At 43.7% G+C, this 57,400-nt stretch overlaps 3 protein-coding genes across 7 annotated transcripts in view; 2 read left to right on the plus strand and 1 right to left on the minus strand.

Moving 5' to 3' along the window:
• Window positions 1-5,004, plus strand: part of LOC132470975 (dedicator of cytokinesis protein 3-like) — an 11,077-nt gene extending 6,073 nt beyond the window's left edge. The window contains 6 exon segments of the mRNA XM_060069939.1: window positions 272-353; window positions 526-644; window positions 755-842; window positions 1,165-1,278; window positions 1,385-1,470; window positions 1,734-5,004. Coding sequence (XP_059925922.1) covers window positions 272-353; window positions 526-644; window positions 755-842; window positions 1,165-1,278; window positions 1,385-1,470; window positions 1,734-2,225 — 981 coding nt within the window. The 3' untranslated portion in view covers window positions 2,226-5,004.
• A 20,063-nt stretch (window positions 5,005-25,067) lies between these two features.
• On the minus strand, window positions 25,068-42,104 carry rbpjl (recombination signal binding protein for immunoglobulin kappa J region-like). Of its 2 annotated transcripts, XM_060069734.1 has the most exons (14): window positions 41,712-42,104; window positions 41,267-41,332; window positions 39,299-39,443; window positions 36,225-36,353; window positions 35,648-35,718; window positions 35,204-35,319; window positions 34,495-34,666; window positions 33,772-33,909; window positions 32,548-32,654; window positions 28,769-28,909; window positions 28,401-28,556; window positions 27,915-28,018; window positions 25,883-26,211; window positions 25,068-25,361 (listed from the first exon to the last, which is right to left on the minus strand). In XM_060069734.1, exons 2-13 carry the CDS (start codon window positions 41,298-41,300, stop codon window positions 25,905-25,907), a joined length of 1,620 nt encoding a protein of 539 aa, XP_059925717.1. In that variant the 5' UTR covers window positions 41,301-41,332; window positions 41,712-42,104; the 3' UTR covers window positions 25,068-25,361; window positions 25,883-25,904. The 2 variants fall into 2 exon arrangements, with proteins under 2 accessions (XP_059925717.1, XP_059925716.1); XM_060069733.1 differs by having other exon boundaries at window positions 25,068-26,211; window positions 41,712-42,103.
• matn4 (matrilin 4) lies at window positions 38,934-57,020 on the plus strand. Of its 4 annotated transcripts, none has more exons than XM_060069730.1 (17): window positions 38,937-39,363; window positions 45,677-45,749; window positions 46,467-46,642; window positions 46,897-47,055; window positions 47,436-47,667; window positions 48,253-48,375; window positions 48,541-48,666; window positions 48,821-48,943; window positions 50,748-50,870; window positions 51,862-51,984; window positions 52,686-52,808; window positions 53,074-53,171; window positions 54,215-54,346; window positions 54,704-54,887; window positions 55,248-55,400; window positions 55,785-55,887; window positions 56,312-57,020. In XM_060069730.1, exons 2-17 carry the CDS (start codon window positions 45,683-45,685, stop codon window positions 56,370-56,372), a joined length of 2,106 nt encoding a protein of 701 aa, XP_059925713.1. In that variant the 5' UTR covers window positions 38,937-39,363; window positions 45,677-45,682; the 3' UTR covers window positions 56,373-57,020. The 4 variants fall into 4 exon arrangements, with proteins under 4 accessions (XP_059925715.1, XP_059925713.1, XP_059925714.1 ...); XM_060069728.1 differs by having other exon boundaries at window positions 38,941-39,351; window positions 45,662-45,749; XM_060069731.1 differs by lacking the exon at window positions 51,862-51,984 and having other exon boundaries at window positions 38,940-39,351; window positions 45,662-45,749.
• The last annotated feature ends 380 nt before the right edge of the window (window positions 57,021-57,400 follow it).

Raw genomic sequence — 57,400 nt, forward strand, 5'->3', positions numbered from 1 at the left:
CTATTCACCTGACATAGTGGGGGCCTGCAGGCTCACCGACTGCTGCTGGGGTTCCCATGAAGCATTGCTTTGCTGACCCTCTATAGTAACGCATGCGTCTTACTAGCTGCCGTTAATCACATATCTTAATAACATACTGTATCTCTCTCTCTCTCTCTCTCCCTCTCTCTCTCTCTCTCTCTCTCTCTCTCTCTCTCTCTCTCTCTCTCTCTCTCTCTCTCTTTTTCTCTCTCTCTTTTGCTCTCTCTCCCCTTCTCTCTTTCTCGAACAGCCAAGCCCCTCGTCTTCCAGCCTAAGCTCCACCCACTCAGCCCCCTCGCAGATGATTCACTCCGCCCCTTCCACCATCAGGGGTGAGGACCTAGCCAATCAGCTTCTGATGATGCCTTTCCGTTGTGTTTCATGGTTGAAGTGTTGCTCTCGGGATGCAGGGGTTGCAGGGCGTAGAGGTTAAAGGGTAATCTCAGTTGTGTTGCAGGTATTGAAGGTTACTGTGTGTGTGTGTGTCTGTGTGCGTGCGTGCAGTGGGCTCCCCTTCTCTACCAGACCGGTTCAGACACAACAGAGAGCTGATGATGCTGCTGCCTCCGCACAGAGACCGTCCCTCCAGCGTGATGATCCCCAGCCACAGCGACCACGCGCAGGTACCGCCTCCCCCAGGACAGACAGATGAATGGACCAATAGAATTGAAGGGGGAGTGTGTGTGTATTGGGCTGTTGTTGTTTCAACCAACCGACGCCCGTTTTGTTTCAGCCGTCCAACCTCCAGAGGGCGCTGTTTCACCAGGTGATCGGCCCGTGCAAGCCCTGCAGCGATCCCAACCTGTCAGTAGCAGAGAAAGGTACCCACACGCGCACACACACACATACACACACACACACGCTCGCACACACACACACACGCAAGAAGCATGCACAGACGCACTCAATCACTTACTCGCTCACTGACTCACGCACTCACTTACTCACTCACTCACGCACTCGCTCACTCCCTCACTCATTCACTAACTCACTCACTCACACTGAAATGACTCAAAATACGTCAACAATATATGTAACCCCCCCCCCCCCCCCCCCCCCCCCCCCCTCTCCTCACCTCCTCAACCCCCTCCCCCCCCTCCCCCTTCCACACCCCTCACCCCCCCCCCCCCCCCCCCCCCCCAGTCCTGACCACGCCCAGCAGCTGGAGTCTGGACAGTGGGACCCGGGAGACTCTCCCCTTCCTCTCCGGGCACCTGGGCCTGGCCCCCCCCGTGCCCCCCCGCAACCTGCCTCCTGGTAACACAGTGCTCAGTGGTTAGAGTCCCCGGGGCCGTGTGGGTGGGTGTGTGTGTGTGTGTGTGTGTGTGTATCTGAGCGCTCCCTGCTATGTCTCCCCCTGTAGGGCCCCACCTGTCGATGCACTTTGATGCTTTCAGCCAGCAGCTCAGCGACCTCCCGCCAGCCCTCCCCGCGCGCTCCTTAAGAAAGGTACCCTCCTCCTTCTCCTCTTCCCCCCCCCCCCTCTCCTTCCTCCTTCCTCCCTCCTCTCCTCCTCTCGTCTAGTCTCCCCCTCGATGAGTCGCTCCGAATGTCTGCCTGCACCCTTAGACTCCTCCGGCTGGGTTTCTGTGTTTTGTGCGCTACGTATCGATCTATATGTGTGTGTGTCAGTGTGTGTTTTTTTTTTTTTTATCTATCTCACTCTCTCTCTCTCTCTCTCTCTCTCTCTCTCTCTCTCTCTCTCTCTACAGTCTCCCCTACACCCTATACCTGCCTCTCCCACCAGTCCCCAGTCCCTCCTGGATGGCAGTAGCTCCACCCTGTCTGGCAGCGCCAGCTCTGGGGTCTCCTCCCTCAGCGACGGTAACCCAGGCCCCCCCACCTCCAGCTGTGACCAAGAGGAGGCCCACTACCAGCCCGGCCCTGGAGCCCTCATCCTGGGCCCACCTCTACCCCAGCCCCAGGCTTCAGTCCTGGCCTCTGATCACCACCAGCACCACCACCACCAGCACCACCCTCATCATCATCATCATCTTCCCCAGCCCAACTACAGCCTCCACCTCCCCCCTCTGTACCAGCCCCACCAGCCCCCCGCCCTCCCCCCGAAGCCCTCCCTCAGGGAGGAGGACGAGGAGGACGAGGAGCTTCCCAGGCCCATGCCCCGCCGCATCTCCCAGCCCCTGATGGCCGTGACCAAGGAGGAACAGGCCAAGGCGGCCTGGCAGGCCGTCAGCGAGGAGTAGGGAGCTCAGGGGTTGGAGCCAATGAGGTCCCAGATGTCCGGTTAAGCCACACCCTCACAGGCCCCGCCCTCTTGTAAGCCCTCCCCCTTTAAATGACCAGCAGTTGTGAAGGTTTAGAGGTTTTCTATACGACCAGGGACGGTGCAACGTTACATCATTCATTCACCATTCAACACCATAGAATGAAACGGTAGGAGTAATTCACCAGAATAATACACTGATAATGGATACCTGCAGTCTTCCAGAGCAGTGAATATGTTTATTTACTGAAATATATAGGTGGATCCTATCGTTTTGAAGGTGCTGCAAAGCACAATGTTTCTGCTCGCCTCGAATAGGACTACATTCTAAAAGATAGTTGGTGGAACATAACACATACATGTGTTGGGTTTTAGGTGAATTATTCATGAATAAACAAACTTAAAACACGTGCATCTCTTATCACCAGGGCAACGCCAAAGACGTGATTCCTGTATGAAAGTTCATTGAATAAATAAATATATATATTTATAAACCCATTAATTCAAACATGTATATTAAATGGATCTAGTATTTTAAACTACTTCCGGACAAAAGACCAAGTAAATAAATATAGAACAATATTGTTTTTTTAAATGACCACAGTATTATAAAATATAAAAAAAATATATGATCTATTTCGTCTATTAAGACCAGAGTATCACCATTATGTAATAATAATAATAATAATAATAATAATAATAATAATAATCTTGTTTTATGAAGCCTACAGTATTTCCATGATTTTAAAACTGAATGTGAATATGAAACAATAATCTTGTTCTGCCCCACAGTATTATAATAATTTATTTTGTTTAGACTGGTTGATGAGACGAAAATACCACACATATTTGATAAGTGATCCTCGAATTGTACAAGTTATAAAGTAGTTAGAAGGAGGGTTAACGGTTTGCATTCCCCATCTTTAGTTTACTATAACCACTCACGCCGCCACATACACCCACAGTTAGTATTATCCACACATTCATTATGTGGTGCCACAACATATGGTTTCATATGTCATGGTGTTTTTAATTTCATGGTTGCAGATGTGAGAAGCTTGAAAGATTTATGCACGGTACTAAAAAACGGTTTTATACAGGCTACAAAATGCAGCCCCAGACATTTCCACCTCATAAGCACTCTCCACGGATGGGATGTGACCTCTGACCTCGGTGAGTGTAGTCCTGCATAGGAGGGACCCACAGGGCCCCCATCCAGATCTCAGAGAGCGTGGTTCAGCTGTAAGGACGTCCTGTCGCTAGCCATCCCTTGGGTTGATTGACAGGTTGATTGACTGTTCATCAGGCATACTTATAATTTCTTTATTTCTGTGGAAACGGCTCCAGTTTGCATCACACAGAGTTACCTCTTTCATTACCAGGGCCGGTCTTCTATCAGGAGACTCTCTACACTGTTTTATATATTTGTTTTCTGGTCATGATTCACACTGTTGTTGTACACACTGTTATATATTATTAATAACCATTAACTTACGGCACATATTTAGCCAGACCCAGGGTACGATATTTAATAACTAATTTATTATCTCAGCTTGTCTGGCACCTGTCCGTCAGTCTAAGCAGGGCAACGTGTTGTTCGTTGTTGTTGATGTTTTAGGAGGCGTCTCAAGGCTCTAACTGAAGGCTACTTAAGGCTAGCTTAACACTCTGACCCCGCAGGTAGCTGACCTGACCTTTAACCCCTGAACCTCCAGACTGTATCGGTTAAGATCAATTGAGGGGGCGTGGCTGTAGGCATGGGGAGTTGTGTTGCACCAATGAAAAGTGGCAGGCCAGAGCTAGCCCCGCCCAGTTTGAACAGTGGTAGAAGCCAATTTCCACGGCACCTTCTATGCTCATTGATTTGTCACTTTACGGTCATTTAGTTCCTGCCCTCAATGAGATCGCTTCACAGAGAAATTGGATTGATAACATGTGATTCAAAATATGGTGATTAAAGTGTGTGATTGATAACATGATTTGAAGCTTTTGGAGAGGAAAGGATGGCACATTTTGTTACATGTAACACAACAAAATGTAACCTTTTATATGAAGTGTAACCTATGCAATGCCCATGCATTTGGACCACAGGTTTCTTACTAGTTCTTCATGGAATAGAAGAATGTTTCACTTTGTTATGCAAGGTAGTAAAACAGCCTACTGTACAGACTAGCAGAGACGCAGCAGAAACAGTACGTTGTACATTCGATAGCAATTCATGAAATGATCTTTTATAGTGTGTGAAAGACAGAAAAAGGTTTGTACTTGTTGTTTTAGTTTTCTAATTTCTGCATGAAGCTCCTTTTTCTACCTGTCTTTTCCGGGGTCGCAGGACATGTGGCCTGAGTGTGTTTCTAAACGTTCATTATAAGAAGGACGAGCCAGAGTTGGTCGCCTTCAGGAACTGCCGCTGTCGTCTCTATGTTGTAAGCCTGGCAACAGATCACCGTGGCAACGAGAGGAGGGGTGTAGCCTGTACATAGCGTCTACGGGCCTCGTTACTGCTGATGTAAAATCATTTTTTAAATTAGAACGTAAAATACATTTGTCTAATTCTTGTTAATATTGTATGGAGTCCTATGACCATGTTTGGATTTGGGATTGGGTTTGGTGTATTTCGCATCAATGACAGATGGAATGCGGCCAGTGGACTACTGTGTCCAGCCTGACTGTGGACCAGTAGATGTAAATATCACCTTTTCCTACCGCTGTGCTGTATGTTAATTCATAATGACTTAATAAATACGAGCTATACTGTACCCTGCCTGTTTGTCTTGTGTGACTAACAGAGTCGAATGCCTCTACACCAGAGGGCACCAGAGAGCAAGGGATGAACACACACACACACACACACACACACACACACACACACACACACACACACACACACACACACACACACACACACACACACACACACACACACACACACACACACACACACATGCCATTGTCCCTCTTCTCCTCTCCCTCCTTCTCTCGTCTTCTTCCCCTCCTCTCCCTCCCCTCCCCTCTTCTCCCTCCTCCCCTTCTCTCCCTCTTATCATACCTTCCTTCCTCTCCCTCCTCTACCTCCCCTATTTTCCTCTCCCTCCCCTCCTCTCCTCTCCCTCCTCCCCTCCTCTCCCACCTCCCCTTCTCTCCCTCCCCTCTTCTCCCGCTTCTCCTCTCCTCTCTGACTCCCCTTCTCTCCCTCCCCTGTTCTATTGCCTCCCTTCCTCTCCCTCCTCTCCCCTCCCTCCCCCCTCCCTGCACAAACCTCCATTCATCAACCTGACAATGATCGTCTTGACTCTCTGCCTGCCGGGGGTCTGACCCAACATAATATTTACTCATTCATCTCTCTTTGTCCCCAGAGCCGCCCAGAGGAATACCCCCCGCCAAGACACTTTATATCCATCCTCCCTTCTCCAGAATAACCGCTCGAGTCTCTCTGAGAAGTCATTCTGGAGAGGGAGGATGTATATAAAGTTCTACAAGCTACAAGAGTTGCATTTGGCTTAAGAGTTTTTCTGAGGAACAGCAATGTTATATGACTAGGCCGATAGTTTGGCTTCCCAGCTTTTTAACATTTTGAAGTTAAATATGTGTAGCTGTTGGTAGTTCCTGATTTGGGCCTTGAACCATGAACTGAACTGGAGCCCTCCTCTGGCCCTGATACGATGATACAATGGTACTGATAAAGACCAGCTTTATCCATTCTGCATATCAGGTAACCCAAAGTGGGGTCCCAACCCACAGGTTGGGAAACCCTGGTTCCCAACCTGACAGTCCTGCTACTGGGTTGCTGCAGATTGCTGACTTATTTGCTACAGATATTTCATGATGCTTTGCTGATACAAAATATGACCGTAGCCCATTGCTACATGGGTGGCCTACTGCAAACTACTGCTACTAACAGGGACGCGGGAAGTGGGGGTGCTTAGGGTGCTGCAGCACCCCCCCCTGGCGGCCTCTGGCTGTAACTGCAAGTGAGAAGGTTTTATGAACAAATCAATACTTTTTTTTTATTTTTTATAATTTGATCATACAACATGATTTTTCATTTAATTATTGACATCCACCCTTTTTATGATATTTATCATATTATCATTTCATTTTATTTAGAACATTGTCTGAGTAGGCTGACGTAGGCTATGACGCACAACGCAGAACTGTCGATAGCTGAATATCGTACTATGCTGATTTTACATAAGCATGTTGGTGTTCAACATCTGTTGTAGTGAACATTCTAAAACTGGTGTAAAATGTTGCTGCCATATTAAAGGCACCCAGTGCAACTTTCGAGGCTTAAAAATAAACATTCAATTTCTAGTCTTTTTTACACGCAGTAAGTTTCAATAACTCCATACCATTACATACCGACATTTAAGCAGCAAAGATGAGATGTCGTTGTGTGGTGAGAACTGATACAAAATCGATAACAACAATGCCGCCATTTTCTTTATTTTTTGTAACCTACAATAAATAAAGCAGGCTTCCAGTCAATGGAAAAATGGCTTCTCCCCACCGGCGATTGTTGTTGTTTACGATTTTCTATCAGTTCTCACCACACAACGACGTCTCATCTTTGCTCCTTGAATGTCGATATGTAATGGTATGGAGTTATTGAAACTTACTACGTGTAAAAAAGACTAGAAATTGAATGTTTATTTTTCATTGAATGTTTACATAAAGTTGCACTGGGTGCCTTTAATAGACACGTTGAATGTTATCGTTATGATTCTGGAATCCTGCACGTAAACTGGTTGGCAAAAAAAGAGCAAAGACGGACGGTTCACTTGACGGAGAAACCGTCACTTTCCTCATATCAGACAACTCGTAACTCTGGATGAAAATAAAGGCTTTCTTTTATTGTCACTCTCCTTTTAAACCTTTAGAAATAACCTCCTAAATCCTTGTTATAACGCTGTGTATAATCCCGGACCGCAACAGCTTGTCGGCATGTTGTTAGTGTGTGAAATTCAGCACAGTATCAGCCGAGTTGACTCTAATTTCCACATTGTTTACTTGCTGAAGTTTGTGAATAACAGTGGCTAGTTGGCAGAACTCTTTTTACACACCAGTAGAGTGTTTATCAGAGCGCAGCATTTATTATGACGTCATTATATAGACTCTCTCTCAGCACCCCCCCCCCTTGGACTGACTTCCCGCGTCCCTGGTGTTACCCCCTATGTTTTATTCGATACTTTTCAAGTGTTACCCCTTATGGGTAAACAGATAAAAACGACAGTTTTTTTTACGTTGCATTTGATAAAAACGACAGTGTTACCCCTTGTGTTTTTTTCATGACGACCGATAAAAAACAACAGTGTTACCCCTTATGTTTTTATTCATGATGACCAATAAAAAACAACAGTGTTACCCCCTTTATGTTTTTATTCATGACGACCAATAAAAAACAACAGTGTTACCCCTTATGTTTTTTTTCATGACGACCAATAAAAAAAGGAACAGTGTTACCCCTTATGGTTTTTTTCGTGACTACCAAAGAAAAACGACAGTGTCACCCCTCATGTTTCATTTGATAAAAACGACAGTGTTACACTGTCGTTTTTTATTGGTCGTCATGAAAAAAAACATAAGGGGTAACACTGTCGTTTTTTATTGGTCGTCATGAAAAAAAACGACAGTGTTACCCCTTGTTTTTTTCTTGATGACTGATAAAAAACGACAGTGTTACCCCTTATATTTTATTCGACAAAGACAACAGTGTTACCCCTTATGTTTTTTTTCATGACGACCAATAAAAAACAACAGTGTTACCCCTTATGTTTTCTTTCATGACGACCAATAAAAAACAACAGTGTTACCCCTTATGTTTCCTTTCATGACGACCAATAAAAAACAACAGTGTTACCCCTTATGGTTTTTTTCATGACGACCAAAGAAAAACGACAGTGTTACCCCTTATGTTTCATTTGATAAAAACGACAGTGTTACCCCTCATGTTTCATTTGATAAAAACGACAGTGTTACCCCTTGTGTTTTTTTTCATGACGACCAAAGAAAAACAACAGTGTCACCCCCTATGTTTTATTTGATAAATATCAACAGTGTTTTCCCCTTATATTTATTTCATGACGGCCGATAAAAAACGACAGAGTTACCCCTCATGTTTTTTCCATGTTGACCAATAAAAAACGACACTGGCACCCCTGTCAACGTTTTTGCAGGGATCGGAACATAAGCTGTTTAGAGTGTTAACCTCCGAACTTAACAATGCACCATCAAGACATCGGTTAAAGTAATCACAAAGGTTATACTTGAATTTATAATTTGCATGAAATAGAGATAAGAAACTTCCAACAGAGGTCATCAACCGGACTTGAACCCCGGTCTCCAGGGGGTTAGGCAGAGTGCACCCCACTGCACCACTGAGGCGATGACAATACACGATAATCAATCATCATTAAAGAGGATATACATGACATTAAAATGTATGTGTGTATTTCTATTATTTCCCTTATTTATTTTTTCAAGACGACAAATAATAAACAACAGTGTTACCCCTTATGTTTTTTTTCCATGACGACCAAAAAAAACAACAGTGTTACCCCCTTTATGTTTTTTTGCATGACGACCAATAAAAAACAACAGTGTTACCCCTTATGTTTTTTTTCATGACGACCAATAAAAAACAACAGTGTTACCCCTTACGTTTTTTTCATGACGACCAATAAAAAACGACAGTGTTACCCCTTAGGTTTTTTTTCATGACGACCAATAAAAAACAACAGTGTTACCGCTTTTATGTTTTTTTTCATGACGACCAATAAAAAACAACATGGTTACCCCTTATGTTTTTTTTCATGACGACCAATAAAAAACAACAATGTTACCCCTTATGTTTTTTTTCATGACGACCAATAAAAAAAGGAACAGTGTTACCCCTTATGTTTTTTTTCATGACGACAAATAAAAAACAACAGTGTTACCCCTTATGGTTTTTTTCATGACGACCAAAGAAAAACGACAGTGTTACCCCTTATGTTTCATTTGATAAAAACGACAGTGTTACCCCTCATGTTTCATTTGATAAAAACGACAGTGTTACCCCTTGTGTTTCTTTTCATGACGACCAAAGAAAAACAACAGTGTCACCCCCTATGTTTTATTTGATAAATATCGACAGTGTTTTCCCCTTATATTTATTTCATGACGGCCGATAAAAAACGACAGTTACCCCTCATGTTTTTTCCATGTTGACCAATAAAAAACGACAGTGACACCCCTTATGTTTTTTTTCATGACGACCAATAAAAACAACAGTGTTACCCCCTTTATGTTTTTTTTCATGATGACCAATAAAAAACAACAGTGTTACCCCTTATGTTTTTTTTCATGACGACCAATAAAAAACAACAGTGTTACCCCTTACGTTTTTTTTCATGACGACCAATAAAAAAAGGAACAGTGTTACCCCTTATGTTTTTTTTCATGACGACCAATAAAAAACAACAGTGTTACCCCTTTTATGTTTTTTTGCGTGACGACCAATAAAAAACAACATGGTTACCCCTTATGTTTTCTTTCATGACGACCAATAAAAAACAACAATGTTACCCCTTATGTTTTTTTTCATGACGACCAATTAAAAAAGGAACAGTGTTACCCCTTATGTTTTTTTTCATGACGACAAAAGAAAAACGACAGTGTTACCCCTTATGTTTCATTTGATAAAAACGACAGTGTTACCCCTCATGTTTCAAATGATAAAAACGACAGTGTTACCCCTTGTGTTTTTTTTCATGACGACCAAAGAAAAACAACAGTGTCACCCCCTATGTTTTATTTGATAAATATCGACAGTGTTTTCCCCTTATATTTATTTCACGACAGTTACCCCTCATGTTTTTTCCATGTTGACCAATAATATACGACAGTGGCACCCCTATCAACGTTTTTGCAGGGATCGGAACATGAGCTGTTTAGAGTATTAACCCCCGAACTTAACAATGCACCATCAAGACACTGTTTAAATTCATCACAAAGGTTATACTTGAATTTATAATTCGCATGAAATAGAGATAAGAAACTTCCAACAGAGGTCATCAACCGGACTTGAACCCCGGTCTCCAGGGGGTTAGGCAGAGTGCAACCCACTGCACCACTGAGGCGATAACAATACACAATAATCAATCATGATTAAAGACGATATACATGACATTAACATGTATGTGTGTACTTCTATTATTTCCCTTATTTTTTTTTTCAAGACGACAAATAATAAACAACAGTGTTACCCCTTATGTTTTTTTTCATGACGACCAAAAAAAACAAGTGTTACCCCCTTTATGTTTTTTTTCATGACGACCAATAAAAAACAACAGTGTTACCCCTTATGTTTTTTTTCATGACGACCAATAAAAAACAACAGTGTTACCCCTTACGTTTTTTTCATGACGACCAATAAAAAACGACAGTGTTACCCCTTAGGTTTTTTTTCATGACGACCAATAAAAAACAACAGTGTTACCCCTTTTATGTTTTTTTTCATGACGACCAATAAAAAACAACATGGTTACCCCTTATGTTTTTTTTCATGACGACCAATAAAAAAAGGAACAGTGTTACCCCTTATGGTTTTTTTCATGACGACCAAAGAAAAACTACAGTGTTACCCCTTATGTTTCATTTGATAAAAACGACGGTGTTACCCCTCATGTTTCATTTGATAAAAACGACAGTGTTATCCCTTGTGTTTCTTTTCATGACGACCAAAGAAAAACAACAGTGTCACCCCCTATGTTTTATTTGATAAATATCGACAGTGTTTTCCCCTTATATTTATTTCATGACGGCCGATAAAAAACGACAGAGTTACCCCTCATGTTTTTTCCATGTTGACCAAAAAAAAACAACAGTGTTACCCCTTTTATGTTTTTTTTCATGACGACCAATAAAAAACAACATGGTTACCCCTTATGTTTTTTTCATGACATCCAATAAAAAACAACAATGTTACCCCTTATGTTTTTTTTCATGACGACCAATAAAAAAAGGAACAGTGTTACCCCTTATGTTTTTTTTCATGACGACCAATAAAAAAAAGAACAGTGTTACCCCTTATGGTTTTTTTCGTGACTACCAAAGAAAAACGACAGTGTCACCCCTCATGTTTCATTTGATAAAAACGACAGTGTTACACTGTTGTTTTTTATTGGCCGTCATGAAAAAAAACATCAGGGGTAACACTGTCGTTTTTATTGGTCGTCATGAAAAAAAACATAAGGGGTAAGACTGCTGTTTTTTCTTGGTCGTCATGAAATAAACATAAGGGGTAACACTGTCGATATTTATCAAATAAAACATAGGGGGTAACACTGTTGTTTTTCTTTGGTCGTCATGAAAAAAACCACAAGGGGTAACACTGTCGTTTTTTATTGGTCGTCATGAAAAAAAACGACAGTGTTACCCCTTATATTTTATTTGACAAAGACAACAGTGTTACCCCTTATGTTTTTTTTCATGACGACCAATAAAAAACAACAGTGTTACCCCTTACGTTTTTTTCATGACGACCAATAAAAAACAACAGTGTTGCCCCTTTTATGTTTTTTTTCATGACGACCAATAAAAAACAACATGGTTACCCCTTATGTTTTTTTTCATGACGACCAATAAAAAACAACAATGTTACCCCTTATGTTTTTTTTCATGACAACCAATAAAAAACGACAGTGTTACCCCTTAGGTTTTTTTTCATGACGACCAATAAAAAACAACAGTGTTACCCCTTTTATGTTTTTTTTCATGACGACCAATAAAAAACAACATGGTTACCCCTTATGTTTTTTTTCATGACATCCAATAAAAAACAACAATGTTACCCCTTATGTTTTTTTTCATGACGACCAATAAAAAAAGGAACAGTGTTACCCCTTATGTTTTTTTTCATGACGACCAATAAAAAAAAGAACAGTGTTACCCCTTATGGTTTTTTTCGTGACTACCAAAGAAAAAAACGAGTGTTACACTGTCGTTTTTTATTGGCCGTCATGAAAAAAAACATAAGGGGTAACACTGTCGTTTTTATTGGTCGTCATGAAAAAAAACATAAGGGGTAAAACTGCTGTTTTTTATTGGTCGTCATGAAATAAACATAAGATAAACATTTGATAAATATCGACACTGTCGATATTTATCAAATAAAACATAGGGGGTAACACTGTTGTTTTTCTTTGGTCGTCATGAAAAAAACCACAAGGGGTAACACTGTCTTTTTTTATTGGTCGTCATGAAAAAAAACGACATTGTTACCCCTTGTTTTTTTCATGATGACTGATAAAAAACGACAGTGTTACCCCTTATATTTTATTTGACAAAGACAACAGTGTTACCCCTTATGTTTTTTTTCATGACGACCAATAAAAAACAACAGTGTTACCCCTTATGTTTTCTTTCATGACGACCAATAAAAAACAACAGTGTTACCCCTTTTATGTTTTTTTTCATGACGACCAATAAAAAACAACATGGTTACCCCTTATGTTTTTTTTCATGACATCCAATAAAAAACAACAATGTTACCCCTTATGTTTTTTTTCATGACGACCAATAAAAAAAGGAACAGTGTTACCCCTTATGTTTTTTTTCATGACGACCAATAAAAAAAAGAACAGTGTTACCCCTTATGGTTTTTTTCGTGACTACCAAAGAAAAAAACGAGTGTTACACTGTCGTTTTTTATTGGCCGTCATGAAAAAAAACATAAGGGGTAACACTGTCGTTTTTATTGGTCGTCATGAAAAAAAACATAAGGGGTAAAACTGCTGTTTTTTATTGGTCGTCATGAAATAAACATAAGATAAACATTTGATAAATATCGACACTGTCGATATTTATCAAATAAAACATAGGGGGTAACACTGTTGTTTTTCTTTGGTCGTCATGAAAAAAACCACAAGGGGTAACACTGTCTTTTTTTATTGGTCGTCATGAAAAAAAACGACATTGTTACCCCTTGTTTTTTTCATGATGACTGATAAAAAACGACAGTGTTACCCCTTATATTTTATTTGACAAAGACAACAGTGTTACCCCTTATGTTTTTTTTCATGACGACCAATAAAAAACAACAGTGTTACCCCTTATGTTTTCTTTCATGACGACCAATAAAAAACAACAATGTTACCAATATGGTTTTTTTCATGACGACCAATTAAAAAAGGAACAGTGTTACCCCTTATGTTTTTTTTCATGACGACCAAAGAAAAACGACAGTGTTACCCCTTATGTTTCATTTGATAAAAACGACAGTGTTACCCCTCATGTTTCATATGATAAAAACGACAGTGTTACCCCTTGTGTTTTTTTTCATGACGACCAAAGAAAAACAACAGTGTCACCCCCTATGTTTTATTTGATAAATATCGACAGTGTTTTCCCCTTATATTTATTTCATGACGGCCGATAAAAAACGACAGTTACCCCTCATGTTTTTTCCATGTTGACCAATAAAATACGACAGTGGCACCCCTATCAATGTTTTTGCAGGGATCGGAACATGAGCTGTTTAGAGTATTAACCCCCGAACTTAACAATGCACCATCAAGACACTGTTTAAATTCATCACAAAGGTTATACTTGAATTTATAATTCGCATGAAATAGAGATAAGAAACTTCCAACAGAGGTCATCAACCGGACTTGAACCCCGGTCTCCAGGGGGTTAGGCAGAGTGCAACCCACTGCACCACTGAGGCGATAACAATACACAATAATCAATCATGATTAAAGAGGATATACATGACATTAAAATGTATGTGTGTACTTCTATTATTTCCCTTATTTTTTTTTTCAAGACGACAAATAATAAACAACAGTGTTACCCCTTATGTTTTTTTTCATGACGACCAAAAAAAACAACAGTGTTACCCCCTTTATGTTTTTTTTCATGACGACCAATAAAAAACAACAGTGTTACCCCTTATGTTTTTTTTCATGACGACCAATAAAAAACAACAGTGTTACCCCTTACGTTTTTTTCATGACGACCAATAAAAAACGACAGTGTTACCCCTTAGGTTTTTTTTCATGACGACCAATAAAAAACAACAGTGTTCCCCCTTTTATGTTTTTTTTCATGACGACCAATAAAAAACAACATGGTTACCCCTTATGTTTTTTTTCATGACGACCAATAAAAAACAACAATGTTACCCCTTATGTTTTTTTTCATGACGACCAATAAAAAAAGGAACAGTGTTAAACCCTTATGGTTTTTTTCATGACGACCAAAGAAAAACGACAGTGTTACCCCTTATGTTTCATTTGATAAAAACGACGGTGTTACCCCTCATGTTTCATTTGATAAAAACGACAGTGTTATCCCTTGTGTTTCTTTTCATGACGACCAAAGAAAAACAACAGTGTCACCCCCTATGTTTTATTTGATAAATATCGACAGTGTTACCCCTTTTATGTTTTTTTTCATGACGACCAATAAAAAACAACATGGTTACCCCTTATGTTTTTTTTCATGACATCCAATAAAAAACAACAATGTTACCCCTTATGTTTTTTTTCATGACGACCAATAAAAAAAGGAACAGTGTTACCCCTTATGTTTTTTTTCATGACGACCAATAAAAAAAAAAACAGTGTTACCCCTTATGGTTTTTTTCGTGACTACCAAAGAAAAACGACAGTGTCACCCCTCATGTTTCATTTGATAAAAACGACAGTGTTACACTGTCGTTTTTTATTGGCCGTCATGAAAAAAAACATCAGGGGTAACACTGTCGTTTTTATTGGTCGTCATGAAAAAAAACTTTAGGGGTAAGACTGCTGTTTTTTCTTGGTCGTCATGAAATAAACATAAGGGGTAACACTGTCGATATTTATCAAATAAAACATAGGGGGTAACACTGTTGTTTTTCTTTGGTCGTCATGAAAAAAACCACAAGGGGTAACACTGTCGTTTTTTATTGGTCGTCATGAAAAAAAACGACAGTGTTACCCCTTGTTTTTTTCATGATGACTGATAAAAAACGACAGTGTTACCCCTTACATTTTATTTGACAAAGACAACAGTGTTACCCCTTATGTTTTTTTTCATGACGACCAATAAAAAACAACAGTGTTACCCCTTACGTTTTTTTCATGACGACCAATAAAAAACAACAGTGTTGCCCCTTTTATGTTTTTTTCATGACGACCAATAAAAAACGGAACAGTGTTACCCCTTATGTTTTTTTTCATGACGACCAATAAAAAAAGGAACAGTGTTACACCTTATGTTTTTTTTCATGACGGCCAATGAAAAACGACAGTGTAACACTGTCGTTTTTATCAAATGAAACATGAGGGGTGACACTGTCGTTTTTTATTGGCCGTCATGAAAAAAAACATAAGGGGTAACACTGTCGTTTTTATTGGTCGTCATGAAAAAAAACATAAGGGGTAAGACTGCTGTTTTTTATTGGCTGTCATGAAAAAAAACATAAGGGGTAACACTGTCGTTTTTATTGGTCGTCATGAAAAAAAACATAAGGGGTAAGACTGCTGTTTTTTATTGGTCGTCATGAAATAAACATAAGGGGTAACACTGTCGATATTTATCAAATAAAACATAGGGGGTAACACTGTTGTTTTTCTTTGGTCGTCATGAAAAAAACCACAAGGGGTAACACTGTCGTTTTTTATTGGTCGTCATGAAAAAAAACGACAGTTTTACCCCTTGTTTTTTTCATGATGACTGATAAAAAACGACAGTGTTACCCCTTATATTTTATTTGACAAAGACAACAGTGTTACCCCTTATGTTTTTTTTCATGACGACCAATAAAAAACAACAATGTTACCCCTTATGTTTTTTTTCATGACAACCAATAAAAAACGACAGTGTTACCCCTTAGGTTTTTTTTCATGACGACCAATAAAAAACAACAGTGTTACCCCTTTTATGTTTTTTTTCATGACGACCAATAAAAAACAACATGGTTACCCCTTATGTTTTTTTTCATGACATCCAATAAAAAACAACAATGTTACCCCTTATGTTTTTTTTCATGACGACCAATAAAAAAAGGAACAGTGTTACCCCTTATGTTTTTTTTCATGACGACCAATAAAAAAAAGAACAGTGTTACCCCTTATGGTTTTTTTCGTGACTACCAAAGAAAAAAACGAGTGTTACACTGTCGTTTTTTAATGGCCGTCATGAAAAAAAACATAAGGGGTAACACTGTCGTTTTTATTGGTCGTCATGAAAAAAAACATAAGGGGTAAGACTGCTGTTTTTTATTGGTCGTCATGAAATAAACATAAGATAAACATTTGATAAATATCGACAATGTCGATATTTATCAAATAAAACATAGGGGGTAACACTGTTGTTTTTCTTTGGTCGTCATGAAAAAAACCACAAGGGGTAACACTGTCTTTTTTTATTGGTCGTCATGAAAAAAAACGACATTGTTACCCCTTGTTTTTTTCATGATGACTGATAAAAAACGACAGTGTTACCCCTTATATTTTATTTGACAAAGACAACAGTGTTACCCCTTATGTTTTTTTTCATGACGACCAATAAAAAACAACAGTGTTACCCCTTATGTTTTTTTTCATGACGACCAATAAAAAACAACAGTGTTACCCCTTATGTTTTCTTTCATGACGACCAATAAAAAACAACAGTGTTACCCCTTATGGTTTTTTTCATGACGACCAAAGAAAAACGACAGTGTTACCCCTCATGTTTCATTGGATAAAAACGACAGTGTTACCCCTCATGTTTCATTTGATAAAAACAACAGTGTTACCCCTTGTGTTTTTTTTCATGACGACCAAAGAAAAACAACAGTGTCACCCCCTATGTTTTATTTGATAAATATCGACAGTGTTTTCCCCTTATATTTATTTCATGACGGCCGATAAAAAACGACAGAGTTACCCCTCATGTTTTTTCCATGTTGACCAATAAAAAACGACACTGGCACCCCTGTCGACGTTTTTGCAGGGATCGGAACATAAGCTGTTTAGAGTGTTAACCTCCGAACTTAACAATGCACCATCAAGACATCGGTTAATGTCATCACAAAGGTTATACTTGAATTTATAATTTGCTTGAAATAGAGATAAGAAACTTCCAACAGATATCATCAACCGGACTTGAACCCCGGTCTCCAGGGGGTTAGGCAGAGTGCACCCCACTGCACCACTGAGGCGATGACAATACACAATAATCAATCATCATTAAAGAGGATATACATGACATTAAAATGTATGTGTGTATTTCTATTATTTCCCTTATTTATTTTTTCAAGACGACAAATAATAAACAACAGTGTTACCCCTTATGTTTTTTTCCATGACGACCAAAAAAAATAACAGTGTTACCCCCTTTATGTTTTTTTTCATGACGACCAATAAAAAACGACTGTGTTACCCCTTAGGTTTCTTTTCATGACGACCAAAGAAAAACAACAGTGTTACCCCTTATGGTTTTTTTCATGACGACCAAAGAAAAACGACAGTGTTACCCTTTATGTTTCATTTGATAAAAACGACAGTGTTACCCCTCATGTTTCATTTGATAAAAACGACAGTGTTACCCCTTGTGTTTCTTTTCATGACGACCAAAGAAAAACAACAGTGTCACCCCCTATGTTTTATTTGATAAATATCGACAGTGTTTTCCCCTTATATTTATTTCATGACGGCCGATAAAAAACGACAGTGTTACCCCTTATGTTTCATTTGATAAAAACGACAGTGTTACCCCTCATGTTTCATTTGATAAAAACGACAGTGTTACCCCTTGTGTTTTTTTTCATGACGACCAAAGAAAAACAACAGTGTCACCCCCTATGTTTTATTTGATAAATATCGACAGTGTTTTCCCCTTATATTTATTTCATGACGGCCGATAAAAAACGACAGAGTTGCCCCTCATGTTTTTTCCATGTGGACCAATAAAATACGACAGTGGCACCCCTGTCGACATTTTTGCAGGGATCGGAACATGAGCTGTTTAGAGTGTTAACCTCCGAACTTAACAATGCACCATCAAGACACCGTTTAAAGTCATCACAAAGGTTATACTTGAATTTATAATTCGCATGAAATAGAGATAAGAAACTTCCAACAGAGGTCATTAACCGGACTTGAACCCCGGTCTCCAGGGGGTTAGGCAGAGTGCACCCCACTGCACCACTGAGGCGATGACAAAACACACTAATCAATCATCATTAAAGAGGATATACATGACATTAAAATGTATGTGTGTATTTCTATTATTTCCCTTATTTATTTTTTCAAGACGACAAATAATAAACAACAGTGTTACCCCTTATGTTTTTTTTCATGACGACCAAAAAAAACAACAGTGTTACCCCCTTTATGTTTTTTTGCATGACGACCAATAAAAAACAACAGTGTTACCCCTTATGTTTTTTTTCATGACGACCAATAAAAAACAACAGTGTTACCCCTTACGTTTTTTTCATGACGACCAATAAAAAACGACAGTGTTACCCCTTAGGTTTTTTTTCATGACGACCAATAAAAAACAACAGTGTTACCCCTTTTATGTTTTTTTGCATGACGACCAATAAAAAACAACATGGTTACCCCTTATGTTTTTTTTCATGACGACCAATAAAAAACAACAATGTTTCCCCTTATGTTTTTTTTCATGACGACCAATTAAAAAAGGAACAGTGTTACCCCTTTTGTTTTTTTTCATGACGACCAAAGAAAAACGACAGTGTTACCCCTTATGTTTCATTTGATAAAAACGACAGTGTTACCCCTCATGTTTCATATGATAAAAACGACAGTGTTACCCCTTGTTTTTTTTTTCATGACGACCAAAGAAAAACAACAGTGTCACCCCCTATGTTTTATTTGATAAATATCAACAGTGTTTTCCCCTTATATTTATTTCATGACGGCCGATAAAAAACGACAGTTACCCCTCATGTTTTTTCCATGTTGACCAATAAAATACGACAGTGTTACCCCTTATGTTTTTTTTCATGACGACCAATAAAAAACAACAGTGTTACCCCTTGGTTTTTTCATGACGACCAATAAAAAACAACAGTGTTACCCCTTTTATGTTTTTTTTCATGACGACCAATAAAAAACAACATGGTTACCCAGGGACGCGGGAAGTGGGGGTGCTGCAGAGGCCCCTGGCTGTAACTGCAAGTGAGAAAGTTTTCTGAACAAATCAATACTTTTTTTTTGTTGTATAATTTTATCATACAACATGATTTTTCATTAAATTATTGACATCCACCCTTTTTATGATATTTATCATATTATCGGTACTATGCTGATTTTACATAAGCATGTTGGTGTTCAACATCTGTTGTAGTGAACATTCTAAAACTGGTGTAAAATGTTGCTGCCATATTAATAGACACGTTGAATGTTATCGTTTTGATTCTGGAATCCCGCACGTAAACTGGTTGGCAAAAAAAGAGCAAAGACGGGCGGTTCACTTGACGGAGAAGTTGGTAGAGCTAGTCTCCTCTAGGTCTTTTTTAACCTTCATCTCACTGAGGATGACGAGGAGTCGTTCATGTGAATCAAACCTCCTACTGAGAGGGAGACGTTGTGTGTGTGTGTGTGTGTGTGTGTGTGCGTGTGTGTGTACTGAATCTATCGGCATATGTATGTATGAGTTTTTGTGTGTGTATTTTTGTGTGGAACTTTGTAAATACGTGTGTGTGTGTGTGGGTTTATGTGTGCATGTGTGCGTGGATGTATGCGTGTGTATGTGTGTGTGCTTCTAATCGTGTGTATGTGTATGTGTGTGTGTGTGTTTGTGTTTGTTTAGAGAGGGTATCCCCTGAGGGATCAGGAGTTTTCGTCTGCTGGAGTGTATTTGGTCAAATCAGAGATCCTCCCAAAGTCCCCTCCTCCTTCTCCTCCTCCAGGGATAAATAAAGATGTTGTTACTGGCATGTCTGTATCTGTGGAGGGAATTCACCAAATAATATTTACTCTGGACCACATCCAACCATTGTCATCCCACTCTGGGTACGTTTGGTTCCTCTCTCCTGGGGTCCCCTGGGGGAATGGAGCCGCTGTTAGATCATAACCTCCACACAGGCCCATCCTGGCAGCCCCCCATACCAGAGTCCCAGCCCTCCTGTTTTCTCTCTTCTCTTTTATTCTCTCCCCTCTCCTCATCTCATCTTCTCCTCTCCTCTCCTCTCCCTCCCAGTACAAATATTGATATTCAGTCATGTATCAGACACTATTACTCAAGGTGGCTTAGGATAAATTTAATTACGGGTCATTAACGAACGGCAGTTGGATGGTTAGGTGACAGGTCATTAAGGAGCAGGTAGGGGTTAGATAGTACAGAGACAGGTCATTAAGGTAGGGGTAGGACAGTGAAACGACAGGTCATTAAGGAGCAGGATGTTGTTAGACAGTGAAGAGACAGGTCATAAAGGAGCAGGTAGGGGTAAGACATTGAAAAGACCGGTCAATAAGGAGCAAGTAGGGGATGGACAGTGAGGAGTCAGGTCAATAAGAAGCAGGTAGGGGTTAGACAGTGAAAATACCGGTCAATAAGGAGCAGGTAGGGGATAGACAGTGAAGAAACAGGTCATTAAAGGGGACCTATTATACTTTTTCGACTTTTATGACCTATAAACGTTGTTATAATGATTGATAGTCATGCTTAACCATACACAAAAAACGATGTCGATTTTCGGGAAACTCTTCCTCTCATCTGGGCGCTTTCAGCATTCTCTGTCAACGCTTGGTTTCGTCCTTCTCCGCCCCCTAGCCCCCCTCCTGCCAACCCAACTCCGTTGTGATTGGTTACCTTCCTTGAAGCGCGCGCGCGGGCAGATTTGACCAGGCGTATGGGGGCGTGGCAGGAGTGCCTCTACGTAGATGATTTCCCGGAAATGTAAACAAGTGAATGCAAACGTTGTCCCGAGTGTTTAGCGCTCTGCACAGCCACCCCAGACTGTCAGCAGGGAATACGTCGAACTGCATATACGTCATTATTTGACACTTTAGGATGGTTAAACATGACTATCAATCATTATAACAACGTTTATAGGTCATAAAAGTCGAAAAAGCCTAATAGGTCCCCTTTAAGGAGCAGGTAGGGGATAGACAGTGAAGAGGCCGGTCAATAAGGAGCTTGTTGGGGATAGACAGTGAAGAGGCCGGTCAATAAGGAGCTTGTTGGGGATAGACAGTGAAGAGGCCGGTCAATAAGGAGCTTGTTGGGGATAGACAGTGAAGAGGCCGGTCAATAAGGAGCTTGTTGGGGATAGACAGTGAAGAGGCCGGTCAATAAGGAGCAGGTAGGGGATAGACAGTGAAGAGGCCGGTCAATAAGGAGCTTGTTGGGGATAGACAGTGAAGAGGCCGGTCAATAAGGAGCTTGTTGGGGATAGACAGTGAAGAGGCCGGTCAATAAGGAGCTTGTTGGGGATAGACAGTGAAGAGGCCGGTCAATAAGGAGCTTGTTGGGGATAGACAGTGAAGAGGCCGGTCAATAAGGAGCTTGTTGGGGATAGACAGTGAAGAGGCCGGTCAATAAGGAGCAGGTAGGGGATAGACAGTGAAGAGGCCGGTCAATAAGGAGCTTGTTGGGGATAGACAGTGAAGAGGCCGGTCAATAAGGAGCAGGTAGGGGATAGACAGTGAAGAGGCCGGTCAATAAGGAGCTTGTTGGGGATAGACAGTGAAGAGGCCGGTCAATAAGGAGCTTGTTGGGGATAGACAGTGAAGAGGCCGGTCAATAAGGAGCTTGTTGGGGATAGACAGTGAAGAGGCCGGTCAATAAGGAGCTTGTTGGGGATAGACAGTGAAGAGGCCGGTCAATAAGGAGCTTGTTGGGGATAGACAGTGAAGAGGCCGGTCAATAAGGAGCTTGTTGGGGATAGACAGTGAAGAGGCCGGTCAATAAGGAGCTTGTTGGGGATAGACAGTGAAGAGGCCGGTCAATAAGGAGCTTGTTGGGGATAGACAGTGAAGAGGCCGGTCAATAAGGAGCAGGTAGGGCTCAGGGCCTCCTGCTCTGGCTGGTGAGATGGCACTGAAGTCTTCCAGTAAATCAAGCTGAATAGCACTACACAGCAGAGGTGGCGTGAGACAGGGTGATGCTGAAAGAGATCCTCAGTGTTTACAGCTCCCTCCCCCCCTCCCCCCCAGAGGATTTTCCTGTACTCCCCCAGAGGTCATAAAACATCTCTCCTGTGCCACACGACGCGCTGCACGTCCGTAAACCTCTTGTAAATTCCTTCCCTCAGTTCTCCACCGGCATCTGAACATGGTCTGACAGAGCATGGCTGTTACCTAGACAACTAGACATGCACCATCTGTCCGTCCGTCCTTCTGGCAGTGGGTCTCTCTGTGCACACACACACATGCAAAAACACACTCTGTGTTTTAGTGTATGGGTGGGAAAAGGAAGCAGATCCATCTTGCTCAGTGACACCAGGGTCTGGTCTGGAGTACAGTAGAGACAGGCCACCATGTTGTGGATGGGCATGAGACCACTCCCCTGCAATGTAAAGGTTGAGGTACACTTCTGCCTCATGAAATTTGTATTTTTGGAGCGGTGAACGGTAGCTACAAAGGCGGCCCACCTGGGGCTGTGATGCTAACATAGAGACCCTAGGGGTAGCAGCGTAAACGTGAAGACCCCCGCAGGACCCACGTTAATGTAAACACCCCCAGTGTAGTCACAGTGAAATAGAGATCCACGAAACCTGAAACAAATACACACACTCCCACACACACACTCACTCAAGTAAAAAGACACACACACACACACACACACACACACACACACACACACACACACACACACACACACACACACACACACACACACACACACACGCACACACACACACACACAAACTAAAATGATTGTGTGTGTGTGTGTTTGACTTTGTTCTCATCATTAACATTCCCTTCATGTTTGGCTGACAGCACACAACCTTTTCATCTCCTGCTCCACCTGCACTTTGTATGTGTGCGGGTGTGCATGTGTGTTTGTGTGTGTGTGTGTGTGTGTGTGTGTGTGTGTCTGTGTGTGTGTGTGTGTGTGTGTGAGGAGATTGGGCCCCGACAGTAATGGCTGAGACCTGACCTTCCTCACCTGTCCTCCTCTTCCTCACCCCTCATCCTCTCTAACTAAAGCCCAACTGCCATCTGTGGTGTAAATGTATGTATGTGTAATATAGTGTGTTCTGTGGTAGTGTGTAATGTGTGTGGTGTGTTGCTGTCCTGCTTCTCTTGTGGTGTGCTTCTCCCTGTCCTGAAGTAACCTTTTAGAAAATATTTACTATTTTACGGTTTAGTAATTCATGAGACACTTTTACATTTTACAGTGAAATATTTACATTGAAATATGAAATCCAGAATATCGACATCAATATCCACAATTTATCCTCATTTGCCCCAAATCGAGATGAACCCCAACATCAAACCCGTATCCCGACATTAACTGACATTTCCAACATTCAGGCTGTCTTGTGTGTTTTATGTTAACAGTGGAGTCCAGTGTGATCCTCCTACCCTCAGTCTTTACCCCCTCCTCCTGTCCATCATGGTGATGGTGAGGTGCTGAATGACCGGGAGGGCTGGGAGCTGCGATGTGATTGGTGGAGAGTCAGGACAGTGGGAACCTTTATATTCCACTGTAATCTATGCCAGAGGCCCCGGGGAGACGGGCCCCTCACACACACGGAGAGGACCAAACCAGGGGTCCCGACACACACTGATACACATATATACACATAACCTCGTGCACACTCACACACACAGTTTATATACACTGTGTAATACTGTAGTTTGTAATGCTATACTACTTTAGCAGTGCAGTGCGGTAGCGCTACTACTCCAATACTGTAGTTTTGAGGATAATTTGGCCGTAGAATGAGGAGTGCTGGGTGGAGAAATTGTGTATTTCCATGGAAACTAGCCGAAGATTGAAGCTTTTCATACTGTGGGAGGACGAAGGAGAGAAAGTATGAAGGTATGGGGTGATGAAGAAGGAGGAGGGAGAGGAGGGGAGGAGGCGTGGGAGAGAGCAGGGAGGAGAGAGATGGAGGGGGGAGGAGGGAGGAGTAGGAGGGTTAAGAAGAAAATAGGCCGCGAGAGCCCGTTTTTGGAGTCTGGACCCCATGACAGAGATTAGACCACCTTACTCCTGGTAGTCGTACCAGGAGGAGAGAGGAGGAGGAGTAGGAGGAAACAGAGAAGGAGGGGGAGGAAGAGGAGGAGAAGGTAGAGGGGGAGGAGGAGGAGGTATGAGTTGGACTGTTCCACTCTGAGGAGCGGGCACTGAGGAGAGAGACTGAGGGGAGAAGAGAGATGGTGAAGGTAGCATCATGGTCATGTGATCCGAATCACTCAACAGATTTAGCTGCACCTCTATTAACCTTAACATTAATGTTACCGTTACATTTAAAATGAAACACTTCACTGAGCTAGCGTAACTACTAGCATCACAAGTGAGTGATTTAAACAAAATCTTTTGGTTTCTTCATACGGGATACTGTGTGCTGATCAGTGCTGCAGCACTAACCTGGAAAGACCCTTCTGATGCTGGTGAAGAGAAAAGCACTGTCTACAGGCTGTTGACTGTTGGGTCATAGGTCAAAGGTCAGGGGTGAGGGTTTGAAGTCCGGGTCTGTCTGGCTCACAGGGGTTCTGGGGTGGAGTGCAGTGGAGGGACAACCGATTTGACACACATGCAAGCACTCACATGCACGCACGCGCACAAACACAAGCACACACTTGGGAAACACCCACACACACATGGACAGTCACGCACGTACAGAGAAGCATGCACACACATAGATACAAACCACAAGAGACAAGACATTTCATCTAAAATATTTTTTTTTGTTCTTCATTATAAATAGATATGAACGTCAACCCTAATGAAAGCAAACAAGACCGTTGTCTCGGTGTTGGCAGTCTTGTGGTGCTAACAGCATTCGTTTTTGGGTCGACATGTAAGTCTTTTGGTTCAGTTGATGCTTTCCTTTGTTCTGTTTCATATTAAATTAAAGAGCAGCCGGTCTTCAAAGGGATGCGGTTGAAGGGGGGTGAGGTGCATGAGTTGGATTATGCCAGATTAGTCTTTCCCGTGTATTGGTTTTCTCGATAGTCTGGGAACACAACATGGTATTCTTAGTTCAATAGGCCTATGCATTCCTCTTTCATCCGGCTGAATAAAAACAAAACAATTAAATAATACATCGATCTATATTTGTATATATTTATATTATCATAAATTATGTTTCCCCACCAAATTAGAGTCAATTGGAATACTTAAACATGGTCTGATACAAATGTCTGACTTTTATAACCTATCTCAAAGCATGCCAATGTTATCAAGGTCTCCAAACACTGGTAATCAAGGTCTCCAATCACTTGTAATCAAGGGCTCCAAACACTGGTAATCAAGGTCTCCAAACTCAGGTTACATTGGTCACCAAACACTGGTCACCAAACACTGGTTACATGGTCACCAAAGACAAGTGCCTAAGTGCCTCAGTTCTTACTTCTTCCTGATATCTCCCAGATAAAAGAGGTGAACAGGCTGGCTAACTAGCTAGTAAGCTTTCAGCCAGCTAGCTAGCATTTAGCATGCTGTTAGACAGTTAGCTGACGGCGAGCTAGACTTTACCATGTTTTTTGGTGTTTATTAGCTAGCTCTGCATGAACAGGTGAAAATTAGCTCTAGTGAACTCCTGATGGATGGATTCGAGTAGTGCATCATCCTCCTCTACTCTCTCCATCCCTCCATCCTTCCTCCTCCCTCCTCCTCCTCCTGTTCCTCGGGCAGGAGGAGGTGGTTGGAGCTCGGGGGTGTAGGTGAAGCTGTAGGAAGAGCGATAGATGAGACCGTCCGACCGCATCAGAGACAGCGGCACGGTGATGACCCGGCGCATGCAACGCCAGGACTCGCCGAACACAGAGACGTCCGGAATGACGCACAGCATGGACTTAGGTGACCTGAGGAGAAACAAGAAAAAATCCCTCTTGAAGATAGGATAGTCCTGAGGAGAGACCAGAACACCACTCTAGAAGATGGGTATCAACTGAGGAGGGACCAGAACATCATTCTAGAATATATGATAGACCAGAGGAAAGACCAGAACATGACTCTAGAATATAGGATTGACCTGAGGAGAGACCATAATAACATCATTGTAGTATGGTGTTGATGACGGGGGGGTTGACAATTCATACAATCATTCTAAAATAATTGATGAAGCTGAACCTGTTGAGACTTGTTTAAGTGGTGTTTTTGCTTGACGTTGGTTTATGAAAGGTAAAGTTGTCCTAGCACACCTCCTTCAGCCCCTTTCTAGCCCACTGGATTCCTTGTCCTTGGCGGTCTGCAAGGATCCTGTTTCCACCACTAATTGGCTTCAGCTTCATGTACAAAGAGCTTATTGTGAATGCTTGGTGTTGAATAAACAGTGGTAGCTAGTTCCAGGTGAACTAGCTCCTAGCTTAGGCTCTGATTTATCTCAGAACAGGAATACCTTATATGGAGTTGTCTTGCCCACTCTATGCATAGGAGCAGAAACTAGTCAGAACTGGTGTCAGCACTGAGGATGGGTGGTCCAATGAGGTCCTCATTTTAGCTTTATTATCGTTGGTTATATAGAAATAGAATAAATAAATGTACATCACTAGCTGATGTATCTCCCTAGCACCTTTGTTAACCTAGCTCCTAGTGACCTAGCTCCTTGCTGACCCAGCTCCTAGCGACTTTGCTCCTAGCCACCTAGTTGCTAGTGACGCCTAGCCCCTAGCTGACCTAGCTTCTAGCCAACTAGCTCCTAGTAACTGACAACTGTCGACCGGGGTGGGTGGGTGCTCAACTATTTCTACGGGCGGCAGATTTGACGGGGCAGCTGGTAGTTGGAGGGGTGGCTTGATGTGAGGGGTAGGTTACCCATGTCATGTAACGTATATTTTAGGAAAATATTTTGCTCAAAGAAACTTGTACTCTACTTAAAACACCAGGCTAGTACATAACATAATCTTTATTGGAAGGTCATAGTCTGATGTTTCCAGGAATGGATCACAGTTCCTGGGTTCCTTCTCAAGGTGTCTTCCTGTTATCTATGGGGTTTTGGATCCTAGTCATTATAGACTTTAAAAAAGATATCTGCCACCAAGAACAGCTGTTTTATTTAAATGGAATACCTCAAACAATGATAAAATAACCACCTTCCAATGTCGGAGAATCATAAAACCCTTGTCTCTGTGACAACTGGCCGTCAGTACAGCCTTGGTTCTCCCCCTTTAACACAGGTTATGTATTCATCTCGTCGTCTCCAGGTTTGGACAAGGCTCACCTTGTGTTTCCAGGTTAATGGTTAGACGGTGAATACAGAGAGAGGTAGTGGTTGTACAGTAAATACAGAGATAGGTCATTAAGTAAAGGCACTGCACATCTTTACGAAGGTCATAAAGTCTTATTTCCTGAATGCCTTTAAAGGGCGTATTTCCCGGTTTAGGAGGCTTATTTTCCGATCTCCTGGTGGCTTAGTCCTTCTTTGGGTTTATTAAACCCACCTTTCCCCACATTCCTCTACACTCCTACCCTCCTCTTCTCCTCTCATGTTCTCCCCTCTTTTCCGCTCCTTCTCTCCACCTCTCCTTTTTTCTCTCCTCCTCTCCTTGCCTCCTCCTCTCCTCACCTAAACATGGTCTCTGACTCCTGGCAGGAGAACCAGATCTTCAGATGAGGAGTGAAGTTCTCTCCCTGGACCTCCAGAGTAGCAACATGACCTCCTCCACTCACCTACACACAAACAAACACACACACACACACACATCCTCACTCACATGCATCAATGCACACAGACAGACAAACAGAGAGACAGACAGACAGAGAGACACACAGACAGACAAAACACACACACAGACACACACGATCACGCACACAGATACATATTTATATATAAATAAACAAAATTAACTATAATTTTATGTGTGTGTGTGTGTATGTCTGTCGGTATATGTATCTCTGTGAGTCTGCACATGCACATGCACATGTCTGTACGTACGTGTGTGTGTGTGTGTGTGTGTGTGTGTGTGTGTGTGTGTGTGTGTGTGTGTGTGTGTGTGTGTGTGTGTGTGTGTGTGTGTGTGTGTGTGTGTGTGTGTATGTGTGTGAGTCCCACCTGTAGGCCGGTGATGACAGGAACAGGGCTGACAAGGGAGTGGAGGGGAGCAAGGTTCTGGTTAAAGGAGAACTCCACCGCTTCCACACCAATGATGGTCCAACAGCAGCCGTCGCTCAGCACCACCCGGCCTGGGTCCTTGGAGGAGAAGGAGCCCTGGTGGGGGGAATCAAACTATAATAATCCAGATAAATCCGCAATGGACTAGGTAGCCAGGTGAGTACACCTGTACAGATACCTGTAATGATAGTATTTACTGGTAAGCAGATGTCTCACTTTGTTTCCTATATTAAGAGTATTTACAGGTGTGCAGGCGTCTCACCGGGTAACCTGCATCAACAGTATCTACAGGTGAGCAGGTGTCTCACCTGGTGCTGTATGAGGGTGTCGTTGGAGAGGCAAAGGTAGGAGTGGGCCTCTTCTCTGAACTGGAAGGAACACTTGTGCAGCTGAGAGACAGGTTCGTCCACATCCAGGATGGCATGCTGCTTGTTCACCTTACGGATCACCTGTAGGGACAAAGACCTCCTGGTGACCACATTACCTCAGAACTCCACTAGTTCCTTCTTCTCAAACCACCGTCTGACTTTCTATTTTAACTTCTTTTTTATTTTAAATACGTACGACATTTGCTAATGCTTTTTAGTAAGAGAGGAAACTTTATCCTCTTGCTTCTATGAGAGCAGGGAGTTGAGTTCTCTGCAATCCTGTGTGATGAACTAATTTTCACAATGAAAAACAATCATCATAACTGGACAAGGTGTTGGAGGAGGAGGTGATAGAGGAAGTGCTAGAGGGGAAGGAATAGGAGGATATAGATAAGGTGATGGGGTAGGTAATAGAGGTGATAGATTGATGGAGGAGGAGGTGAAAGAGGATGTGATGGAATAGGAGGTTATAGACAAGGTGACAGAGGTGATGGAGGAGGTGAAGGAGGGAGAGAGATGATGGAGGAGTTGCTGAAAGAGGTGGAGGTAAAGATGGAGGTGGTAGAGGCGGATATTATACAGGATGTGAGGCAGGTTGTAGAGAAGGGGATCGAGGAGGTGATAGAGGAGGTGACGGAGGAAGAGGTTATAAAGGATGTGGAGGAGGCGATGGATGAGGAGGTTATAAACGATTCAGGAGGTGGAGGTTGAGATGTCCGATGTTTCGCCAGACCAATGCGATTGTGTTCCTGCCCCGCTTTACTTCAGCAGTTGAACCACTTAGGTAGCCTGACCTGCTAATCTCTAGGACCTGCTTAACACAACACCAGCTAGACTAACATAAACTAACATAAATCTACTACCATAGCGAGCAGGCATTTGAGAGAATATTTGCTTTATATTGACGGAAACTTGGCACTCTGGTGTGGCTTAGTGAGCTAAGGGCTAGAAAATCACTCTCCGACTCATGGAGGCAGTATTTATTTGTCGAAAGGGAATGAGTGATGAAAACTGATTGGAACAGACAGATGAATTACAGACGGACGACTATGGGATATAAACATACCCCTGGAAAAAAGTTATTTGGGGGTCGTGGCAGGTACATTTATAAAACATAAGACATTTTTTTCTACCTTAAACGATTGACTAAACTCAGAGGACAGTTCAAATATCTGTTCAGCCTGCTGAAGTCCAGGAGGAACCAAGAGCCTGGAAGTACAGCTGAAGATGGGAAAAGGTTCCCGCTGAACACTATAGATTTTAAACCGAGTCAATAAACCATCAACATGTATAACTGACATGGGCAACACACCTAAAAAAACCTGAAGATAGAAAAAAAACTGAAGCAACCAAGGTTATTTTCTAAATCTTAACCCCATCACAACCTTCCTCCATTGCGTCCCCTGAAAAGGTGTCCATGTACATATTACATCCCCCGATATGATGGGGCCTGCCCGTAATTCCGACGCCTCATTGTTCCGACGTCTCAATGTTCCGAAATATTTCCCATTAGATCGACATGCCACTATTCCGACCGTTCAATGTTCTGAAAACTAAACCCATTGGTCCGAAGGTCCGTTAGTCCGACTTTCCAAAAAGGAGGCGCATTAGGCCGACGGTTCAATATGCAGAATAGGAAATAGAGTTTTATACATCTCTATATATATATCTCTCTCTCACTCTCACTGTGTGTGTGTGTGTGTGTGTGTGTGTGTGTGTGTGTGTGTGTGTGTGTGTGTGTGTGTGTGTGTGTGTGTGTGTGTGTGTGTGTGTGTGTGTGTGTGTGTGTGTGTGTGTGTGTGTTCGTGTGTGTGTGTGTTCGTGCCCGTGTTGAGAATTATTAGACCTCCGCTCTCTGTCCATGGTGCTGCAACACCGTGTCGAAATGAAGTGAAGCGTTGTCTTTTTGCCCTCCAAAATTCATCGTGAATGTGATATGTAGGCCTAGGTTGTATTTTGGAGACAGAGAGAGAGTGAGAGTGAGAGAGAGGGGGAGCAAGCGAGGTATAAAACTATTTTTCCTATTCGGCATGTTGAACCGTCGGCCTAATGCGCCTCCTTTTCGAAAAGTCGGACTAACGGACCTTCGGACCAATGGGTTTCGTTTTCGGAACATTGAACCGTCGGAATAGCGGCATGTCGATCTAATGGGAAATATTTCGGAACATTGAGACGTCGGAACAATGAGGCGTCGGAATTACGGCATGGCACCGATATGATCCCAGAACAGAAGAACCACTCTGTAGTCCGTCTCTCCTGGTCTGCACCAGAAGGCCTTGAAGCACATCCAGATCCCAGAAGATTACTTTTAATCTGACCGATGTCTATCATCTACCAACCCTCTTGACCAACACCAGACTCCCCCTCACCCAGGAGGTACACCAGACCTCCAGACCCAGGAGGTACCCCAGACCTCCAGACCCAGGAGGTACCCCAGACCTCCAGACCCAGGAGGTACCCCAGACCTCCAGACCCAGGAGGTACACCACACCTCCAGACCCAGGAGGTACACCACACCTCCAGACCCAGGAGGTACACCAGACCTCCAGACCCAGGAGGTACACCAGACCTCCAGACCCAGGAGGTACCCCAGACCTCCAGACCCAGGAGGTACCCCAGACCTCCAGACCCAGGAGGTACACCACACCTCCAGACCCAGGAGGTACCCCAGACCTCCAGACCCAGGAGGTACACCAGACCTCCAGACCCAGGAGGTACACCAGACCTCCAGACCCAGGAGGTACACCACACCTCCAGACCCAGGAGGTACCCCAGACCTCCAGACCCAGGAGGTACCCCAGACCTCCAGACCCAGGAGGTACCCCAGACCTCCAGACCCAGGAGGTACCCCAGACCTCCAGACCCAGGAGGTACACCAGACCTCCAGACCCAGGAGGTACACCACACCTCCAGACCCAGGAGGTACACCACACCTCCAGATCCAGGAAGTACCCCAGACCTCGAGATCCAGGAAGTATCCCAGACCCCCAGATCCAGGAAGTATCCCAGACCCCCAGATCCAGGAAGTATCCCAGACCCCCAGATCCAGGAGGTACCCCAGACCTCCAGATCCAGGAAGTACCCCAGACTCCCAGATCCAGGAAGTACCCCAGACTCCCAGATCCAGGAAGTATCCCACTGTCCCAGACCCCCTGACCCAGGAAGTACCCCAGACCTCCAGATCCAGGAGGTACCCCAGACCCCCTGACCCACGGCCTCCTCGGTCGACCCAGGAGGTACCCCAGAAAGACCTGACCCAGGAGGCACCTCAGAAAACACTGACCGAGGAGGAACCCCACAAAGCCCTGACCCGCCCCACAAAGCCCTGACCCAGCACCACCACACCAGAAGCCACCAGGTATCTTCTCAGTGAGTGACTCAGCAGAATGTAAATCACAGTCGTCTCCCTCCCTCTTTAAACAAACGCCAAAGCTATAGGCCTCACCTGAAACAACACGGCTGGTTCCCCACCCCGTACCCCCAGACCACCAGACCGTCGAACCCCCACCCAGCATGCTGTCGGAGCGGTTTAGACCGAGGGAGGGACCAACCAGCTATGCACTTTGCTGCCCACAGGCCGGTCCCTCTCACACGAGGACACCTCAGAGGGCATCAGTAAGGAATGTGTGTGTGTGTGTGTGTGTGTGTGTGTGTGTGTGTGTGTGTGTGTGTGTGTGTGTGTGTGTGTGTGTGTGTGTGTGTGTGTGTGCGTGTGTTACCATGGGTGGTAGGGCTACTCCAGTCTCAGTACAGACCAGCTTGACCACAGAGCTGTAGCAGATGAAGCCCTCACTCAGAATATAGTCTCCCTGGTCCAGACCCTGTACTGGAGACACACACACACACACACACACACACACACACACACACACACACACACACACACACACACACACACACACACACACACACACACACACACACACACACACACACACACACACACACACACACACACACACACAAAACCAGAAACGCACACAAAAACGTACATGCAAACGGATACACACACAAACACACACGCACGCACACACGCATGCACGCACGCACACACACACACACACACACACGCAAACACACACGCACACACACACAAACACGCACACACACACAAACACGCACACACACACACACACACACACACAAACTCATAGACATTTATACTTGTGCATAATGTTTGTGTGTGTCTGTGTGTCGTGATGGAGAGCCGTAGGAGGTCTGGCAGGTAAATAAACTTGAGGTTTACAGTGAGGACACTAGCTTCCTTCATCCCCTGCTGGAGGGGACAGAACCCTGGAAACATCTCTCTTAATGCCTCCCTCATCCTAGTGCTAAACTCTACTAACACTAGCCTTACTCGCACCAGCCCTGCTAACCCTGGCTCTACCAACAATAGCCCAAAAACGAATGAACCGAAACTCTAGTACCGAAAACCAACGCTAAAACCTAACCCACAGTTTTGATACTAGGGTTAGGATTCCCTATTAATGGCAGGTTTTTTTTTTGTTTTAAGGTTTTGTATTAGGCGTGGGTTTTACGGTTTAAGGTGTTGTTTTATGGTTTGGTTTTTGAGTTAGAAAACCTAACCAATAGGGATCCCTAACCAAAACGAACTCTACTAACCCTCATCCTCAAATTAGCACTACAAATCCTAATAATCCCCAACACTAGCCCTAACACAAACCCTCTAATGAATCCTATGACCCTTTAAACTCTAATAATAACCCTAATGCTAACCGCCATCCATTTCAGGTGACCACTCACCCATTGTCTATAAACACAGAGGGCTACATTGTTTACATTGTCATGCTAGTTTTTAAGAGTAGTTGTGTGATGCGTTTGAACGGGTGAATGTAAGACATCAATTTTAAAGTGCCTTACAGAGCATTCACCAAGTTAAGCAAAGCTCAGTATAAATGAAATCCATTCACTATTCTCCCTACCCAGGGTGATGGTGAAGGCAGTCCACTGGCGGCCGCTGGCCACCGCGGCGTGCCGGTCCACTGACAGGAAGCGTGTGCTGACGGTCTGGGAGCGGAGCCGGTTAAACAGCGCGACCCTGGAGCCGGACGAGATACACACTGGTACAGACACACACACACACACACACACACACACACAGACACACACAGACACACAGACACACAGAAGCAGACATACAGACACACACACACACAGACACACACACACACACAGACACACAGACACACAGAAGCAGACATACAGACACACAAACACACAGACATACAGACAGACACATAGACATAGACACACAAACACACAGACATACAGACAGACACATAGACACACAGACATAGACACACAAACACACTCATCCACATACAAACATACACACATGCGCGCACACACACACACACACACACACACACACACACACACACACACACACACACACACACACACACACACACACACACACACACACACACACACACACACACACACACACACACACACAGGCTTAGAACCAATCCAATAAGTCAACTGACGATAGTTTATCTTTTGTGTGTGTGAGCATGTGAGTGTGTGTGATGTATGAAATGATATATTGTTATATAATAATAATATAACGTAATGTAATATAGTTTATAAATGTATTTTTATGTTATGTAATGTTATGTTATTTGATGTGATGCTTGGCTCACAGTCGGCGTTCTTCATGGACTGTCTCTTTTGGGAAGGTTTAGAGATCACTTTGATCATCCTGCTCTGGAAGGAACCGACTTCCTGTCCTGACAAGAAGAGGCGGAGCAATAGACGGAAGTGCTTCCTCTTGTCCTGGTCTGAGATGTACAGGGACTTGGCACTGGCAAACATCTGATAGACACAGGGAGTCGGGCAGGTAGACAGAAAGATAGAAAGGCAGACAGATTGAGAGGCAGGCAGACATTCAGACAGATGACAGGCAGACAGACAGAGAGGCAGGTCGTCAGTGAGATAGGCTGTCAGAGAGACAGGCTGCTTATAGTGATACAGGTTGTTAGTAGACTCAACAGTAGTGCATGCCAGGGAAGTTCTCTGGGTCAACACAGAGTGCTATAAACCAGGCACAACAAAGTCTGTACCAAAACACTGGTCTGCTGTCACATCCTGCCCTTCTATAACCCTACCACACACCGGTCTGCTCTGGCTTTGGCTCTGGACATCCAAGGAGCAGGTAGGGGTTGGGGGGCATCTTGTTTCCTACAGGTTAGCCTGCAGACATTAGGGATCCTAATCCGTACCTTTTGGCTAAGAGTTTAACACCAGAACCACTCCACCCTACTCCTCACATACACCATGACTTGTGCTTCTTACGATGCATATCACGGCCCAAACACAAACACATCCAAACACACTCACACACAGACTCACCCTGTGGTTGGTGAGGTCATCGAAGGCTAGTTTGAAGGTGTCGTCCAGAGAGTTGGCGGAGCTATCGAGGCACATGTAGCCAATCAGACCGTATCGGCTGTCCCCATAGCCAGGTGCTGCAGGGGGTTTGGTTAAGGAGAGGAAACAAGTGAGTAGGGAGGGTCAATTAGGAAATGAAAACAGATGAAACAAGGAGTGATTGAAGAGAATGGATGGATGATAAATGTATGCATGGATGAGAGATGAATGAAACGAAGAAGAAGGTGAGAAGTGAATTAAAAGGAGAAAAAATGTAAAAGTGAGAAAGAAAGAATGAGGGATAGTACATGTGATCAAAGGGTTTAAGAGAGAACCAGCCGTAGTCATTCAGACATTATAACATGTATCAAAGTATTAATATGAGTGGAACCCATCTGGCGATGATGTGATGCTGTGACCCCTGACCTTTGGTGTCATCAGGCCTAAGCCTCCATCCTCGACCGCTGATGTAGACACAGGGAGGAGGACAGAAGAACCTGGGGATTCACACCATGAAGGTACTCATCAAATACTACTGACGCAGCTATTATCATATCCTGTACCCCAATGTCTACAGTCTACCTGTCTGTAGTCTATCTGTCTTCAGTCTACCTGTCTTAATTCTACCTGTCTGTGGTCTACCTGTCTGTGGTCTACCTGTCTGCAGTCTACCTGTCTCCAGTCTACCTGTCTGCAGTCTACCTGTCTCCAGTCTACCTGTCTCCAGTCTACCTGTCTGCAGTCTACCTGTCTCCAGTCTACCTGTCTGCAGTCTACCTGTCTCCAGTCTACCAGTCTGCGGTCTATCTTTCTGCAGTCTACCTGTCTGCAGTCTACCTGTAGGTAAACCGTGTCGAGTGATACTATAGAGTTGCTGGTATAGTAATAGTACTAGTAGTATAGTGGCCGTGATGTCGTACTGCCATACGTGTGTTTTCCTAGTATAGTATTAGTCCTAGTTTAAATACTAGTATTAGTAGCATAGTAAGCAATGATTTCATACCGCTTCTCGTTGCCATAGGACTTCTGTGCCACCTTGGCGTGTAGGATGGTGATGGTCTGGTCTGAGGGGGCGTCGCCGGGCTCCCTGGCTGTGATTGGCTGCTGACATCCCTGGAACCCCAGCTCAAGTCTATTGATTAGATAAGCATTCGATCAGTCTGAACAGAACCAGGGCTTAGTATTAATAGAAGTGTTGGAAGCAGGATGTGTTTAACGGCGTTCCCCCTACACCAACAAGATGAGTGGTTATCTTCAATGCACCCCGGGAGTGCTATAGTGCTATAAAAAATATATGCACATGCACTTCATATGTACTGTGTATTACTTCATATTTACTTCATATTAACTGCATATGTATTTTATACAAACATTATGTGTACTCTATATGTACTATATCTCTAAGTATTGTGTGAGCAGCGTGTCTTCGTGAGACCTGCTTGCGGATCATCTTGCTGGTTCTCTAGAGAAGGACTGCAGTGACCCCACAGTTCACAGTTCACCGGCTCTCTGTTCCCGCTAGCTTGAAAAAATGTGTGTGCGCCTTCCTTGACTCAAATATGCATGTGTGTGCATGCCTTGCTAACTCCTATGTGTTTGGTGTGTGTGAGAAAGGGAGCGAGAGAGAGAGAGACACAGAGAGAGAGAGAGAGAGAGAGAGAGAGAGAGAGAGAGAGAGAGAGAGAGAGAGAGAGAGAGAGAGAGAGAGAGAGAGAGAGAGAGAGAGAGAGAGAGAGATTTATTATACAAAGAACCCTCTGATTTGTGTGTCGGTGATTATGTACCAGGATATAAATGTGCATGGCCATGTACAATGTGTGTGTCTTTGTATTCATGTGCGTGTGTATGCCTGTGTGTTTTGTGAGTGTGTGCGCGCTCTCGTGTTTGCGCGTGTTGCCAGTCACCGAGGTGCCAGCAGTAGCCTAAATTAGCTTTTACCCCCTCCCAAGGTCAAAGGTCATTGTGTCAGGCGCTCAGAGCTTCTGGTATTTCACACCCGGAAAACAGAATGATGGAGCGCAAGAGAGAGAGAGAGAGAGAGAGAGAGAGAGAGAGAGAGAGAGAGAGAGAGAGAGAGAGAGAGAGAGAGAGAGAGAGAGAGAGAGAGAGAGAGAGAGGGCAAGAGAGAGGGGGAGATGAAAGAAGAGGAATTGGCTTTCACTCGGGTTAGGGTTAGACAGGCGTTTAGAGGCTCTTGGGTTGTTGCTGTAGCACTGGCTTAAAGGACTTCATTAGTGTTGCGCTATTAGCCCATGGCTGGCCTCAGTAACAACAGTAGGAGCCTCCATGGGTAAACACGGTTGGTGGCGTAGGCTCCGGTGCAGAGGCCAGTGATGGATGCTTCTGAGGCCGGAGCCTCCCAGGAGCTCCCAGGGTGTAAGACGATGCTCCGACTGCCGCTCCAAACACTGGTCCATTCAGCCAGCCCCCTCCTTCACTCAAACCCTAACGGTCCTGAGAGGACAGGAAATCCCCCCTCTACCCCCGGCTCCCAGCGCGCTTTATAACCCGGTCCCCAGAGCTCTCCAGAACGTGGACCTTTAATTAGAACCAACCACCTAGAGCTCTTTATAACCTGGTGCTTAGAGCGCTTTATAACCTGGTCCTTGTTGAGGTTTCATTTATAACCTCCCAGAGCTCTTGATAACCTGGTCCTTGTTGAGGTTTCATTTATAACCTCCCAGAGCTCTTTATAACCTGGTCCTTGTTGAGGTTTCATTTATAACCTCCCAGAGCTCTTTATAACCTGGTCCTTATAGACATCTTTATAACCTGGTCCTTATAGACATCTTTATAACCTGGTCCTTATAGACATCTTTATAACCTGGTCCTTATAGACATCTTTATAACCTGGTCCTTATAGACATCTTTATAACCTGGTCCTTATAGACATCTTTATAACCTGGTCCTTATAGACATCTTTATAACCTGGTGCTTAGAGCTCTTTATAACCTGGTGCTTAGAGCTCTTTATAACCTGGTGCTTAGAGCTCTTTATAACCTGGTGCTTAGAGCTCTTTATAACCTGGTGCTTTATAAACTCCTAGAGCTCTTTATAACTTGGCCATTATAGACATAATTATAACCTGGTGCTTAAAGCTCTTTATAACCTTGTGCTTAATAACCTCCTAGAGCTCTTCATATCCTGGTTCTCAGAGCTCTTTATAACTTGGACCTTTATAACCTCCTACAGCTCTTTATAACCTGGTCCTCACAGCTCTTTATACCCTCGTGCTCAGAGCTCTACATAACTTGGTCCTTCAATACTTTATAACCTGATACTTAACAAGCTCTTTCTCACCTGGTCCTTAAAATGCTCTTTTTCTAACCTGATACTTAGAGAGCTATTCACAACCTGGTATCTAGAGCTCTCTCTTGGTTGTGAGAGTCTAATAGTGTGAAATATTGCTCTGGTAAGAATGGACCTGAAATAATTCGATGAAATTGTCTGGTTGACTGCTAATAATCAGTAGCAAGAACATATGGAATCAACACAACTCAAGTGGTTGTACAGTATGTACATTAGGTTTTATCTACTCTTATACTGTTGCTGACTAAGGTTTGCAGAGAACTGCAGCGCAGCTCTTGCCACACATTATATAATGAGCAACAGATTCTCGCGGTCTCTTTGGTGGTCTTACTATACACGCTATAGCGAAGTGCGATACCCATATTACGCACGGGAAATCCGGCTTCAAGCGCACCGTGCGGTTGCGGTGAGATCCGTGCGCTCTCTCCAAGTTGATCTCCAAGTGGTGTGTTGTTCACTCCCCGCTGTTTCTCGGGTTTCAAAGCGGGGGAGGGGTCGACCCGTTCCCAAATAATGCTAGCGTTTTAATACCTGCACCCCATCTCTGCACGGAGTCATTCTTGGAGACGCTAGCAGGCTCGCGGAGAGACATAAAAAGTCATACGTTTTCACATCCTACGGCTGATTCCTAACTAACCGCTGAAGACATTTTCTTAAGACAAGTTTTGGATAACATTTAAAACTTTGAAGAAACTTTTCTTGACGGGACATTGATTGCGGGAATTTCAAAAACTAGTAAACGTTCAACTTTGAACATATTCTGCCTACCTGGCCCACCCGGACGTCTTTGGTGCTTCTGGTCCATTGGTCACCGATCCCAGGTGAGTGAGGGTGTGGAACGGGACCGGGGAGCCGAAGGGGTAGAGGTGATGTGCATCTATCGGCTCCTCTTCTCGGTGATGCCTTTGCGATGCTGGTGGGACAGTAGGGAGCTGGACTTAGTTTCTACTGCAGTCCTACTGTAATTATTAAAGTATATATTTGTTATATTGGCAATGGAATAATAGGTTATTTTGTCCCTTTTTATGCACAGATTTACAAACTGACGAGAGGCCTTTTCTTGGTTTACATTTGTTTACATTTATCAACACTTCGTTCTTCTTGTAAATAAAGTAAAATCAAAATTTACTCTACTTAATATCAATATAGTATGTGGAATAATTTGGATATTGTAAGATTTAATGTGTATTGAAATTAAACATTAGCCTTAATAAGAGTTTTAACTTAGTTGTCATGATTTTCATGACATTTCCCGTATAGGCAACGTTGGCTGGCAAAAGTTGAATGAGTTTTGTTTGATTCTGCCATGAGACTCAATTAGGCCTAAGGAGCCTATATGGAGCCTGTGGTCTGAAAATCGCTCTTTAATCCTTTAGACATTTTATAATTCCTGCTGGATTGATACTGACTGACCTCTATTTATTAGGCAATGTATTCACGGGTGATTCTATAAATAGATATCGTTATATACAAGTACCCCTTAGAGAGAGGCAGACGGGGCAGGGAGTTAGAGAGAGAGGGGGGGAGAGAGAGAGAGAGAGAGAGAGAGAGAGAGAGAGAGAGAGAGAGAGAGAGAGAGAGAGAGAGAGAGAGAGAGAGAGAGAGAGAGAGAGAGAGAGAGAGAGAGAGAGTTTTGGGTTCACAGTGATTGCCTGGTGAAGTGGACAGTGACGGGTAATTTGAGAGACGGACAGACAGGAGCTAAAATTAAGAGACATATGTGCAGACAGACAGGTAGACAGAAAGCAAGGAGACTGGCACTAAGGTATGGGGACAGACAGAGAGACAAATGGGCAGACAGACGGACATCAGTTATGTAAGAGAAGCAGACAGACATACAGGTGCTAAGGTAGTAGACGTGCAGATAGGTGGATAGACAGACAATAAGATAAGAAAGAGAGACAGGCAGACAGGTAGACAGACCGGCGGTAGCAGAGCCAGAAGAGTCACATCTGGTTTCAATCAACAGCAGCTGAACAAGAGGAGCAGTGTCCTCCACACAGAGGTCACCTCCACCACCATCCCTCCTCCTCCTCCTCCTCCACCTTCTATCCCTTCTCCTCCTCTCCCTCCTCCTCCACCTTCTATCCCTTCTCCTCCTCTCCTCCTCCTCTCTCTCCCTCCTCCTCCACCTTCTATCCCTTCTCCTCCTCTCCCTCCTCCTCCACCTTCTATCCCTTCTCCTCCTCCTCTCTCTCCTCCTCCTCTCCCTCCTCCTCCACCTTCTATCCATTCTCCTCCTCTCCCTCCTCCTCCACCTTACATCCCTTCTCCTCTTTCTACCCCTTCTCCTCCTCCACCTCTCCCTCCTCCTCCTCCTCCTCCTTATATCCCTCCTCCTTCTATCCCTCTCCTCCATTTATTCATCCTCCACCCAATTTCCCTCCTGTTTCCATCCATCCTTCCTCTATTTGTACTCCTCATATCCCTTCTCATCCTATTCCCCCTCATCTTATCCCTCCTCTTTATATTCTTCCTCCTCCTATCCCTCCATCACCTCCTGCACTTCTCTTCTCCTCCCATCTCTCGTATCGTCTCCTCGCCCTCTCCTCACCACTCATCTCCTCTTTTCTCTTCTACTCTCCTATCTCTCCCGCTCTCCTCCACTCATCTCCTCTACTCTACCCCCACCCCCCCCCCCCAACCTCTCTCTCTATCTCCATCCTTCAGCATCCTATCATATCTCTACATGATGACATCGTCAAGTACTGATAACCAAAGCTCATAATCACTGACCTTCCTCACCGTCTGGAAGGCAGAACTCTTCCATCCCTCACCCAAGGGGTCACTGCTGACATGCACCTGGTTTGGGTAAAGATCAGGACTAACATTTAGTCTTGCCCTAGGGTTTAGACCTTGTCTAGAGTTTAGACCTGCATTTAAACCTTTAAAATAGTTCTAAAAAACTTGAACAACTTTTGAAAAACCTTGAAAAACCTTATAGCCTATCTGAAACGATTAAAAAAAAAAAAAAAAACTAACCCTAACCCTTTGTTAAAAAGTAAAAAAACACTTTTAATATCATGTTTTACAAAAATCGGATTCCTTCATTTTTAAACCATTGAATTGTTTTTAAGAACAGAATCTACATATATTTTCAAAATCAGAAACCAATTTCTCAAATCTGAATTTAAACAATTGAATTTAAATTATTTTCGAACTTAAGTGTTTGGAAGCTCACCTGACGTCACACTGTCATCTGACGCTTCTGTCTCAGAGGAGAAGAACGACAAGTAGAAAAGAAAGAATTCAACTTGCTCCCCTGTTGATGCTCTAGGTCCTCACCATACACAATATCTATCTGACTAATCGATCGATTTATCAAACTAATCAAGAGAAGCTTTAAGGTGAGCTCAGCTTGTCTACCTTCTGACATCTGGTGAAGAGAAGACGACCAAACCCAATATGCTGTATACGTGTGTGTGTGTGTGTGTGTGTGTGTGTGTGTGTGTGTGTGTGTGTGTGTGTGTGTGTGTGTGTGTGTGTGTGTGTGTGTGTGTGTGTGTGTGTGTGTGTGTGTGTGTGTGGGTGTGTGTGTGTGCATGTGTGTGTGTGTGTGTGTGTGTGTCAGAGATAGTCACCTGCTCCCACGGTCAGTGTTTCCCACACCGGTTCTTTTGTCAACAGCAGATAAGAGGAGAGGCTGGCCTTTTAGTTTACCTCATCCTATCCTAACACACTGCTTTGTGATTGACAGCCTTCCAGCCAATCAGCTGATTGACTGGAAGCTCAACCATCTACCCACACAGTAGCTACCTTACGTACTCTAGTTAAACCATGTAACCTCACAGTATATTCTGTACTGTAGCTCAACCATGTAACACACACAGCTGTACATGGGGCAGTTGCAGTAGCAATGTTGATAGTTCATGTCCCTCGGCCTCTGCAGCATCTGCTGAAGGCATCAGAAGTGGAGAGTGATGTATCTGGTTTAAAGCAAACAGCAGAATTCAATAAGAAGGTCTGTGTATGCTATCAAACGACGGCTCCTGCTCACAGACCAGACACTGTTCTCACTGGGGAGAAAGAAAGAAAAAAGAGAAAGCGAAGCTTTTCGCAATATTGACCCTCGGTTTAAACTCTCCTGCGATAAAGTTCTTAATTCAACTTGAATGACGAGGCTCTATTAAAACCTAAATCTCGGCAACCAATTTGATTTCTTTATGAAAATATATAAATATATTAGTTATCAGTGTTCACCGTTTCTTTCTGTCTAAAGGACAGTTTGTAGTTTAGCACAGCTACAGTCTTTCCTTTATTCCAGCAAGTATATTTTTTATCACAGTAACATTCTGTCCTTCATCACTGCTAGTCAGTCCTTCATAACATCTACCGTATCTTTCATCACTGCTACAGTCTGTCCTTTATCACAGCTACAGTTAAGCAATAGATCACGCCAGGCTGTGGTATGTGCTCATTATACCACTGTTAAGGGGCGTTGTCCGGCCCCGACGCGCAGCGGAGGGCCGGCGACCCCCTTCACAGTGGTATAATGAGCACATGCCACTGACTGAAGTGATCTATTGCTTTTATACAACGGTTACTGTTATGGCGAAACGAAAGTCATAGACACACTACATTTAAAAAGAAACAAAGAAAGTCAAAGTAGCCGTTTTGTTAAAGAATACAAAAAAGTAGTCCCTCCTGGCTGCCGCTATGCATCGACGGTCGCTATGCAACACACTTTAGCGTCCCTCCGAGAGAAGGCTCCGATAGAGCGGTTCGCCGGCAATTTATCCTATGGAGCAGTTCACTCGCCGTGTGCCTAAGCTTTCGTTAGTCTCTCCATCGCCTTGCTCACTCCCGGAGTAACAACATTTACACCCTCTCCATCATCCAACACATGTTTTACTTTGTAACTGTTTCTACTTCCAGGCGCGGAGTGATATGCAAACTTTCACAAAATGATCGGGCGTCATAGCAGTTATGTATATGCTCATTATACAACAGTTGGGAACCAATCAGATCGCTGGATTTAGGTCCCCCGTTGTATAATCTGTTTTTTATCACAGCTAGTCAGGTGGAGGGGGTAGAAGGTTGGCTTCAGACCAGCAGCTGTGTCTTCACTCCCTCGTACCTTCAATCCCCTGCCGACATGCCTTCCTACTTCCTGTTGTGGAACCAATGCTGTGGAACCGTTCTAGGGCTGAGGGGACGGATAAACAAATGCATATGGGGACTCTCTTTATGTTCTCTCTGAGGAGAAGCGGCTCGAACGTTGTTTACCACATGGTCAAAGATTCCGTCGAAAGGTTCTGCGTTCCAACCCAGATAATAATAATAATAATAATACATTTAATTTAGAGGCGCCTTTCAAGACACCCAAGGTCACCTTACAGAGCATATAGTCATCATAATTTTTTTAAAAAACAAGACATTGTGGAAAAAAATAAAAAAATAAAAAAATAAACATAAGCAATAAGAAATAAATAAAACAAAAACAAGACAAAACAAAACAAAAAAACAATCAAAGATCTCTGCAGGTTACCTGTAGTTTGAGCAAGATGCCCCCTTAACCCTTCTGCTCCTTAATCCACTTCCTCTTCCTGTCTGGGGGAGGGGCCTGCTACTGAGTTGAATAGTCCAATCTACTATTATAGGGTGTGTGTGTGTGTGTGTGTGTGTGTGTGTGTGTGTGTGTGTGTGTGTGTGTGTGTGTGTGTGTGTGTGTGTGTGTGTGTGTGTGTGTGTGTGTGTGTGTGTGTGTGTGTGTGTGTGTGTGTGTGTGTGTGTGTGTGTGTGTGTGTGTGTGTGTGTGTGTGTGTGTAAAGCTTACAAAGGCTTCTCAGTCTTGCTGTAGTTAAACACTAGCAGCCCCTCATCTCCTTCCTGTCTCCTACTGAGAGCACACACACACACACACCAACACACGTTAAATAACATGGAAATAAGTCTTCTTTTTTTTAAAAATAAAAGTTAGTATCAGCATCAAGTATTTGAAACATAATGAGACGTTGTGTAGTTGGTTGGTTATTCCAAGTCGAGGAAACATCCTTTTTTTTTTTGGGCCGCCGGAAGTAAAAACACTCATCATCAGAACCCAAGCAGGAAAAACCTGAGAGAGCCATTTCTTTAGTCAAGCTTCAACATTAGGTATACTTAATAATTATTTGAATATCATGATGCTGGGAGCCAAACACACTGGCCACTTGATGATCAATAAAGTTTGTTCCAGTTTTTTTACAGATAGATCTGCGGATTAAGGTAACTGATTACATTTAGGGAGACGATTGACTTTCACAAGAAGATTGGTGGGAATTGAATTTAGTAACTTTCTGCTGCAATTCAAACTCAATATCCCCAAAAATATAAAGCCTAGAACTGTTCCCCTGTAACTCCTAATAAATATAACATTATTAATTTAAAAGTACAGCATGAAAAACCTAGTGAACTTATGAAAATAGATATAGAGTAAATCAGAAATATTGGCGTGTGTATAGCTTTAGACAGAATAGATTGATTGAGAATAGCAAAAAATACAACTTATATACACACACAAACTCAACACACATCTCATCCACACATCTTGATTCTATTGATGTGGGAAAGTAAGCTTACCAGGCAGGGATGTTGGCCGGTTCTTCCCCAGACGCGACTAGACATCCAGACAACCGAGATCTATCACTAGTGAGGGGGAAAGGCATGTGCATGATCAGGATTGTATTTTATTGTAGCGTGTGTGTGTGTGTGTGTGACAGGAAGACAGAGAGACAGAAAGAAAGAGCGAGAGAATTAATATGGGAGCAGTTGCCGAATTGTTTTAGAATGCAGGATACTGAGTCAAAGATACCGCTCCCTCAGGACCCCGGCATGAGGGACACCTTTCATATTGCCTGCCTGAAAACACACACAAACACACACAGGCACACACACACACACACAGCTCATCCAAACATCTTGAGACACTCAAAGCGAGGTTGTGTCTTTATGGCGTTGTGTTTTTTGACATGTCAGACCACACACACACACACACACACACACACAAACACAATCAAACACACACACTGTAACCATGTGTGTGGTTTGTGGACACACTGTAAAGAGTTACTTTAGTAGATTGTTGAAACTTCTCCTCTTTCTCTCCTCCTTCTCCCTTTCCTCCTCCTCTTCCTCTCTGCCATCGTCTCTCAGATCATCGCAAAGAAGAGGAAGATGACGCGTCTCTGTGTGTCCATTCTTCTCTCCCTGATCGCCCTCACCAATGCCAGGCCAAAAACAGGTGAGAGAGAGAGAGTGAGAAGGTGGGTGTGTGTGTGTGTGTGGGGGGGGGGGGGTCAAGAGAGGGGGCGGAAAGGGGTTGTCAGAAAGAGTGAGAGCGATAGAAAGAGAGAGCAAGAGAGAGGATGAAGGGAGTGGGTGAGAGAGAGCAAGATCGATGTAGAGTGAGATAAGGGGACAGTGTATAAATATGTTGCTGTAGTGTTGTTTGATGTGAGTCCCTGGGCAGCAGAGGAGCGCCAGGGCTATCGGCAGGAACAGCTGCCGTGTTCCCAGGCCTGGGGTGGACTCTGGGGACTCACTGATATCCTGCTCAGTACACAGTAGCTGCTTCAGTCACCGAGGAAGCAAGAGTGGAAAAGCCCAACTCTGCGTGGACACCCACCCACACACACGCTGTTCCAGGCCCATGTCTTTAACACAAGATGAGTTAAGGCAGGATGAGAAAACTTAGGTTAACTTATGGTTAGTTGAGGTGAGTCGAGATGAGTGAAGATGAGTTAGAGGAGAAATGAGTTCAGCTGGAATGAACGGGATAAACGGACGATACCTGATACTACTAAATTGTAATGAAATGCTTGGGGCCGAAGATGGTTAAATGCAGACAATGAATTTACCCATGAGGATAATTAAATAAATAATATTAAAATTAGAACTACATATTGTGCCCGTATCTTTAACTCTATTAATTCCCTGGTGTGTGTATGTGCGTGCACAGCTCCAGAGCAGAAGTGTAAGTCCGGCCCGGTGGACCTGGTCTTCATCATCGACAGCTCTCGCAGCGTTCGTCCTCACGAGTTTGAGACCATGAGGAAGTTCATGATCGACATCCTGGACACGCTGGACATCGGGGCCGACGCCACTCGGGTCGGGGTCATCCAGTACTCCAGCCAGGTGGGTCTCCGACAGCCTGGGTTTCCTCTCTAGGTTTTCTCCCCATTGGGGTTGAGGAGTTGTTCCTGGTCCTTTCAGAGGGGTAAGCATTAGGGGGCGCCGTTGAATAATGTGGCATGGGAAGCCATTTGAGACTGGAACTGTGATCTTTGAGAGCTTTGGCAATAGCTCTGAGATGAGTCGAGCTCTGACACCGAAACACTCAACAGCGTGCTCCTATTAGAAACCTCGAATCAGACGTTTTTCTCTTGCAGGTCCTCAATGAGTTCTCCCTGAAGACCCACTTCACGACGGAGGCCATGGTGAAGGGCATCAACGAGATCATTCCTCTGGCCCAGGGCACCATGACCGGCCTGGCCATCAAGTACACCATGGATGTAGCCTTCACCCCTGAGGCAGGGGACCGGCCCAAGGTGCCTAATCATGACACCTGACAACTGAATGAACATGTACAGTCGCATTTTAGAAATCTTTCCTTTTAGAAAAAAGGTTGTGCAGCACTTTGTATGCTTTGATTGTTCCAGGCCTATTTACTTTTGTTATATCACCAACAGTGATGGTTGTAGTGGTGGTTGGATTGTTATGCCTGCTGGCTATTTCAGAAACAATTTGTCCTTTGTTTACATAAAATATAGTCCATAATAAGCAATTATTTGAGACATACATAATATTTGTGGTGAAATCTGCAAGTGCAAGTCCAAGTCCCTTCAGGGCGGGCTAGGGTCTGGTCCTGGGTGGGTCCTACCAAAGGAGTCCCAGAGCCTCCCAGTACCTCGGTGGTTTTGCTCCCCAGGTGCCCAACGTGGCGGTGATCGTGACGGACGGACGGCCCCAGGACCGCGTGGCGGAGGTGGCCGCCGAGGCTCGGGAGAAGGGCATGGAGATCTACGCCGTGGGCGTGGCCAGAGCAGACATGACATCACTCAGGGCCATGGCGTCCCCGCCGTTTGAAGACCACGTGTTCCTGGTGGAGTCCTTCGACCTCATCCACCAGTTCGGACTCCAGTTCCAGGACAAGCTGTGTGGTAAAGCACACACTTTAAGGCCCAATCCCATTTCTACCCCTTACCCCTTCCCCTTACCCCTCCCCCTTGTTTTGAAGGGGTAAGGGGAAGAGGTAGAAATGGGATTGGGCCTAACAATAGTTATAGAGATGAAATGGAACAATTTCTTTTAATATTTTTCATGAACTTCATTTGGGCCAATAGAAGCAGCAGTGGAATATTATTATTATTTTTAAACATATATGTATCGTTTAGTCTCTGCAAAAGTGAACATACAAACAAGATTAACAAGACTACATGAACTAGGCTGATGAAACTATCGATGCATATGAAACCTCACCATAACTTTGTTGGGTTACATTAAAATGGATTCATTGGGTTACAATGGTAGTCGACTCGCCATGGTGATGATGATGATGATGATGTCAGTGATGGTGATGATGATGGTATGGTGGTGATAATGGTAGGGATGGTGAGGATGGAAGTGACGGTGTTGATGTTGAGGATGATAGTGATGGCGCTGCCGCTGAATGTGGTGATGTTGGTGATGGTAGTGAGAGTGATGATGATGGTAGGGATGCTAATGATGGTTTGTGTGTGCTTCAGGCCTAGATATGTGTGTAGAGTCTGACCACGGCTGTGAACACATATGTGAGAGTTCTCCAGGCTCCTACCACTGCCTCTGTCTGCCCGGCTACACACTGAACACAGATGGCAAGACCTGCTCAGGTAACACACACACGCATACACACACACACACACACACACAGACACTCCAACCAGAGTTACAAAATACAGGAAATATGACAGCTGTTCTGTGTATACACACCAGCACATCCCTAAGACCAGTGTGCATGTGTGTGTGTGTGTGTGTCTGTGTGTTTGTGTCTGCAGCTATAGATCTATGTGCGCAGGGGAAACATGACTGTGAGCAGGTGTGTATCAGCTCTCCTGGCTCCTTCACCTGTGACTGCAACAAAGGATACACACTTAACGCAGAAGACAAGAAGACCTGCACCAGTGAGTACACACATGCTAAGCCCCCCCCCCCCCCCCCTCACCCACACATGCACACACAACAACATCCATTTTTCCCCAGTAAAAGTGGTTTTTAAAGCAAGGTTAAGGTGTTGTGGAATGTTAAAGGGTTTCCCCTGTGTCCTGTCCCTCCCAGTGATCGATTACTGCTCCTTCGGGAACCACAGCTGTGACCACCAGTGTGTGAGCATTCTTAACGGGTACCACTGCAAGTGTAACCTTGGATACCATCTCCATGACGATGGCAAGAAATGCCAGCGTAAGTTACACACAACACACTTGCGCACACACAACCACACATTCACACAGAAACACACACACACACACACACACACACACACACACACACACACACACACACACACACACACACACACACACACACACACACACACACACACACACACACTCACAAACACACAGCATGTACAAACATGGTAAAAGAAAAACCTCATCCAACAGGTGTGCACACTCTGAAGCAGGTAGACACGCCCCATGTCCCAGGTAGAAAGGGATAGATCACCCCCCCACACACACCTGATCAGCTAGTCACGTCTGCTTTACCAGGTAGACACGTCTTCATGTTCCAAGTAAATACAGGTAGAGACACCCCCTGTTCCAGGTAGATACAGGTAGACCTGAGGGTAAGTAGGCCCCACACCAGGTAGATACAGGTAGACTTGAGGGTAAGTAGGCCCCACACCAGGTAGATACAGGTAGACCTGAGGGTAAGTAGGCCCCACACCAGGTGGATACAGGTAGACCTGAGGGTAAGTAGGCCCCACACCAGGTGGATACAGGTAGACCTGAGGGTAAGTAGGCCCCACACCAGGTAGATACAGGTAGACTTGAGGGTAAGTAGGCCCCACACCAGGTAGACTTGTAGGGTAAGTAGGCCCCACACCAGGTAGATACAGGTAGACTTGTAGGGTAAGTAGGCTCTACACCAGGTAGATACAGGTAGACTTGAGGGTAAGTAGGCCCTACACCAGGTAGATACAGGTAGACTTGTGGAGTAAGTAGGCCCCACACCAGGTAGATACAGGTATACTTGTAGGGTAAGTAGGCCCCACACCAGGTAGATACAGGTATACTTGTAGGGTAAGTAGGCCCCACACCAGGTAGATACAGGTAGACTTGTAGGGTAAGTAGGCTCTACATCAGGTAGACACCAGTTGGTCACCAGGTAGATACGTAGTCTACCGGCGATGGGTTTACGACCTGCTCAGCCCCAGTAGGAGGTCTGGTTGACCCAGATACCACAGGGCGTCCCTGGAGGAGAGAGTATGGAGGAATGTTGGGTTTTCCAGCTGCTCAAACATCTGCTTCACAACTTCCAAGAGGAACACAGACCCTCATTTAAACACACATGGATACACAGTGGTGCACACAAACAAACACACACCCACACACGCACTCACACCCACACACACATTTAATTGCGCTATCAGGCTATTAAACGCCAACAGTCCTTTGAAATTCCTTTTACATTATTAAAGATGTTTTTATTTCAATGCTTTATGTGATTTACCACTGCTCGTTGTTTCCTTGTATTAATCCATGTATGTTTATCTGTAGACTCTGAAATATTGCTTTGCCTGTTTGTATGTTTGTAAGTGTGTATCGAATGCAAAAAAACACAAACAAACTTGTTTCATCACAGATACATTGCGTTACACAGATGCTAACTGGCATGCTGCTACATGTGCGCACACAAACATGCATGTGTTCCTACAGACTTGGGACTTATATGCTTTTAACATGATTTAATATGTTACATGGTATAGATCATATTAATGTTATAATTGTGTTTGTGTTTGTTTATGTGTATGTGTGTATGTATGTATGTATGTGTGTATATATATGTTCTTGTGTGTGTGTGTGTGTGTGTGTGTGTGTGTGTGTGTGTGTGTAAATATATATGTATCTGCTTGTGTGTGTGTGTGTGTGTGTGTGTGTGTGTGTGTGTGTGTATGTGTGTGTGTGTGTGTGTGTGTGTGTGTGTGTGTGTGTGTGTGTGTGTGTGTGTGTGTGTGTGTGTGTGTGTGTGTGTGTGTGTGTAGCTATAGATCTGTGTGCGCAGGGGAAGCATGAGTGTGAGCAGGTGTGTGTCAGTGCGCCGGGGGTCTACACCTGCGACTGCAACAAAGGATACACACTCAACGCAGACAAGAAGACCTGCACACGTCAGTCAGGCACACACACACACACACACACACACACACACACACACACACACACACACACACACACACACAGACACAGACACAGACACAGACACAGACACAGACACACACACACACACACACACACACACACACACACACACACACACACACACACACACACACACACACACACACGGGCACACACACACACACACACACACACACACACACACACACACACACACACACACACACACACACACACACACACACACACACACACACACACACACACACACACACACACATAAATATATACATTTATTTATTTACAAATACACATAGGAGTAGCATTTGAAACCACGGAATCACATTCAGTTAATCAGAAGATTTACAAACGGTTGGACGCCTTACGACACAAGTAACTCTCTGCCCGGCTGCTGACACTACGAGCCTCCTATCTGGTAACTCTCTAATACTTAGCTATCTGCTACCTAGAGCTCTGCTACCAAGCTATCCGCTAGCTCGCTTTTAGCTAGCTCGCTCCAACCTAGCTTATTGTTACCTACATACCTGAGTGCTACCTAGCTATCTGGTGTCTGCAACCTAGCTCCTGTCTCTGGGATACAAGCAGACCCCTCAGAATAGGCTGGGGTTCTGGTTTTGAACCCCAATGTCCAAAGTCTACCTGGAAGCATCTCAGGAGATCACCCATGTTCCCTAATGACACATAGTGAATAGTAGTAGTCACCTGTTTGTGTGTGTTTGTGTGTAATTGTGTGTGTGTGTTTGTGTGTGTGTGTGTGTGTTTTTGTGTATGTGTTTGTGTATGTCTGTGTGTGTTGATAAATGTTCTTGTTTGGTGTGTGTGTATATGTGTGTAAATATATTATGTCTGTGTGTTTATGTCCTTATGTGTGTGTGTGTGTGTGTGTGTGTGTGTGTGTGTGTGTGTGTGTGTGTGTGTGTGTGTGTGTGTGTGTGTGTGTGTGTGTGTGTGTGTGTGTAGCTATAGATCTGTGTGCGCAGGGGAAGCATGAGTGTGAGCAGGTGTGTGTCAGTGCGCCGGGGGTCTACACCTGCGACTGCAACAAAGGATATACACTCAACGCAGACAAGAAGACCTGCACACGTCAGTCAGGCACACACACACACACACACACACACACACACACACACACACACACACACACACACACACACACACACACACACACACACACACACACACACACACACACACACACACACTACATCTACAAACAACACACACACACACACACACACACACACACACACACACACACACACACACACACACACACACACACACACACTACATATACACACAATACATATATCAATATATAAACAAACACATACACATTAGAGTAACATCTGAAATGCTTTATCGGAATCACAATAATTTAATCAGAAGACTTAATAATGCTTGGACACCTTTGACCCAAGTAACACTCTGACAAAGTCTTACAATTAAAACTAACTGCCAGGCTGCTGACATGTCACAATACCTAGCTTTATTACAACCATCCATACACATTCATATCTAAATATCTCAATATATATTATTTTAAAATGTATAATATATTCTAAAATGTTAGTGGATTATGGCATATTTTTGTGTTTTCTAGTATGTCCTAGCATGTGGTAGCATGTTACAGTGCATATCCTAGACGATACTAGCAACTTGTGCTTCCAAGCTCATTCCACAATGTCCTAGCATGTTGTAGCACACCCTACCGTGTTGTAGCATATCCTCCCTTGGTTTAGCCTGTCCTAGGATCTCTTAACTTGTCCTGTGCTGTGTTGCAGACATGGACCTGTGTAATTCGGTGGAACATGGCTGTGACTTCCAGTGTGTCAGCACTCCAGGGTCATTCTACTGCATCTGCCCCGAGGGGCAGTTGCTACAGGACAACGGGAAGAGCTGTGGAAGTACGCATCGCTCCAATTAAACCCAAATCATTTGTGTTTTCTCTTGTATTCTATGACTATGACTAGTATCTTTGGGTACCTTGAAAAGAGTGATACAAATATAATTATATAAATAATAATACTACGTAATTATAACTATATAATTATATAGTAGTAGCAGCATTATTACTACTCATTACTCATGACTAATACAATTAACTACTCTGACATTATCTCCACTTTATCCTCTTAATACTTGGTACTTTATGAAATGCTCCTCTCGCAGCCTGTAAGTCGGCTAACATCGACCTGGTCTTCCTTATCGACGGCTCCAAGAGTGTTCGGCCCCAGAACTTTGAGCTGGTCAAGAAATTTGTCAACCAGGTCAGAGGATTTGGGATTTCTATTTAATAATGTCAATAACATGATAATATAGCAATATAATGAAAAGACATTTCACTATACTAAACTGGGATATCTAGTTGTAGAAGCTCCTAACATGATTGGGACCTCCTTGGTAATGTTATATAGAAGAATATTGTTACATATTCTAGGGGCTAAGGTGTCCACAGCCTACCATTACCCCCTACCTGCTCCTTAATGAACTGTCTCGGTACTGTCTAACCCCTACCTGCTCCTTAATGAACTGTCTCGGTACTGTCTAACCCCTACCTGCTCCTTAATGACCTGTCTCTGCACTGTCTAACCCCTACCTGCTCCTTAATGACCTGTCTCTGCACTGTCTAACCCCTACCTGCTCCTTAATGACCTGTCTCTCTGCTGTCTAACCCCTACCTGCTCCTTAATGACCTGTCTCTGTACTGTCTAACCCCTACCTGCTCCTTAATGACCTGTCTCTGTACTGTCTAACCCCTACCTGCTCCTTAATGACCTGTCTCTGTACTGTCTAACCCCTACCTGCTCCTTAATGACCTGTCCCTGTACTGTCTAACCCCTACCTGCTCCTTAATGACCTGTCTCTCTGCTGTCTAACCCCTACCTGCTCCTTAATGACCTGTCTCTGTACTGTCTAACCCCTACCTGCTCCTCAATGACCTGTCTCTGTACTGTCTAACCCCTACCTGCTCCTTAATGACCTGTCTCTGTACTGTCTAACCCCTACCTGCTCCTTAATGACCTGTCTCTCTGCTGTCTAACCCCTACCTGCTCCTTAATGACCTGTCTCTGCACTGTCTAACCCCTACCTGCTCCTTAATGACCTGTCTCTCTGCTGTCTAACCCCTACCTGCTCCTTAATGACCTGTCTCTGTACTGTCTAACCCCTACCTGCTCCTTAATGACCTGTCTCTCTGCTGTCTAACCCCTACCTGCTCCTTAATGACCTGTGACCTGTCTCTGCACTGTCTAACCCCTACCTGCTCCTCAATGACCTGTCTCTGCACTGTCTAACCCCTACCTGCTTCCAGGTGGTGGATTCCCTAGACGTGTCTGCCCAGGGAACCCGGGTGGGTCTGGTCCAGTACTCCAGCCGCGTCCGGACAGAGTTCCCCCTCAACATGTACCACACCGCAGAGGACATCAAAGCTGCTGTCATGAAGGTACACAGACACACACACACACACACACACACACACACACACACACACACACACACACACACACACACACACACACACACACACACACACACACACACACACACACACACACACACACACACACACACACACACACTTACACACAGACAACCGTAATATATTAGTAATAGTAAAAGGTCTCCATAGTGCATTTATAACAATAAAAATATCAACATGAAAGACTATAAGGCCAAGGGCCACGTTTAGAATGAAATAACATAGATAGATACTGGATATATTTTCAAGGGGTAGAGTACATGCAGAATGGCACTATCACCAGCCAATATATTCACAATATTAATATTATATTTACAACAGGTAGATTACATGGAAAAGGGCACCATGACGGGTCTGGCTCTCAAGCACATGCTGGAGAACAGTTTCTCTGAGGCAGAGGGGGCTCGGCCGGCTGCCAGGAACATCCCTCGCATTGGCTTGGTGTTCACCGACGGACGCTCCCAGGACGACATCACTGAGTGGGCCAAGCTGACCAAGGAGGCTGGTAAAGGCGCCACCTAGTGGCCCACACTAGACCTGACATGCACTCTACTGAAAGGAGGCCTATTAGTCTAACATTTACACTTTCCTGTAACTGTGAAAAACATTTTGACTACACATTGTACATTTTGAGATAGCAATTGTTTTTATTTATTGCCAGCTTATTTTTACTATTATCTAGTATCTTATATTTTTATTTTATTGAATTTTACTTGAGTTGGAAGCCCTCTGGTGGCCTTTTAAATATGACGCGCATTCTACTGACAGCATTCTATCTCGTCGTTCAAACTTATGCTTAACTTAAACCCATCTAAATGCCTTTTCATCCTATTGCTTTTGCATCTGCATATTTGTGTGTGTGCAGGTCTCACCATGTATGCGGTGGGTGTAGGCAAGGCGGTGGAGGATGAGCTTCGTGAGATTGCCTCGGATCCCGTGGAGAAATATTTCTACTACACCACGGACTTCTCCGCCATCAACACCATTGCAGAAAACCTCAAACTCAACGTCTGCCCAGGTCAGCGGAGAACAGCAGACGGGCTAATAGATTACAGTCGATTAGAGTGGACTAGAGTACAGTAAACATTAGAGTGCAGTAGAATATGCATAAAAGTAGATCAGAGTGAACTTCTGTGCAGATGAAACGAGAGTACAGTACAGGAGAACAGAACAGAGTACAGTAGAAACTAGATTAGAAACAAGAATGTAGCACAGTAGAGAGTCACAGTGAAGCAACATTATTATTCCAGGTCTGTTGAACTTTTCCCAAGCCGGCTTGTTGTTTGCTGCCATCTGCTGACAAGTTCTGGCAATACAACGTATATTATTATTTATCTTAATGAAGCTCTCTCTCCTCTCACTAATACGAGGAAACTCCTTCTCCCACTTCCCCTCTCCCCAGCGGAGAGTCAGGGTGAGATCGAGGTAAAGGACCCATGTGCCTGTGAGAGCTTGGTGGAGTTCCAGCAGGCCACAATGAGCTCAATGGAGCAGCTGACACAGAAACATATCCTTCCAAATAAAAACCCTAATGATAGAAACATCCCAAGATAAAAGCCTCACAGGGGGAAGCCTTTGCATGCCTCACAAACAAATAGACACCTTTTAACATGGGAACCCAAAAGGGTTTCGGGCAAAAGGGTAACGGTAAAGCACAGTTAACAGTTTCTTCACACAAATAAAAGAGTAATCTTGTACAACTAGCTGAGGGGCACCCTTCTTTACTATAGCATAGCTTGGGGGGTCTTGTTTTACTGCAGTGGAGCTGGTAGGCCTGTTTTACTGTATCCGAGCAGGTAGGTATTTTTTACTGTAGCAGAGCTGGTAGGCCTGTTTTACTGTATCAGAGATGCTAGGCCTGTTTTACTTTAGCAGAGCTGGTCCTTGCTTGTAAGTTTATGAATACGATATATTTCCTTAACTGTCACTACTGGCTGCCATGACGACACGCCTTGGGGACCTGGAGAACCAGCTGCTGTCCAGGAAGTGAACAGGAAACACCACTGTGGTCAAACAGGAAGTTCCAACTCCATAAAGGAAGTGGTGACAGAGGTAGACTAGGTAGTGGAGGATGAGGGAAAATCAACATCTCAATGTAGAACATCCAACATACCCCTTCAACATTTACTTTCATTAACAAGCTATCTTGTTTCTATGTAAACATCAAGTAAAGAAATACACATTCAGTCTTAACATTTCTACAGTCATGACTTCCTACAGAAACTACCTATGTCGACGTTTGATGTATACTTATTTGAATACCAGAAAGATACTTATGTTCAGCTCTTGATAGGCTGCATGACATGATTATAACATGTATGTGGCATGTGTTGTAATAAGTTTTCTGTGTATGTTAGAATGTTTAGCATGAGGGTTGTGGAAATTAACTCCAAAACACCATTGTATCTCTATAACTTCTGTCCCATAACCATCTTGACCCTTTGTTGATTCTATTTATACTTGATTGATTTTGCTACCTTTTGTTAAATATGATGTATTTATAGGAGATTTTGATACAAGTTGTGTTTGAGAGTACTTCACTGGAAAGTTCTTGTCCTAGTCTTACCTTTGAACGTACTACTAGTATTATACATTTGTGAAGTGCTAACGTCAGTTTGATACTGCCGACACTAAAGGAGAACAAAAACTCACCAACACCTATAGCTAATAGATTCAGGTCAACCGCAAGCAGCCAACAGCTCGACAGCTTCAAGTGCTCAGAGTGTAAAAAAAATCTTGTAGTTTCCCCTCAGAGGATGGTTTAAATGAGTGACTTGTGATGACTTATGCCAAATAAGTATTTTGGAGGTGATCATTACCTTTATGTTAGTATTGGATAGGAGTTATTTCCCACTACAGAGGACAGTCTTGAGGTCTGTCTGAGCAGTGAAAGGAAGACTGATGGAAATAAATGGAGAGGCAATCTCAGGTTGTCCATTTGGTGAACATATCAGGGCATTTTGTTTGGCTGAAGCAAACGACCAAATAATTCAAACTCTGTGCTGTAAGAAGTGTTTT

Source organism: Gadus macrocephalus, chromosome 13 (assembly GCF_031168955.1).
Source record: "Gadus macrocephalus chromosome 13, ASM3116895v1".
Lineage (NCBI taxonomy): Eukaryota > Metazoa > Chordata > Actinopteri > Gadiformes > Gadidae > Gadus > Gadus macrocephalus.

What these genes read in the sequence shown, in the direction of transcription:
- rbpjl (XM_060069734.1), bottom strand. Translation starts at nt 41,300, where the DNA reads ATGGAAGAGTTCTGCCTTCCAGACGGTGAGGAAG. An exon ending in ATGACCTCACCAACCACAGG is followed by an intron (nt 34,667 to 35,203) that starts GTGAGTCTGTGT and finishes TGTGTCTATCAG; the next exon opens with ATGTTTGCCAGTGCCAAGTC. An exon ending in CTGTCATCACCGGCCTACAG is followed by an intron (nt 28,019 to 28,400) that starts GTGGGACTCACA and finishes GTTTGTGTGTAG; the next exon opens with GTGAGTGGAGGAGGTCATGT.
- matn4 (XM_060069730.1), top strand. Translation starts at nt 45,683, where the DNA reads ATGACGCGTCTCTGTGTGTCCATTCTTCTCTCCCTGATCGCCCTCACC. An exon ending in GTTCCAGGACAAGCTGTGTG is followed by an intron (nt 47,668 to 48,252) that starts GTAAAGCACACA and finishes TGTGTGCTTCAG; the next exon opens with GCCTAGATATGTGTGTAGAG. An exon ending in AGACAAGAAGACCTGCACCA is followed by an intron (nt 48,667 to 48,820) that starts GTGAGTACACAC and finishes TGTCCCTCCCAG; the next exon opens with TGATCGATTACTGCTCCTTC.